The sequence below is a fragment of the Andrographis paniculata genome, unplaced genomic scaffold, assembly GCF_009805555.1.
Source record: "Andrographis paniculata isolate CXL003 unplaced genomic scaffold, ASM980555v1 Contig21END, whole genome shotgun sequence".
Lineage (NCBI taxonomy): Eukaryota > Viridiplantae > Streptophyta > Magnoliopsida > Lamiales > Acanthaceae > Andrographis > Andrographis paniculata.
Window position 1 is genome coordinate 994,580 of NW_026137502.1, and position 72,089 is coordinate 1,066,668.

At 30.5% G+C, this 72,089-nt stretch overlaps 2 protein-coding genes and 1 long non-coding RNA gene across 15 annotated transcripts; 2 read left to right on the forward strand and 1 right to left on the reverse strand.

Moving 5' to 3' along the window:
* Positions 1-7,022: 7,022 nt before the first annotated feature.
* On the forward strand, positions 7,023-9,799 carry LOC127245070 (uncharacterized). Of its 3 annotated transcripts, XR_007837362.1 has the most exons (6): positions 7,023-7,323; positions 8,294-8,445; positions 8,546-8,646; positions 8,898-9,001; positions 9,076-9,482; positions 9,576-9,799. It is a non-coding gene; the product is annotated as an uncharacterized LOC127245070 (long non-coding RNA). The 3 variants fall into 3 exon arrangements; XR_007837361.1 differs by having other exon boundaries at positions 8,546-9,001; XR_007837363.1 differs by lacking the exon at positions 8,546-8,646.
* Positions 9,800-37,100: 27,301 nt separating this feature from the next.
* LOC127244860 (cyclin-J18) lies at positions 37,101-54,163 on the forward strand. 11 transcript variants are annotated; one of them, XR_007837344.1, is made up of 9 exons: positions 37,110-37,233; positions 37,337-37,413; positions 45,811-45,910; positions 45,995-46,093; positions 46,174-46,358; positions 46,453-46,585; positions 46,666-46,726; positions 53,561-53,642; positions 53,722-54,159. XR_007837344.1 is itself a non-coding variant. In XM_051265413.1 (9 exons), the coding sequence occupies exons 1-8, from the start codon at positions 37,162-37,164 to the stop codon at positions 53,636-53,638; spliced, it is 744 nt and encodes a 247-aa protein (XP_051121370.1). In that variant the 5' UTR covers positions 37,110-37,161; the 3' UTR covers positions 53,639-53,642; positions 53,722-54,158. The 11 variants fall into 11 exon arrangements, 10 of the variants coding, with proteins under 10 accessions (XP_051121364.1, XP_051121366.1, XP_051121370.1 ...); XM_051265413.1 differs by having other exon boundaries at positions 53,622-53,642; positions 53,722-54,158; XM_051265414.1 differs by having other exon boundaries at positions 37,112-37,233; positions 46,453-46,578; positions 46,665-46,726; positions 53,622-53,642; positions 53,722-54,142.
* Positions 54,164-55,341: 1,178 nt separating this feature from the next.
* LOC127245139 (GDSL esterase/lipase At5g33370-like) lies at positions 55,342-60,247 on the reverse strand. The gene is made up of 5 exons (XM_051265865.1): positions 59,835-60,247; positions 59,623-59,753; positions 58,484-58,726; positions 56,213-56,465; positions 55,342-55,936 (listed from the first exon to the last, which is right to left on the reverse strand). Exons 1-5 carry the CDS (start codon positions 60,148-60,150, stop codon positions 55,704-55,706), a joined length of 1,176 nt encoding a protein of 391 aa, XP_051121822.1. The 5' UTR covers positions 60,151-60,247; the 3' UTR covers positions 55,342-55,703.
* Positions 60,248-72,089: the final 11,842 nt, after the last annotated feature.

Sequence of the window (72,089 nt, forward strand, 5' to 3'; positions counted from 1 at the left end):
AGTGACTTTACTGGTAGTGAAGTAGTGATTAGATATATTCATGATTTTGTGGATCTTAGTTGAGTCTTCTATTCTATATATTGTATCATGTTATTCTTGAAGTATGTTAGTGAATCATTTTTTTTCTCCCAGCCTTTGTCAATCAATCTATATACTTTCTCTTAAATTTTAATTACAACACTTGCTATCAGAGCCGGTGTACAACTATGAACAGCTCAACTCAATTATCTGTTCCAATTTTGGAAGGAAAGAATTACAACAGGTGGAATACTCAAATGAAGCTTCTATTTGATTATCAAGATCTGCTTGATACTGTTGAAAATGGAATCCAAGCGCTAACTGCTGATGCTACTGCTGCGCAAAGAACCGCCCATGCCGAGTTGAAGAAGAAAGACAAGAAGGCATTGTTTATCATCCACCAAGGGATGATTGACAACACATTTGAGCAGATAGAGGGAGCGAGCTCGGCACATGAGGCTTGGAACATCTTATTGACAACATACAAAGGCGATGACAGAGTCAAGCGGATATGACTCCAAACATTAAGGCGGCAATATGAACTCTTGCAAATGGAGCCTTCGGAAACAATCGAAGCCTACATTGCTCGAGTTCAGTCCATGACAAATAATATGAAGACAAATGGAGAAACTCTTGCAGAGCAAAATAAGGTAGAGAAAATTCTAAGAACCTTAACATCTAGGTTTGAGCATATTGTGGCAGCTATTGAGGAAGGCAACGATACGTCAACAATGACAGTCAAACAATTGTCTGGATCCTTATGGGCTCATGAACAACGGATGAATGAAAACAAAGAGGCTGTTCCGGTGGAGTAAGCCTTTCAAGCACAGGCTAACATTCATGGTGAAACCAACCGAAAAGATGGAAATTTCAGAGGTAGAGGAAGAGGAAGAACTGGGAAGCAATCCAACTGCCGAGGGCGGGGTCCTGGAAGAGGTTATGGTGGCAATAACAACTCCTCTTCATCTTTCGACCCCAATGCAAGTCGTCAATCAAATTTTTAGGGTCAAGGGCGTGGACGATATATAGAGAGGTATGACAAGTCCAATGTGGAATGCTATAATTGTCATAAGCGTGGACATTTTGCAAATGAGTGTAGGTACTGAAATGATAATCAAGCTGCTCATTATACTCAAGAAGGTGATAATAAGAATGACCAAGCAGACAACGGAATGCACTCCTGATGGTCACTTCTGGAAATGAGACACCAACTTCACATACATGGTTTTTGGATACAGGTTGCACAAATCACATGTGCGGGGAGAAGGAAATGTTCAGCGAACTTGATGAGTCATTTCGCACCAGTGTAAGGTTTGGAGATGGTCGATCAGTACCGGTAACAGGAAAAGGCCGGATTCTTATCTCTTTAAGAACGGGAGGGTATAGCTTTATTTCAGACGTCTTCTATGTTCCTGATATGAAGACTAAACTGTTGAGCATAGGGAAACTGATGGAGAAAGGGTATGCCATGACGATTCAAAATAACCAATTTTCAGTCTTTGATGGGAAAGGTACACTTATCATTAAATCTCTTCTATCCAAGAATCCTATGTTCTCTGTAGATATTTCTAAGGGCATCTATAAATGTCTAAGCATGGTGTCAAATGATGAGTCATGGCTCTGGCACTTTCGATTTGGACATCTGAATTTTCAAAGTTTGAATAAGCTTTTTAAGGAAAATTTGATACATGGATTTCCTTATATTAATCATCCTAATCAATTGTGTGAAGCATGTGTTATTGGAAAGAGTCACAGGTCTTCATTTCTTGGTGAATCATGGCGTGCAAAGAATCCTTTAGAACTAATTCACACCGACGTCTGCGGGCCTATGAATACAAAGTCTATTGGTGGGAATATATATTTTTGACATTTATCGATGATTATAGCAGGAAGATTTGGGTGTACCTTCTAGTGAATAAGTCTGAAGTCTTTGAGCAGTTTAAAAAATTCAAGGCTCTTGTCGAGAGGCAAAGTGTATTCAATATTAAAGTGTTGAGAAGCGATGGTGGAGGAGAATACATATCCACTGAGTTCAACCGTTATTGTGATGAACATGGAATACGCCATGAAACGACATTTTCTTATACTCCACAACACAATGGAGTGGCGGAGAGGAAATATCGGACAATAATGGATATGGCAAGGAGTATGCTAAAGACTAAAGGTACGCCTAATTACTTTTGGGGAGAGGCTGTATCATGTTATGTGTATTTGCTAAATAGGTCTTCTACAAGAGGTGGTCCTGCTATGACACCAACTGAAGCTTGGAGTGGATTCAAACCAAGTGTAAATCATTTTAGAGTGTTTGGATCAGTGGCCTATACTCATGTTCTAGCAACAAAAAGAACGAAGTTAGATGATCGAGCTGAGAAAACAATTCTTATTGGTTACAAGCAAGGTGGCTACAAACTGTTTAATCCCACCACAAAGAAAGTAATTGTGAGTCGAGATGTGGTCTTTGCTGAAGACGAGACTTGGAATTGGAACACTAAGACACATGGTGGTTCTATGAAACATGTTATCTGTGACTTGGAAGTAGATAATGGAACTCAAGATGGCAATGGTACAATTGAAGCCTCGGTGACACAACCAGTACCAACTGAAATTCTCATAAATGAGCCTATACAGGCATAGAGGCCTAGGAGGAAGCGCCGACCACCGGCATATTTGCAAGACTATGAAGTGACACATGATGATGAAGTTGATGAACTGGTAAACTTTGCATTTCTTGTAGATGCTGAGCCAATGACATTTGAAGAAGCTGCAAAAGATCCCAAGTGGACACATGCTATGAAAGAAGAAATTATGACAATAGAAAGAATAAAACATGGAATCTCACTCATCTTCCAGAGTGGCAGAAAGCTATTGATATTAAGTGGGTGTATAAAACAAAAATGTTATCAAGTGGACAGGTAGAAAGGTATAAAGCAAGACTTGTGGCGAAGGGTTTTGAACAAAGGCTCGGTTGTGACTATCAAGAAATTTTTGCTCCCGTTGCACGAATTGAGACAGTGAGAATTATCGTTGCTTTAGTTGCTCAAAATCAGTGGAAAGTTCACCAAATGGATGTTAAGTCGGCTTTCTTGAATGGACCACTTGAAGAGAAAGTAATGTTAAGCAGCCTCTTGGATTCCTGCAGGAGGATGGAGAAGATAAAGTCTATAAGCTCAACAAGGCCCTATACGGCCTTAAACAAGCACCGCGTGCCTGGAACAAGCGTATTGATGGTTTCCTTATTAATGTTGTATTTGAAAAATGCCCAGCTGAATATGGTCTTTATGTGAAAATTAACTCTAACAATGACATACTCATATTGTGTCTCTATGTTGATGATTTAGTTTTCACAGGTAGCAACCTTCGTGATATTGAAGATTTCAAGACTTCGATGATGACAGAATTTGAAATAACTGACCTTGGTCTCATGTCTTACTTTTTGGGTCTAGAAGTAACTCAGATTGAAAAGGGGATTTTTATCAACCAACAAAGGTACGCTACTACGTTCTTGGAAAAGTTCCAGATGCTTGATTTTAATCCTGCCAAAACTCCCATTGAGACGGGCACCAGATTGTCTAGGGAAGGTGATGACCATGCTGTAGACTCTAAATACTTTATGCAGATTGTGGGAATCTACGGTATCTTATTTGTACTCGCCCCGATATATGCTTTGCTGTTGGCTTGGTTAGTCGGTTCATGGAACATCCTAGACAATCTCACTTTCAAGTTGTTAAAAGGATTATGCGATATATCAAGGGAACTTATAATTATGGCTTGTTTTATTCCTCAAGCAACAAAGGTGAGCTGATTGGTTACTCAGATAGTGATTGGGCCAGTGACCTGGATGATTGGAAAAGCACAAGTGGTCACTGCTTCATTATTAATGGTACTGCATGTGTGTGGTCTTAAAAAAGGCAAGAGATTGTTGCACTCTCAACATGTGAAGCTGAGTATGTTGCAGCAGCTTTTGCAACTCGTCAAGGATTATGACTACAATATGTTATGAGCCATGTCAAGTTTTTATCAGCAATGCCGTTGAAAATATATGTGGATAACATCTCAACAATAAATTTAGCCAAGAACCCAGTTACGCACGGGAGAACAAAGCATATCGAGCTGCGCTATCATTGCTTGAGGAACCAGGTTGAAAAGAAAAAAGTTAAGCTGAAGTATTGCAAATCCGGAGATCAAATTGCTGATATATTCACCAAGCCGTTAAAGATTGAAGCATTTACTAAACTCAGAGATGCCCTTGGAGTAGAAATCTTCCCAAATCATAATTAAGGGGGGAGGGGGGGGGTGTTGATAGATAATTATGATTTTGAATAAGTCTACTGCTATTTTAGTGACTTTACTGGTAGTGAAGTAGTGATCAAATATATTCCTGATTTTGTGGATCTTAATTGAGTATTCTATTCTATATATTGTATCATGTTATTCTTGAAGTATGTCAGTGAATCATTTTTTCTTCCAGCCTTTGTCGATCAATCTATATACTTTCTCCTAAATTTTAATTACAACACACTCTTGAAAAATATAAAATATGAGAAATATAGATCGTACTCTTATTGTCGCAATACAGATTAATAGGAGATAATTGAAGTACCTCATAGTCAATAAGTAGCCAACAAACCCACGAGAGCTCCGAAGTAGCATCAACAATGATATAATATTCTGATTTAATGTTAGATTGAGACACACATGTTTGCTTTTAACTATACTGAAAATAAGAGAATTAACAAGAATTAACAAAAACCAAAAGTGGAGCGACTATCAGTAGAATTTTCTGCTCAATTAGCATCAAAGTAATTACAGATAGTTAAGGTCGATCGAGTTAAGAAGTGTAATACATATATAATGTTTTTTTAATGTTATTGACAATACGTAGAACAACAGAGTACTAAACAATACGAGATGTATCCATAAACTTGCTAATTAAAGGAACAATATAGGCAATGATAAGACGAGTGACTGTCAAATAACTCAAGGTTCCGACAAACTAACAATAAAGAGAAAGATCTTCAAAAGGAGTTTCATCCATCAGTGTAAGATGATACCCGACATCATTGGGCGTCACATGATTTTAGAAAGCATTGTTCTACTGTTATTTACTTTATCCGTGTAGTCAAAATATTTTGTTGATATATAGTTTTCATATTCTCTTGCTTGTAATTCACTACTAGAAAATAATGATAATGTCACGAAAAATTTGTTGTAGAATAATATATTGTCATAACTTCTATCAAATATTTAATAAAAATTATATATAAATTAATTGTCGCGGACTTCCGCGACAATCTTTGTTACAATGATTAATTTGTCCAATTTGTCGCGGAAGGCCGCAACAAACAAACAATAAATTTATTGTTTTCAAATTTGTTGCAACTTTCCGCAACAATAGTTTAAATAAAAAATTATTTTTTATGTTTTTTACAATGCATTGTTGCAGTTGTCCGCGACAAATAATGAATAAATTTATTGTTTCCAATTTTGTTGCAACATTCCGCAACAATAATTTAAATAATAAAAAAATATTTTTTACTTTACAATGCATTGTTCTGATTGTCTGCGACAATAATTTTAATAAAATATCTTACATATTGTTGCGGTTTGCCGCGATAATAGTTTATTTATAATTTTAATTTGTAGTCCGACAATATCTTTAATTTTCATTTTAGTTAGCATAAATTTTTTGAATAAGATATTATTTCCAAAAATATATATTAAAAAAATAATATTTTTTCTAATCTTTTAAATGAATATTATTAATAATTTTTAAAATTTTATATATTTTTGATATATATATATATATATATTTTAACAAATATGTTATTGGCTTTTAATATTTGAACATTCCATCTAAACTTTATTCAGTGTCTACAACTTAGGAACACATGAGCTCACAATTATTTCAGTAACAAAAACCCAAAGTCATTCTGCCTTCAACTTTTTGCGGATGCTCGCAACAAATTTTTATAACGTTTAATATAGTTATTTTTAAAATAAAATATTTAATAATGTTTAAGTATTATAATTTAGATATTAAATTACAAAATAAAAAAAATTATAAATTTATCATTCTGATATAACCTTAAAAATAAATATTAGTATTTTTTAATAATTATAGTGCATAAACTTAGTCATTGAAAATATAGTATATTAAATAATTTATTAAAAGTTATGTGATAGTTCTTCTATTTTTTTTAAAAAAAAATCAACAAAAATTTAAGTCATCAATAATTTTTTTTATCCAAAAAAATTTATTTTCAATTTTACTTATGGCTCAATTTTCAATAATATATGTAGTATTCAACTTTACATTTTTTCCATTTTTCATTCTGACCAAGACGGGGGAATGTCGGTCTGGACTAATACGAATGAGCAATTGAAACTAGTTGATAATCAAGCGATTTAAGTAAATGATGATATAAACAATGAATATCACTTCGATGATTAATTTATGTGGGATTTATTTTTTAATATTGTGATTTTAATCAATTATTTTTTTTATTGAAAAAATCACAATAAATTAAATATTATAAATATTAATATATTATATAAGTAAAAATTTAGTAATTTAAATTAAAAATATTCCTATTAAAATTTTTACATAATAAAAATTAATATATTTATTACCTATAAAAATACAAATATACTTGCACAAAACTATTAATTAGTAATATTTTATTTATTAAAATAATCAATAAAATTAGTAAATAAAACTGAATTAATAAATATTTTATTTATTAAAATAATCAATTGATAAATAAAAAGTAAATATTTTATTTATTAAAACAATCAACTTAATTAGTAAATAAAACCGAATTAGTAAATATTTTATTTCTTAAAATAATCAATGAATTTTTTCAAACACAAAGTTTTTCTTTCTGTTTTCTTATATTTATATCTATATGTTATTATTATTATTATTATTATTATTATTATTATTATTTTAATTAAAATATGAAAACCCTAATCAGCACTTGTCATTCTGTCTTCAGATCTGAATTGAAGATTTCATCCTGCCCCTTGTAAAAATCATTTTGCGATCTCCCGCTCTTCTTCGCAATTACGCTGCTCACTCTTCTTCATCCCAACTCATCCAATACTTTCACCAACGGACTTCCTCTTCTTATTCTGGTTTGACGCATAACCCTGTAAACTGCCGCTGCTTCTACCGCTTCTTCATTCCCGCCTAATCAACGCCACAACCATAACCTTTGTCTTCCTCTTCAGCAGCAGCGGTTGCTCCGCAATCAACGCCGCAACACATTCTTCTTTCTCTTCAATCGCACATTCGCTCATATTTCGGTATGTTTTAAAATATCTAATTTTAAAATCAGTTTTGTGATATGTTTGCCATTAACCTTTGTTTGATGAATTGTGCTAGAATAAAAATTGATTCATGTTATTGTTAAAAGTAATGAACTAGAAAATGTGTATACTTTTGACTGCTTAAATATTTTTTAAGTCATTTGTTGTTTGACAACGAGGGAAGAGTCAAAACCATATCTGGAATTTAAAAGTAATACTAGAATTTCAATTTGTTCATGGTGGGATTTATATGGAATATATGCTTTGAAGCTTTCAATGATGCAATATTTTAGCATGTAGTTGTTACTATAACAACATTGAACCTTAGTTAGCCAAAGTTATATTTGAACTACAAACAATTTGATGCTATTGCTAAACATTGGAGAATTGAAATAATTGGTGAAGTCTAAAATAAGTTGGAAGCCATAATAAACCAATGAATGTGATTGAAGCCATAATAAAAGATATTCATTCTGAAATACTATGTCAATAAAAAAATTAGAAAAAATTAGAATGAATTTTTTTCGCTTATTAATTATTTTATAAACTAGGGTGCGTTTGTTTGTGTTATGGGGTGTTATGGATTAGAAAATTTTTGAATGACAAATAAGTTTTGGATGTGTTGTTTTAATGTAAACAATAAAATATATATTTATTTAAATTTTATTTCACTGCTTTTTCACTGTGCAGGATATGTGCTTCACTGTTCAGATATGTGCATTTCTTTTTTAGAAATATTATTTGTTTTATTATTTTTTCTAGAGGTTTACATTAAAAAAATATTATTTGTTTCACTGTTTTTTCCTAGAAATTTTGGATTGAATTATAAATTTGAGAAACTTATATATAATTGTTATAATTAGTTTGTTTAAGCATTTGTGTTGGATTTAAATATACTATATTTTATGTTATAAATTTTTTATTTGTTTTATGCTTTAGTATAATTATTTTTATTTTTATACTGCAGAAAATATAAATTTTTTCGATGGACAATCAACCACCCCTATTGTCCGATATCATCAATTGGATGTGGAATGACTAGTAATAATCGTGAAGAAAATCAAAATGGTGATGGGGGAATTACAGATGATAGGACATGATTACAACGAGTACTTTTGAGTGAGTTTTTATATTATGTTGAAGCTTTAATGATATTATTTAATTTTTTTATTATACATTTAAAATATGTATTCTAATAAAATGCAATTTTTTTTTATAGTTCAATTCCAAGTTTGATTGGACATATAATTTTCTGAATCATGGATTTTTATGAAACAAGTAGCTGATAGCCAAAGAGACAAATGGTTTGAAATATTTAAGGTATATTAGTATTGAGTTTGTTTTATTAACTATATATTATTGAATTGATTTTAACTATTAAATTTCAACTGCATTTTTATAGTTCGGAACCTCAGTACGAATCTGAAATTCGTAATTTATTTTTAAATAAAGTTAATGAGTTCTTAAGGAAAAATTTAGGCTATGCTAGAAAAAATAATGTATGTCCGAAATAGATTTCTCTTGAAAAATGGGATAAAATGAAGGAGCAATGAGGTTCTAAAGAATTTCAGGATATGGTTGAACGAAATAAAGAAAATAGAAAAAAAATCCGACAGCTGTTGCAAATCAATACCGTGGGGGCGCTCGATCTGCTGGTCGTATTCGAAAGATTATGGTAATATTCAATTTATTATAGTTTGTAAATATAAATTATTGTATTATATATATTTAATGATATTTATTTTGCAGAATGACGAATTAGGACGCACACCAACCGAAACAATGTTTTAGTAAAAAAAAAATGTAGTACCTACTCAAGATGTTGCAGCTCTTGGGGTATAATTTATTTAGAATATATATATTTTTATATTGAATAATATAATATAATGTTTCAAAATTTTTAATTTTAAGGCGAAGCTACAAAAATTTTCTGAATGTAGCTCTACTTCTAAATTGAATCCAAAGAAACTTGTTAGTGCCTTTGGTGGTTTCAACACAAAAGGTCGTGTCCCGAGACTTGGTTCTAGAGGGAAGATAGCAAAGGTTCAACTTTGATTTTCCTGTTCGTTGCATCTGCATCTTTTTTAAGTGTATCAATGGATGAACATTTGAAGATTAAGGAAGAGTAGCGAGCGAATAATCAAAAATTAGATCAAGTTTGTCTTCTTCTTTTTTTTTTCTTTCAATATTATTGATAAATTTTATTTTAAACTTTAGATTCTAATTTTTAATTTATTTTTTTTTTGTAGGTGACGAAAATTCCTTCATATGCACTTTGAAAATTTCAATAATCCTATTACTCACGAACCAGAGCCATATTATCCCCGAATGGCTAGTCCATTTGATCCTTGTCAAATGCGTCGAGAGGAAAGTGGGAGTGGAAGTGGAAGTCGTACCGGTGAAGTGAGTGGAAGTCGACAGTATTATCGCAATGAGGAGGATGATGAATATGAAAACGACGATGATGAAACTATTCCGCCTACTCAATATTATTAAAAATTTTGTATAATATTGTTTTCCTTGTAATGTATTCATTTGACATTAAAATTGATTTGAATGTATTTTTTATTTTACTATTTAAATATATTTATGTGAATATTTTATTTTAAAATTTCTTTTACTATTTTAAAAATATTTAATTTTACTATCTAAATTGTCTCGGCAATAATTTGTTTTGATTTGCAACAATTTGTTTTGGAATTTTGTCAGCGGAAAGTTGCAACAAATTGTTGTAACCTTCCGCGACAATATCCATTGTCACGGAGAATCTAGCGCGGAACTAATTTTGCGATATTTCCGTGACAATTTATTAAATTTGTCGCAGAATAATATACTTTCCGCGACAAATATATCCGCGACAATTGAATATATATATTTTTTTTGTAGTGATTTGGATTCATGATAAATACATATCAAGCCAACAATTGATTATTCACTTTAAATGTTAAATTTATGTAACATAGTTATAAAAGTATGCATTTCTTGTTTTGTTTTGTTTTGTTTTCTTTTTTCTTAAACGTATTTTTAAGAACCTTCCAAACCAATAAGACCACTAACATATTGTCTCTTGTCCATGAAAATTTATGCACGAATTATAGAGAGGTTGTTTTGAAGCTGAATGCATCGTATGAGAGGTAAATCAATTATATTTATGACAGATTTATATGAATTTGTATTGTACTTTATTAGTTCCCTTAAATTGTTTATATACAATTCCTCGAAGAATTGTTGTTACGTGAAACAAAATAAGAATATTTTCCTAAATAGTTATATATATACAAATTCTTAATGAAAACATCTATATATTTTTAATGAATTGTATTATATTTCCAACGATACATATCAATTGTCAAACTTCTCACATTACATATCATCTGTGTAGCGTAGCGTAGCGCGTCAATGAGTTCTAGTATATATATAATAAATTATTACATTTTCTTTTCATATATTTGAAAGACGGAATGTATAGAGTTCTTATTAGCCCTACTAAGCATATAAAGTATAGACTATTAGCATATGATTTCAATTATTACAATATGTATTGTGTAAATTGTTATGATGTGCTGAAAGTTTGTATGTATAGGCATGATTATTAACATATGTCCTCTTTGTGGAGTCAATAATAGGATATTCTATGCCTATTGTTATGTGTTATCAATTCAATGTTGCATTTAAACTATATTGATATTAAATTTATGCTTTTTGTTAATATTTTATATAAAGTATGCTATTAACATGTACCTCCAGAGCAAATCAATAGGACTCCCAATTGATGGGGAACCTATTAATATATATATATATATATATGTTAATGATTACAAACATATTATTTATTGAAAAATAAAAGGACTATAAATAGATTTGTAATCTTTACTAAATGTAGTATTCTTTTAACACGAAAACCAAATGAATTTCTTTCTGACTTGGGATCATCATTAAATATGTATATAATGTATTAAATTTCTTCAACTAATAAATCATTTTCAAATTTATATCCTACCCAATTTTAAATCTCTGTATATTCCAATTTTACTATACTTTCAAGGAGTTGATCGTTGATAATTAAATACTATTTTTTTTTCAATTAGAATAAATATGGTTTTAGACTGCAATCTCGACATGGTATCGGGTGACCCGAACCCGAATATCGACGAACCAACTGCCAACTCGTACCCGATCAAAGACATTAGTTTGTTTAGAGGTTGAGAGCCGTTGATGTTTAGATTAGATGTAAGGCATGTATTAGATTAAGCATTCTTAGCATGTATTCCTTATATTCTACTTGTTGAACATCCATTATATACATTCCAGAAATTAACTACCACTTTGAAGAAGTTTTGTTTCTTTTTGGAGAGATTTCATCAATCCATTTGAGTGATTTTCAATCAACCGAGAGGGTTAATATTTGAGTCTTTGAAATGCAACTTACGCAAGAGATGGAAGAAGTATTTGCAAGCCTCAAACAACTCATATAAATTTATGAAGGTGTATGCTCGAGAGGAGTATTCGTCAATTGAATCCGAACTATCCGCTGGTTCTTTTATTCGATTTCGTAGCATTGATTCTACGTTTGAATTGAGATTAGAAGTCATGGAATTGATCATATCCATGACAAATCTTCTCCTCATTACCACTACTTACAAATTTTCACGTAAGAATTACACGACAACAAATTGGTGAATTGAGTTTTGACGATTTGCAGTAAAAGAAAAAGACGTATTTGTAGTTGACTGTTAACAAAAGCCTAAATTCAATCAGATTGTATTGATCATTCATCTTTTATTGTTACAATTTTTTGACAAATATTTTCGTGTTTAATTTATTTTAGTTTTTTCAATAGTTTCAAACTTGTCTAAATATGTCTCTTAAAAGAAAGTATGAATCGAAATTTGAAAAAATTATAAAAAAAAAAAGAAAAAAAAAAGATGAGTTAATTCAATCTCAAAGATAAACACTTGTTAAATTTTTAAGTAAAGAGCCACAAAGTTCTACTAAAAATTAAAATAGTATTATGGTCGGGTGGTTTTAATGATGCTAATAATGTTAAAATTAATATGCATGTTAATGAAAATATTACATTTGAAAATAATGATAAACACGTAAATGAGAAAATTGACTTAGGTGATAGTATTTGACTAATGTTAAGCCTGTTGATGATGATAATTTGATGACTAGTAGTCAAAATAATGATAATTTTGACATTGCTAAATCGAGATTTTTTTCATTCTATTAAGATTTTTTATCCAAGAAATTGGAATGACTTAGATTCTCAAATTATAAATTCTTAGCAATAAAGGAGTTTGAGAGAGATTTGTCTATTATAAAACATTCTAAATATAAATTTGGAAGAAAGATTTCAACTTCATTTTACACCGTAGTTTTGCCAAATGGGAGGAAAATATGACAGAAATTGACTTGTATGTTCAAAAGAACTTGATAGAATTTTTTATCTTTTGTTGTAAAGTATTTAAGAAGAAGTGTGTAAAAGATCAATTAGAAAATAATAGTTTTAATGATTGAACATATATTTCTATTAGAATTAAAGAGTACGAAAGTGACATAGAACATATTCAAAATATAACTATGTGGTATAATTTTCATAAAAAGCTTTTAAAAAAAATAATATTACGAAGTGGCTCAAATGCATTTTCAAAAAGAAAATGAGCATTGGAAAAATGACTTGTTAAGAATTATTCATATTGTAAAATTTTTTGAAAAGCAAAATATAGCATTTTGTAGTACTAATGAGAAACTACATCAAAATAGCAATTGAAATTTTTGGAGATTAGTTTAAATGATATTTGAATTTAATCTTATTGTGCAAGAGAATGTTCGCCGTATTACTAGTGATGAGATTAATATTCATTACCTTTGGTCAAAATATTCATAATAAGTTTATTCTTTTACTTGGAGATGCATTTAAATATGAAATCGTTAAAAAAATAATGAATGCTAAGTATTTTTTCTGTTATATTTAGTTGTATTCCTGATATTAACCACCAAAAGCAGATATCCTTAATTTTAAGACAAGGGAATGTTTCTTCTAATTGTGTAGTATATAAGAATCATTTTTAGGATTTTTAAATATTGATGACACAATTGTAAATAGATTTTATATATATATATATATATATTTTTTTTTCTACATAAGTTAGATATTCTTAAAATTGATATAGATAATGTGTGTGAACAAAGTTATGAGAATAGATCGAATGAAAAAAATATATATATATCAAGAAATGCAAAATAAACAAATAAATAAATTTGAATTCTAGACCTTTTAACACTCCTTGTGGTGTCCATAGTCTTAATGTAATATTGTATGATATGATCAGTAATTTTGTAAAAGTTAGTTATTTCTGTGTGTTATTCAACATATTTACACTATATTTGAAAATTTCATAAAGACTTTGACAGAATTTATGCGATAATGTGAAAGAATATATACATCTATTGTCTACTGTATGTTGGGAGAGTCTGTGTTAATAATGTAAAAGCAATCAGATTTCAAATTTTAGATTTAAAAGAAGTGTTCTTAAAGTTGCTAAGAATTATAAGGATTCGAAAGTAAAAAGTAGAGCTAAATTTTTAGCTAAAACTCTCTCCGTCAAAGATATAATGTCATAGTTATTATAGACATAAAAATTTAGGAGAGGTAATTAGTAAATAATTAAAAATTATATTGGTAAAATAATTATTGTGCAATATACATAATCATAAATTAAGATTAAAATATGTAATTAACATAATTAAAATTAAAAAAAATTATAAATTAAAAAGTTTAAAATGTGATTAAAGAAAAGTGACATGAGACGTGAGACGGATAAAATGAAAACCGTGAGATTACATGTGAAAGGGGGGAGTAATAAAATTGGTGATTTTGAATTTTTGGTAGCTATTGTTATTTGATATTATTTGTTGTATGTTGTTATTTAGTTAGCAAAAAAATTACAATTTAAAGATATACTTGTTAATGCTGTCATTGAAAATATTAAAAGTTTAATTTATTTATTTTTTTGGAATGTAGATAAAACTAATTTTTTTTAAGTTATTGAAGTTGCTAAAGAAATTACAAATAGTATGCAAATTGATCAATATTTTGAACGAAAGAGTCAAATTATAAGACAACATTAATTTGATTAGAATATGAACAATGTGAATGAATAATGTGCTGAAAAATCTTTTAGAATTAATTATTTTAATTGTATTATTAATCAAATAATTGTCTCTCTTGAAAGAAGATTTAAACAATATGAACAATATGCAAATATATTTGACTTTTTATTTTTTTTCCAAAAAATTGCATTTATTGAATGATTGAAGTTTAAAGTTTTGTTGTATAAATTTGCAAAATAAACTTAAAATGATGATAAATGTAATATTTATGTCTATGAATTATACGTGAAGTTGAAATTACTTCAAATATTTTTACCAAAAAAAAAGTTAAGAGATCTTATATTTTAAATTTTTTGAAACGTATTGATTGTTTTCCTAGTGCAATTATACATATATGATATTATTAACTTTTTAACAATTGTATTAACTCAAAAAAATATATATATATAATTCAAAATTAAAATTATTCAAATTTTACTTGTGTAGTTCTATGTCACAAGGTAGTTCAATGAACTAGCTTTGGTGACAATTGGAAATAAGTTTTTAGATAAAAATTAGTTGCGAAGATTTGATTGATGAATTTATTTCAACAAATGCTTGAAATATAAGATTTTTCAAGTAATAATTGGTAAGTTAGCATTTTTTTTTTTATTCTAATGTATACTTTTTAATATTGTAAGTTTATTGTTTATCAAATATGTTATGACTTTTAATAAAATATTATATTTATAATTTAAAGTAAAAAATGTATATATTTTAATTTTATATATCTTATCTTTTTTATTTTTATTCAAAGCTATAGCACAAGAATGCTCTGACTGCATATGTTGTCTACTTATATTTTTAGATGTTATTAGCATGATACTGAATAATATCTTTTAACATTGTTTTTTCTTCTTCTTTTTCACCCATCCACTCCACATAAGTGATAAGTTCCTCAAACACTTAAGAAAAATCAACGAATATACCACATCAATCATTCCGGTGGAAGTGAATCAGGTATTTATATTTTCTTCTATAAAAAAAATAATGGTAAACTATTAGTTCGAATAGAAATCGGTGGTTCATAGTGATGTTTACTTAAATCGTTTGAACCATCAGCTTCAATTTGTCAGACTGTTAAATAGAAATAAAACCTTCTAAGTTACGATTTCAATTTGTATTTTTCGATTTCGATTTCAATTCCAATAGTTTCAATTTAAAAGCTATTGGTTTATATTTATTCGTTTTTAAATTTTTTCTTTTTTATTTTTAAATTTTTTTTCCTTTATTTTTTTCAAAACCCATCAATTAAGTTTCAAAATAATAATAATAACTAAGAACATCTATTATTGTCTCCTGATTGGTTATTTTTACGATTTTTTTTTTCTACTATAACAAAATTTATTACATTTAATAATAATAATAATAATACTAATAATAATAATAAAAAGAGCTATTACGCATGCATTATATATTCTAGGAATTCATTACCCTTCATAAAAATAATAAAAAACTTAATTAATTCATTAATATTCAAAATTCATAATTATTAATCATTTATATAGGTATACAAATACAATTCAAATTTATTTTTTCAAAATGTTATATTTATCTATATATTTTTTAATCATTTAGGTTTATGTAATTTTACATATCAAATTTCAATATTTAAATTTCTCTAAATTTTTATATACAATTTCAACAAAATAACCAATGAAAATATAAATCTTTTCAACTTTTTTTTGAACCAAACTGTCGGAATTAAAAGAAAAAAAAAATCAGTGATAAATCAATCCAAATTTCTTTTAATCACTCAAATTTTCAAATATCATTAATCTTAAAATTTTGAATTATTTTAATATTTTAAAATTATTATGAAAATTATATTTTATTATCACGATTTAAATCAATATCTTGAAATTAATATATATTATTAATAATAAATATAATAAAATATATATAGATAAATAAATTAGAATAAATTTTATAAAATAGTAAGGTAATTAGTTGAAGGTAACAATTACAACGGATGTTAACAAAATAATTTTAATATTGATGTAGATACTGTGAGGATGTGATAAATAAAATAATGAAATCAAAGTAATCATTACAAAAGAGACTCCAAATAAATTGTTATAAAATAAAATATAATTAATATAATAAATTTAATAAAGAATTAAATTATATATTGAATTAAAATAAATAATATGAAGGGTAAAATATATTTTTGGTCTCTTTTATTAATTAGTCTATCAATTTTAGTTTCTTTATTTTTCAAATGATAATTTTGGTCCATTATTCATTAAATTAGTTTAATTTTATTCTTTAATTATTATTTTCTTTAAAAATTAATAAATATAATTATTATTACATATGTCACAAAAAAATATAAAAAAATTTTATTTTTAATAAAAAAAAAATTGTAAGAAAAAAAAAATACACACAGTTTTTAAATTCATTATCAAAAGTTCTTAATCTATTTTTATTTATATTTTATTTTTTGATAGATGCAATGTATGATTTTCATTCGAAAATATCATTCTCATTTATTATTTATGTTAATTTATATTATTAAGTTTTTCAAATATTTTCACGAAAACATTTTTTTCGAAACAACTTATTTCAAAATAACTTAAACACTCAATTTAAAAATTATCAATCTAAAACAATATATTTGTTAGCTAATTATTTGTCTCGATTAAATTGTTGGTATAACAAAATAAAAGAATTTTCTTTTTCTTTTTTGTAGATAAGAGCTTGATATTAAATATTGTAACATATAAATCTTATTATAATAGATAACATAAAGAGAATAATTTTTGTAAAATGATTTTTTAAGAATAATTTTTTTCTATGACAATGCATATAACTAGTATATCTATTAATTTTTTGGAAAAAGAAAAAGATAATTAAATACTAAATCTAAACTATATTAATTGATAAGAGATCAAAATTGTTACTTTAAAATTTGAAGGAATAAGATTAATGTAAATATGAATAAAAGTGATCAAGATTATCATTTTGATGATAAAAATACTAAAATTGACACAAATGTGAATAAAAATAACCAATAACATATTTTACCTACAATATAAATTATATAAATGTTGATATATTGAATGATAAATAATAAAAATATTAATATAAAAAATAATACTATGATATTATTATCTTTTAATCGTCATTTATAATTATATATTAAGGAATAATAATACTCCATTTTATGGAACTTAATGTGTTCATTTTGTGTTTTCTCGAATGAATATATTTTATGTTAAATATAGATAATCGAGTTGATAATATAAAAAATAATATTTTATATTGAATTGTCGATTTTTTGTGATTGAATATACTATATATATTACTCCCTCCGTCCCATAATAAAGTATCTATTTTTCCATTTTAGTTCGTCCCATAACAAAGTATCCATTTCCCTTTTTAGTAACTGTACTATCTACCTAACATTACAAATATCCTTACAACTTACAATATATTACACAAATGTCATTACCTTTATATCAAACATACTAACAAGGTTATTTTAGTCATTTCTACTTTATTCCTACTATATCCCAATATAATACTAATATTTCTAAAACCACGTGCAAAAAGCAAATGGATACTTTTTTTTTTTTGGGACGGGGGGAGTATATATATTGTGTTAATATATATATATTAATGTATTTTTTATATTAGGTATAAAAATTCGAATTGATAATATAGAGAATATAATAACTCTGTTCACCCAATGTTTTTGGATTGATTAATTTTTGGTGTGTGGTATTGGAAATTGTGTCGAAAATATAAAATATATTATTTTAAGGTTAATATTTGACTTTTTGATTTTTATAATAAGTATTTGAATTTTTTTTGACTTTTTTACTTTAATAAAAGTATTTTGTATTTTTTATTATTATTTTTTAGGAATTGCAATTTAAAAATAATGTTAGATGAACACACCCAATTTTTATTGAATTGAATATATATATATTTATATTCTATTTTTAAATATTTATGAAAAAACATACTATTAAAAAATATTAGGATGAACAAACCTTATGTTTAGTATTTATATCAACCTGGGACATTGCCCTCATGCTACGGGGATGCCAGCCACTATACGTACAAGGCCTTTGGCTATTCTCCATATATATTTGTAGAGAAAATTACAAAAAAATATAATTTATATATATCTTATTATTATTTTTGTTCTGTATTTATGTTGTTGATAAAATATATTTTATATATTTGCAAAAATCATTATTTTTATCCTTTAGTCACGTGTGATGTTCACACCACGCGCGGTCAGGCGCGATCACGGGTGGCTATGCGCGGCCAAAAGATATAATTAACGAATTTTGTAAATATGTAAGATATATTTTGCTAGTGAGATAAATACATGACAGAAGTGATAATTAGGTATACATGTGAAATAATTTTTACAATTTTTCTTATACTTGTAGTACCATAATATATGAAAACTATATAAATTAATTTAAAATAAAAATAAAAATCTACAATTCTATTAATTTTACGAAACTTATATAAATAAATAAGTAATACAATCAACTTTATAAAAATTAAAATAAACCAATAAATAAAATCAATCAAATTTTGGTTAAAGTCTATAAACTTTCTAAATCCACAAACTATTTACAATAAAATAAAAAATAAAGAAAAATCCAATAAAACCTAATTGAATATACCCTAGTTAAATAAGTTTTTATCCTCCATCTTTCTATAGGTATGTATGTGATTTCGTTTAGAGAGAATTTTGAATTTTTTAGAAATAATAAAAAAAATTAAATATTTAATGTAATATTTTATGAAATAAAATAAAAATTCAATTTAATATTTAAAAAAAATAATATTAATAATTAACTTCAAAAATTTAAAAATATGTAAATAAAGAGATCAAAATACAACCAACAAAAGTTATAAAAAAATGATTGCTATCTTGTTCATTGTGTAATCCTGCCTGCGCCTTAATATTTATATACATTACCAAAATTTGAAAATGCATATGTTTATTTATTTAAACTGATTAATTATAACTAATTGTATAAAGTTTTTGAGTAGATTATGATTTAAGTTGTCTGTCCCACAAAAAACATATAATTGGAGTAGGTACTTATGACTAAACAATAATAGAAAAAATAATAATAATAAAATAAAAATAAAAATTAGGCTGTACACTGGCAAGTGAATTAAATTTGTGTTGTTTCTTGTCCTAAATCACGGAGCTATGTGGTCCAACTAATTAATTTTTATACTATTTATGGCTTGAAAATATGTCATCCCCTTATTCCAATCCACCATAAATTTGAGTTGATCAGCTATAAATATATTTTCCAAGTATATATATAATACTCCGTCCCTCTGTCCCATAACAAAGTATTTATTTTTTCATTTTAGTCCGTTCTATAACAAAGTATCCATTTTCTTTTTCAGTAACTGTATTTTCTACCTAACATTACAAATACTCTTACAACTTACAATATATTACACAAGTGTCATTACCTTTATATCACACATACTAATAAGGTTATTTTAGTCGTTTCTACTTTATTCCTACTATATCCCAATATAATACTAATATTTCTAAAACTACGTGCAAAAAGCAAATGGATACTTAGTTTCGGGACGGAGGAAGTATATATATATAAGAAATTAGTATTACACACAGCACATTCTGTGTATAATAAAAAGTGTGTTATTTTTTAATAATAACAAATGTGTTGTACACAAGTATGTTACGGGCTAAAATCAACTATTGTGTATTGTATGAAACTATAGCATGTGTTGTATATGTATTATATTAACATATACAATATGTTGTTTATAGTAATATTGTGCCGTCTGTAGTATTATTTTGTGCGGTTGAGACTGTATCATGTGTTTTTTTGTTTATGTGTTGTATTTATATTAAATTAACATATACAATGTGTTGTTTGTAGTAATATAATGTGATATCTAATAGCACATGATGTGTTGTTCAACATTGTGTTGAATTGTAGCCGCCGCCATAATATATATATAAATATATTTTAACAATAATAATGTTCTCTCCATCCCAATAGAATTGTCTTGTTTTTCTATTTTCGTCTGTTCCAAAACAATTGTTTAATTGTGGTCTCACTTTATAACAAAGTTATTTCTACTTTTTCAAACTACCCCTAATTATTACTCTAATTTACTTTTTAAAAACATTCAAAAAGTAAGGATATTTTAGTTTTTTACCTTCTACTTTATACCCACTTTCAATTAAATATTACTATTATTCATTAATTTTCGTGCACACTCCCAATAAGACATATTTTCTGGGATTGAGGGAGTATTTAAATAGAATATAATTATTATCTGTAATGTTTTAAATCCAAAATAATGAGTTTTTTTCAATATAATATTTTAAATAAAAATTAGAAATTAAATATGATATTTTCAAAAGGATTTTCACTTTTAAAAAATAAAGTATAAAAAACAAAGTTGAAAATAGTAAACATAGCCTAATTTTTTATTTCTTATGCACTCCATTTGTCCCCAAATAAGATATACACTTAGGTTGCATTTATTTTATAGGATAGGATTATGATATATGTATTACTTTAATAAATTATATGATAAAATAATATAATGTTTACTTTAATGTACTATTGTATAAGATAATAATTTTTTTAATAATATTTACTTTAATATACTATTGTATAAGATTATAATTTGTTTAGTATGATAAAATTAATATTAAGTTAACTATTAATAAAAGATAAAATAGTCTTTTTAATATTAATATTACTTTGTATTATTAAATCCTAAATAAAAGAAAATAATTAATAATTTCTAATTATGCTATTATTATATCGGGTTTTACTTAATTATGGGCTATAATAATAAAGAGTAAACATATGACTAAGGTAGACATGCAAACTAAACACACCCTACATATGATTAGGGTAGACATGCAAAATAACACACCTTTGAATTACTTTTATTTATTTATTTTTTATGTCAAGTTATTATTATTATTATTATTATTATTATTTTAATTCAAGTCAAATGAACCTAGAAATATCGAGAGTTTGAACCCATGACTTTACAATCACGAATTCATCCAACACTATCAGATCATCTCTTATGAGACATTTGTTATTCTATTATTGTTTAACAAACCTCTGAGTTTAATTCGATTCCAACAACAAAAAAATAAAAAAACTATAGAAGTAAAAAAACGATGGCCGCGTTGATCGGGCTTGGTGCATCCGAGGCCCCACCCAAGCCTTATTCGTCACAATAATGTATTAAAAGTTATTATTTCAATTCAAAATTTTAGTATTACAATAAAATGTGTGTTTACTTTTAATTTTACTACTACACACTTTTTTTTTTTTCCTTCAAAAATATCAAATCAAAAACTTATTTTTTCTTTATTATATTATACTAAAATTAAATTTTATATTTAAAACATCACATCAAACAATTATTTCAATTAAAATTTTTACTATTTAAAATAAAATTCAAAACCAAAATCCTACAAATAAACACAAGAATGATGCATGAATTAGTGTATCGGGTCACAGCCGAAACAAATCAAATGAAGGTGCTCTTGACCTAAGCCCAAAAAAAATAATATGAATATAAGAAAATAAATTTTCTAAATCTAAATATGTAAATTTTCCCAACCCGTCCCTTTTTCCCGATTCATGTTTATTATTCTATTTTACTTTTTACTTTATTATTTTAAATTTATAATAATTTATAATATTTTTAATTATAAATATATTATATTAAAATATAAATTTTGTTCATTTAAATAATTTTTTATGTGATATAATATAAATTAAATTATTTTACGAAAATCAGCATTAAACATTAAATATTAATTTTATATTACAATATCCTATATTTCAGATAAAAAAAATATTTTAAATTAAAATATTAACTAAAAATACACCCGCAATTTTTTTTATCTAAAATATTAATTCTACATCATCATCTCCTTCTCTTTTTTTGTCCTCCGTTCTTTTTCATATCACCCAACCTATATTATCAAAGGGTATCGAAGATGATAAGATGACATCAAATTGGTAAAAATGAATTGTCGAACAAGTTTTTACAAATATTTTTTCAAACAAAAAAACTTTTGATTCAAATAAGAAACAATGGTTCATTCCATGATTAAAAATAGGATGAATCGAATTGTATATATAAAAAAAAAAACTAACAGGACAACTTTGCCCCCCCTCTCCCTTTATTTTGAACCCGGTTCCGTCATTGTATCAAGTAAGAATATCATCTAATAAATAATATTCCATGCGTTCGTCTCTAAGGGTCATATTTACCTTTTGCATAATTGTATTTAGCATTAAAAATATTCTTATATTTTTATAATTTTATTTTATTTTTACAAATGTCCTTTTATTAGTGTTATTAACACTAATAAAAGTATTTTTGTAATTTTTTTTTAATTTATACTATGTTTTAATATAATAATTAATATTACAAAATTAACACGCAAAAATGTTATTAATATTATGAAGTCTATAATTACAGCAGGGATTCAGCACATGTTAAATGCCTTAGAAGTTAATTACTTTTAATTATATTAATTAATTATGAAAATTAATTAAATCAGCACTTAATCCATCCTCCTATAATTATTATGTGATATCCTAAATAGCAAATTGTGTCTATTATAATCAACACACTAATTTTAGTATATTTCTATACTTACATGCATGTTCATGGGTGTAATTTAATTATGTAAATTTTTTTCGTAGTTTTAATTTTGATTGTTACTACTTTTGTTCTTTGATTTTTTATTTTAATCATATAAATTATCATATTTTATTATTTATAATGAAAACTCATATGAAATTACGGATTTTCTTTTTGGTATTTATGGTGTTGTGATTTCTATTATTTTTCAAATAAAATGATGGTTAGATTTGATATTTCGAATAAAAGGTAAATATAATTTTTATAAAAATATATATTTCATATTAATTTTTTTTTTTAAAAAAGAATCAGAGTAAATATATATAGAATAGGAAACAAATGGAAGATTTATGAAAGATGAAAAGAACAAAATAAGACTAAAAGCAATAATATAATGTGTATATCGTAATCCATTAAATCCAAAATCAGGCCCAAATATGATAATGGATAGGGGCCCAAAACCGACCAAACTTATTCTATAGTCGGAGCCCAATGCAACAAGACCCAATTGGATTGGCCCAGTCCAAGCAGCAACTAAGACGACAGCCGGTGAACTCATCAACCGAGGGAATGTTGTTCAGTCGGAGGTGATCGAAGAAAAAATATGAATAAAAGATTTTTATCGAAACAAGAAAAACAAGATGAGAAAGATTAGATCAGATTCAAGATACCAAATTTTTCATCTTCTTCTTCTTCAATTCTTTCTTTCAATTTTTTTTTTTAATTTTTTAAAAGAACAACTTTATTTTTTACAATTTTTTTTTTCTTATTAATTCAACTTCTTTTTCAATATTTCCTTGCATTATTAGCTTTATTTTTACCTTCTTGCAACGTTAATTATTCGGATATCGCGAGATAGTCGAATTCTTTCTTGAGGAGACCGGGGACTCTTTGAACAAATCAATTTCGACAAGCTTTTGCTATTAAGTTATCGGTGGCGATTTTATGATGACAACGTATATATAATTTGCAAATTATTATGTTCGATCATAAATTTATATAATGTGCACTAAAAAAGTATCGACGATTGCGGATTCTAACTTTACTAAAAAATAATACTCCATCCGTCCCAAATGAAATGATAGTAGTGAGTTATGATATTATTTTATTATACTTCTATATTAGTAGTATTTTAGTAATTTTAACATAAGAATTAATATATAATTAAAATAAATTTGAAATATATGTTTAAATATTTTTCAGATTATATCTTACTAAAATATATGCAATATCGATATCATTGTTTAGATAATAAAATTTTAAATAATACGAATAAATAAATAAAAATATATTTATTTATTTATACTTAAGATAAATTAATTTATAAGAGGGTGGGGTTTTAAATATAAATAAAAATGTTTATCTATTGAAGAGAGAAATAAAAATAAAAGAATTTTAAGTGAGTTCTAGATTTATTAGATTGATTTATATTTGTTAAGTATAATTAAATTTAATAAACTTTAAAAAATAGAAACGTATGAACTGAAGTGATATAGACAAAAAAGAAATGAAGACCATTGAAATAGGATAGAGGAAGTATAATATACACATGGGTATGTTTCTTTACACCTCAAACTCCAGGTTTTTACTATTTGAATTATGTGTTTCCCGAAAAAATACATTTGTTAAGAACTTTGGTTGTTCAAGGCCTAATCCGACAAGTCGCTCGATAAAAAATAGTTGATCCACTTCGTAGCCCGGCCACCGGATCGGCTCAATCCAATTACCTTTACCCAAACTCAAGCTCTGAGCCCAATTAAAATTAGTTAGTAAGTTTAGTTTTTAATAGAAATTAGTTTGGACAGTTTTCGTAGTAGATCGGTTTTTCATTGAGGTGAGATTTAGAACCGAAGAAAGAGAGGGAGAGGGTGAGACCAAGAGAGGAAATAGGAGAGAAGCCGAGAGGGAAACCGCTAGTGTTCTACTTAAAATTAAAAATATTTTTATATTTGTATAATTTTTTTACAATGTTATTCTATTAGTACTATAAGACACTAATGAAAGTATTTTTGCAATTTTTTTTTTAATTTGTACTACGTTTTAATATAATAATTAATATTCAAAGATCAACACGCAAAAAGTAAATGGAACCTTAGAGCCGGATGGAGGTAATACTACCTCCGTCCCACATACCATGTCTGCTACACTGTAAACACGATATTTTAGGAGGGGTGTAATTAGTATATAATTAAGAATGTATTAATGGAAATAATTATCTTATAATATAAATAATTATAAATTAAGATTAAGATAACTAATTAGTTTAATTAAAATTTTAAAAAAAATTAAAAAGTTTAAAATGAGATTAAAGTGTGTAATCATTTTCCAAAAAAGAAAGTGACATGGTATGTGGGACGGACAGAAACGACAATGTGGACATGATATGTGGGACGGAGAGAGTATTATTTATAGAAAATTTTGATTTCATACTAACAAAAACAATAAAATAAAATAATTAATTTGAGATAAAGTAATAAATATAATATATTAAATAACAACTATTAATAATACAATGCTTTAAAATAAAAATATATTCTCTCATTCTCAATTCAAATTATTATTTTTATTATTTTTTCGTTTGTCCCACTTTAAATTATTTTTTTTAATTTTTAAGAAAATAATTATACACTAATCCTAAAATACTTTTAATTTTTATTTAAATTAAAAATATACTATTACACATAAAATTATTTTATATATAAAGTCAAATAACAAAAATATCAAAAATTATTACACATTTTTATTAACTAATAAAAAATATATTTTGTAATCAATATATATTATATAAATAATGTATAAAAATATAATAGATAAGACATGTTGTATAAAGTATTAATAATGTTGTTAACTTTATTTCATATGTATTTTGTGGATTTATATTTAATGAATTGTTTGATATATATTAATATTTTATCAGCATAATAATTTTCATATTGAAGCAAACATTGTAATCTATATTGTATATATACAAAATACGAATAGAAAATTAAAAAAAAATAAAATAAAATTGCGAGAACTTACCAGAGTAAGCAGAAAAATGATTCGAAATGATCATAAGCTAGACAAGATGCAGTATTTTGTGATTCTTTAGAAGAAAAACAAATAATATCGGTAGAAAATATTCGACGATACGCGGTTATGTCGCTCGAAAATTTTAAACCATATGGCGGTTTTGGAAAATTACGACATTCCTTCTGATATATTTCTTGTAATAGTAATTTATACATTCTTGCATACAAGGTCGAGACAAATAAAAAAAGAATGTAAAAAATGGGAGAAGTAAGGGGGAGAATAGCAAAAAAAAAAAAAAAATTAAGTGTGAAAAAGAATATTGTCTTAATTGGGTTGGACACGATATTTAAGAAATATTGATATTATATTGGTAGTGAGTAAAAAGTATGGATAAAAGATTTTTTTGCCCTTGTGAGTGTATTAGTGTAAAAAATAGTGACAATTGTGTAATAAAAATAAAAAAATAGGGATAGTTTTATGGTGATATGGTTATTTATAGAAATAAGACTATTGTTTTGGGACGGACAAAAATGGTAAATAAGACTATTGTATTTGACGGAGGGAATATATGAAATGTAAACCGTTGTTCTTGGTTTTGGATTCCGGTCTTTTTTTATTCCCCATGATTGTTTGACGAGGTGAGTGTATATATTATAATCTCTGTCATAAAAAATAATAATAATAAAATAAAAAAAATTGGACTTTCTTTAATTGTTTGTCGTATAGAAAAAGTAAAATTGTTCGTAACTTTTTCGTGGTTTCGACAGTCAGCGTAAATTTTTTATTTATTTTAAAAATTGCATGGATCTCCCCTTTTACGTTAAAAATGTTGCATGAAATTTCTATGTGGTTTCGAAACTCAGTGTGTAAATCTCCATTTTACTTAAAGTAAATATTGTAAATCTCCGTCATGCAAAAACTATATACATAGAAAATCATTTTTCATCACACAATGGAGGTTTCATGGGGGTGAATTTTCATGCAATATTTTTGAAAATATAAGGGGTGTTACGCAATTTTTAAAATATATGGAAATTTTACGAACAATTTTACCTCTAAAAAAATTTAGGTTTGTTTCTTTTTTTAAAATAAAAAAAATATCACTTTTTTTTCAATCATTTTTTAACTATTTTATAATAAATTTCTTACTATAGAAAGACACTTTTTATATTAGATTGAAATTTGTGTCCAAATTAAATAAATCTATTTTTATATGACCGAAAGAATATATATCTTGCGACGGAGTATATATTATTTTTTTTTATAATATTAATAAACAAATATATGTATATATAGATTTTTTTTGTTGTTGGGTGAAACAGTGTGTTGTTTGTATTTAATTTTAAATGTTAGTTTAAGTAATAGGGTAAATTATATAACATCCTTTGTGTTTTAATAAAAATATACAAAACATACTATTTTAATAAAATTATTGTGTTAATGTAAAGGTTGCACTCCCTTGTCTAAAAGTGATGTTTGATTTTAAATAAAGACCTAAAGTACGCAAGTTTTATACAAATAAAAAATGTAAAATATTTTAAATAAATAAATCAAAAATTAAATTAAATCAAAATTAATTATAATAATTTAATTGATATTTATTTTTTAGAAACAAATTTGTATCATGAGTTGTCGTTTTTATAGTTACAGTGAGTTTCCTACGAAAAATTAATATGAAATTTAGGTTTGGGATATGTTACGTTAACAGATATAAAATTTCTATTGTTATTATTATTATTATTATTATTATTATTCAACTAAATAAACTTTAAATAAATTTATTACACAATCCAAAACCGTGCATGCCATGTGCATAAAAATTTGATCTTGTAACAATTACAACATTAAAAACCCTATTTTAGCACTTGCCGAACATTGCTACAATAATTTGACACAATCGAGCCATATAATAAGCAGTGTAAATCAATTGGAGTTGTGGTCCCAGGAGCTCTTGATAGTAGAATTACGAAATAAATGAATTATCGGGACCTCAGCGCGGCTCTATCCATCTGGACCATCTCTATAGAAATTGGTTCGTTAAATTTTAATTTATATTTTTTTCCTCCGTATATTTATAAAATATATTAAATTTTAATAATATATTATATTTAAATTATCATCCAAAGAAAAAATAAAGCAAAAATTAAAATCAAACTCAAAGAATAATACACTCTATACATAAATTCAAGTAAACCAAACATGTAAATTATATTATTATAATTTTTATATTTAATTTATAAATATTAAAATTGAACTAATAGAAATACTTGGGCCAGACGGCGGAGCCGATTCAAATGTTGGTGAATTTAACTAGGTGATGACCTAGAAGTTAATTGATAGGACTAAGCGGTGGTCTAGAAGTTAATGAATAGAATTAGGCGGTGTCCTAAAAATTAATTGATATAACCAGGCGACGGAGTCGACTAAGAAATTAGAAAGAAGATGGAGGAACTAGGTGGTGAAGCCAACTTAAAAAGAAAAAAATCAAATGAATTTAAAAGAAATGAATAATGACTTAATATAAAATTTTTATTGAACTTGATAAGGATGAACAGTGATAAACAAGAAAGAATTTTGATGAACAAACTTGAACTTTGATCTTCCAATGAGAGAGAGCAACTATGAACTAAATTATGCTAAAGTAGCCAATGTATATACAATGAAAGACTACTTCCCCTTTTATAGACTAATGGGTTAAGTAATATTAATATAATATTATACGGTGGTAGGCGGAAATTTATATAATATTTTATTTGGGTGGAAAGTGGGGCCATTATTTAATATATTATACTTTTAGGTGGTAGGTAGGGCTTATATTATATTCTAATATACTTTATATATATATATACACATATGTTATTTTGAATTATATATCATAAGAGTTTTGAGCCAACTATTCTCCGAATGGGTCACAAGTGGATTTTTCAATTGAGTTAACATTATTTTTGTTCTATTGAGCGATGAACTCCATGATTTGTGGATTTTTTTTTCTAACATCTCCATAAACTTATTCTTTTAAGTATCTTCTTCTATTTGAGGAATTTTTGGATCTTCTAGAACTGTTTATCTTACTTTGTGAAGTTGATTACGTCTTTCTAGTTTGAGCCTTCATTATTGAACTTTGGGGAACTTCTTTTTGATTATTTGTAGATGAAGCTTTTGGAATTTCTTTGAGCGATGACCTTCTGGTTGCAGTATTGAGTCTGGAATTGATTCCACCATTTGATTTTGAATTCTTGAACCAATGACAATAGATTTGGATTATTGAAGACTTGAATAAATTTGAAACTCCAACAACAAATCCATTGCACTTTGAATTCTGAATGAAAGAGAATTGACTTTTAAAAATTTTCAGCTTTTGACTTTTTATTGAATAATTGCATCCTTATTTGTACCTTAGGAGGTAGAATTTCTTTACGTGGACCATAAAATATCCACCAATGATAAAACTAAATTGGAAAATCTTTGAGACAATTTGAATAGAATGTCATAAACTATGAATGATCGAATGGTCGATAAAGAAAAGCTCTGCATCAAGCCATTCTATATGAATATTCTTTTGGTGAAAATTTAACTGAAAATGTTTTTATTGAAAACGGAGAGGCTCATACACGTTATGAACAAACTTTTTTTTTATGACACACTTTGAATATGCAATACGATCTGGATTTTTTGAATCTTTGTTATACATTAATTCAACCGAATTTGAATCGACCAAAATAAGTTCATAAAATTTTTGAGTTTTTATGAGATCATCTGGACTCCAGTTGCATCACGTTGAAAAAAATCTTTGAGTGAACTGTTTTAAAGTATCAATGTCATGAATCTCTTTGAAACGAGTTAATTTGACATGTTTAATAATATCTTTTGTAAAATATGAAGTATGGATAGGTTGTTTGAGTAAACTTGAAGACTAAACCTTACACATATTTGAATTTTGTGATTTTGGAATAGTGGGTGCAATTTGAGTTGTCTGGGTGTAGATTAATAGAGGAAAATCATGAAAAGATTAAAACCTATTTTGAGTAAGAATTACCGTTATGAGAGTGATTTCGTAATCATTGGTCTTTTGAATAGTTGATTGATTATGATTGCTCATTCCTGCAAAAATGAAAAATAATAGTATGAAATAAAATAGTTTAACATTTATGATTTTTGAAACATAGTTTTCTTTTGCTTTTGTTATAATAAATTTATCTGGTTAAATATAGAAATTTTTTTAAGTAATGATAACTCATTTTGTTTAACTCTTTGCAAAAAATTAAGGGTAATATTTTTGTCCATCACATTAGTATGAATGTCTTGACTATCTGTCGTAAATGGATAAATTTGAATTAAGAAATGGATTCCTAAAATCATATTTTGACTAATATCATTTACAATAAAAAATGTATTTTTGAAACAATATTTATTATTACGATTTATATCATTTTGACAATTTGTACTTTATTTTTAAAGGAGACCCATTAGCATTTATTAATTGTTCACTAGTTTTATCATAATACTTTGTTGGAATAATATCAGTTTTGATACAATTTTGATCTGCTCCACTATCAATTAATGCAACAAGTGTTTTTTTAAATCATCAATCTCTAAAGTAACTAATGCATACCATTTTTTGAAAAGTAATTTTCTCTATTACTTTTAAAAATTGAGGGTTAGGAGGAATATTTTTTCCTATTTTGATTTCAGTTGAGGGTGTATATTCACGATGAGTAGTTGTATCTTTGAGTATAATTGAAATAAGTTTAGTATCTATTTCTAAATCTTTTTTTGGTAATGAATGCACTTCTTATTTTAATTTATTGACATGACTTTTTAATGTATTAATTTCACTTTAAAATATTTATATCACATTAAATAATTATTTTAATTCAAAATTTTACTTTCAAAACCAAAATAGCACAACAAACACTCGAAAAACACGGCCGTGTAAAAATATCCGTTATGATTACTATCTACTTCTTTCGCTTCTACTTGGATTCGGCATCGGCGGCAATTACCCTCTCTCCGCCAAAATAATGTCCAAATACGCGAATAAAAAAAACATGCGGTGCTTCCCTGATTCGGGATTTTGGTCGGCGGCTATTTCCAATGATCGCCTCTGCCGCTTTCTATGCCAAATTTAACAAACCTGTGTACAAACTCAATCCCGTCGGCTCCACTCCTCCTCCGACGGACTACATTTGGCGGATCATTCTCATTGCGAGGGTGCCGTCAGCTTTGCTTACTTTTTATCGGCGGCTAGATACCGAAGACCGCCCGCTATACTATCATCAACGGCCGAACTACGTGGGGTAAGAGAGGCTCCAGCCCCTATCCCCACATCACCCTTATTTTTTTATAATAATATATTTATTTTTTAGATTATATATAGTAAAAAAATAATTAAAAAAATAAAAAAAATTTGGTATACAATAAATTTGGTACCAAAATTTTCTATTTGTTTTCTTATTATCAAATTTAAAAAATACCAAAATTTCATAATGGTATTGTATTGTATCAAAGTTTTTTGTACGATAATTATATATAATTTGATATTTTTAGTATATACTTAAATAATTTTGATATTTTAGTATAAGAATATTGTCATATATCAAATACTCCCTCCGACCCAAAAGAGTTGTCTTGTTTTTCCATTTTCGTCCGTCCCAAAATGATTGTCCTATTTCCTTATTTAGTAATCGTGGTCCCCACTTTATAACAAAATTATTCATACTTTTTCAAACTACCCCTAATTATTACTCTAACCTACTTTTTAAAATCTTTAAAAAATAAAGACATTTTAGTATTTTACATTCTATTTTATACTAACTTTCAATTAAATACTATTATTCCTTAATTCTCGTGCCAACTTCCAACAAGACGCTTCTTCTAGGACGGAGGGAGTATTTTATATATTTGGGTTTCTTTAAGCGCGGTTTGGAGAAATTGGATTTGGGTTTGGTTTATATTTGAATTTTTGAGTGAATTTTACTTTAGTTGTTTCTTTAGGGTTGTAGTTTGGTTTGGATTTGGGGGAAATGATATAGATTGATTTGATATGTGAAATAATTATGTAGGATAATAGGTGTTTTTGGATTTGTTGTTTTCTATTTTTATTATGATGAAAAGGTGTTTTTGGATTTTTTAATCAATTATATAAATAGTAATAAAGAAAAATAAATTTGGGTTATTACCGGATGTTATTCTGTTCGGCAATTGTAAATTTCCAAGTGGTGATCTCGTTTTCATCACATCCGAGTTTTTTTTTTCTTACACAACGTTTCAAACGACAATTTTACATAAACCAGTTACAATTATTAAGTGGGGTGGGGAATCATTTGTTACACGGGTGATTAAAGTGAATCGGAAGCATGAAAATAAATAATTACTCTCGCATGCGAGCGTGTGAAGGAATGACATCTGCAAGGGGCGGAAAAAAAACCGTTGTCGTTCCACCAAACTGAAACCCCCCGAAGCTGCTCACGAGCACCGGTACTAGACTTGAAACAAGGCACATTACTTCGAAATGCTTAAATCATGGTACATAAAAACGAAAAAGGACAACAACGGAATAGCACATGGGTGGCGAAAGACCAACGGTACGAATGCACAGAGTGAACGCCGTCCCCGAGCAAAGGATTTCAATGCTTATTCGTCAGCGAGATCCGGTAGAACATCCTCACATATCGTGGCATAAGTCGAAGTGGGGGAACGGCCGTGTAAGTAGATAGTTGTATTTGGGGTATGCCTGATGCGGACAGCCAAAAGTTCGTCTCTGTCATAGTTGAAAACACCAGAGTATATTGATTATTGAACTCAACACTTACCACTAGCCATGCGGCTTTCTCCTCGATGGTTGCATTGACGAGTCCCGTTGTCGTGTCCCAACGAAGGCCTGTCTCCCGAACAACTAGGTCACATAAGAGAAAGTACGAGGACCGAATCCGCTTCAGCTTCTCTTTTAGCTGCCCCAGCTCAAATGCGTAACCGGTTTCGTGATTGAATTGCTCATGTACCTCGTCCCAAAGCTGGACGCGGATGTGAGGCCCATCAAAGCCTCTAGCAAGCCACTGTACCCATACAATGTGTACGAACTTTTTTTCAAGTTGATAAGTCCACCGCACCGGTGGAGTACGTGACACCCTGGGAGTCCCTGCACGAGAAGGAAACATCTCTCTACTTTCAATAACTAGAAGGATAAAGGCTTCGAAGCACGAATGTTATTGTATGGAGTATTAATACATGGGTCACAAGAATAAATGCTTGGTCGTACGTGCAGGGAGCAAGGCCTATAGAGGATAAGATTCGCAGATACGATCGTATTAATTATTTATGTCAAGTCTTTTCATAATGTAGGGACAACCTGCAGACGTAGGGAGGTCAGAAGGGTGGATGGGGGGTGAATTCCGTGGTATGCGCTTATGGGTTGCACGCCTAGTCACTTCAAAAATTAAATGGAGGTGATGTTAATGTCGCAGGTATAGTGGTGCAAGATGGTTGGGCTTTTTTAAAAATGACAGAAAATATATAATGAAGTCTATTTGCGTGAAGAATCCCTTGTAAAATGCAGAATAACGGGTAGTTAAGGCATGAAAAAAAAGAACATTTGCAGCGTTGTAGATAACTATTACAACTATTATGCGTAAGTACTATAATTGGATGAAAAATTCCAGAAAGGGGATGGGAACACCAGTAGCAACACTGCAAAAGAAGTTAGACACATAACGACGTAATGGAAAACGTAGTTGTAATCTGAAATCGAATAGTCGTTCGGGGGTGGGAGTAAATAGTGGATCGGAGGTTCAATTGCAAAGTACCGTCCAAGAATAAAGGGTGTTGCAATGGACAAACCTGCCAACGGTAAAATGCTTCAACCGGTACCGGAAGAAGGGGGACCTACGTAAACGCCTCCGTCAGCAGGATGACGGTGTGCGACGTGCAAAGGGCCTCCACTCTCTCCTCAATGACGCGCAACCTCTCGTCAATCCGCGCCTCTATACGAAACACACGATCCTTTATCGCGCCAATGCGTCCGACAATTGTAGCAGATGTGCCCTCGTCCGCCGCATCATCTGTCGGGGCCTCAATTTCCAGAGCGGTGTCACTGCGCATCCTCCTCCGGACAAGGCCCATTTGAATAAGCACATCAACTCCGGCAGGCCTCATCGTCGACGCCGGGCTTTCTCCGAAAAAGATCTTAACGTGTAGGCCGTGGGCAAGTCGGGTCACATAAGGTCCAACCGTGATGGTACGAATCCTGTCATCCGACGCTTGCCTTGCGAACAGTCACGCAAGTCAATACCCAACGTGAATAGAGACCCTCCTCTCCATACTCCAAATATATTTGAGATCGTCGGAAGTGACCACACTCATGCTTGAGTTGCGGCCCGTGAGCGTGTGCGCCAGTACGTAGTGCAGGTACCGCAATGCCGGGGACCGGAGAGCTAAAGCCTTCGACTGACCTGGGTGGTATATGTGTTGGTTCATCACCGATTGCCAGCACATTTGTTGTGTCGCTTGCAACTCCTGCGTCAGCGACCGGTACTCGCTGGTCTTTGTAAAGTCCTCGTCGTACAAACCCATGGCCGTAGAGAACTCCGCGCTAGAGATGCAGAAGAACCTATTCCCCAAACTGAATTAGAGTGTACCCGAGTAGTCGACCTCATGTAAATGCTTCTTGTCCACCTCTAAAGTAGCAAGAAGCTTCAACGTCAGAGTCCGATGCATGTCGTCAGTTATTGAAAAGAACCGGCGCCACGCACCCACGCTAAGGTATCCCTCAACCTTAGCCGCGACGTTCAATGCTGTTATAGCTTCATCGGAGATGTAGCGGCCCACAAGAAAGGACACACCTTCAAGCTGTTCAAACTTTACAGCCTGGTCCAGATTTTGAAAAGGGAGCAGAGTCGTATCTTCAGCAGAGGGCGTTGCTCGCGCGCTCGCCACAGCGCCCTTCTTCGCAGTACGGCTGCGTTTTTTTGCAGGTGCCATCCCAAGCAGTTAACCACGATCCAACAAAATCGATAAAAAAAAATTTCTCACATATCGAATAACTTTCATAGGAGAGCAACATACCTGTCAATGAAAACAACAAACGAGAAACGCCACTGCCACGTCGACATTAACAGACAAGTGCAAATCCTATATGGCCGACGACAAAAGTCAGATTTATTGAAGGATCCGTGAAGAAACAAGTAGCCTGCACGGCCATGCATACCACTGTGTAAAGTCCCAACCCTGAGAAGGCAGGGATTTAGAAGTGCCGGTCATCGGAGCCCTACGCACTACTACACAGACGGAGGGGGAGAGGGCTACAACCCGGAAACCCCAATATCCGAAGACGCTCATAATTTCTCATGGATTTCGATAGTCGTTATAGCGACTTATAGAGCACCCCAGTTGCGAAGTCTACCCTAAACAAATATGTACTACGAATTGCAACATGTATCTTTTTATCATTTTCTATGACTGTTGATAACGGAGGCTGCCTCGTCACGACAAAGTACTCCCACTTTTGCCGGTACCGTTCTATCCATGTTATTCCACAAGTTCGCCCTTATGAGACCTTAACCCAGACTCCCCTCGGCTAACGCTATATTAAAACCCTCCTTGGTACCCTCTTAATCGCCATTCTAGTTAGGTCAAGAATTAACAGATTGAAACCTTCTACCTTAGCCACAGGATGTCTGGCATCACAAATACCCCTCTATCACCGATTGACAACACCGAAAACCTTAACGATGCAGATCGAAACACCTTTCACCGGGAAAATGCAGATCACACCCTACTCCTTCGCGATAAGTAATAGCAGACATCGAAGAGATGCGTACCTTGATCCGTCGTCCCCTTCGAGCCTTGCTGATACTGGCCTGGGCGCCGCACACCTGAGCCTGCAACGTTGCTCGCCACAGAACTACGGTCCAAATGCGTCGTACCCTTCGACTCGCCGGAATTCCGTCACCCGGTTTCGGACCATCAACTTCGCAAGGATTGTGTGCGCGATGCTCTGCCTGTAAATGAAATGTCAGGGGATGGTGTGCACCTCACCTACCTCAATTAATGGTTAATTTTTTAAAAAAATTAAAAAAGATAAATAGTTGTAGTAGGTATGACAGCCTAAAGAATCTCTTCAGATCCTATCAAATAGACATGTCGAATCGTGTCATAAACGGGAATTCGCGCCCAAACCCGGACCCACAGTGCCGGCACAGTAAATTTGTCCCAGATCGTGTTTAAGAAACACACCCATTGATATCAAAATTATTATTTTTAATATATTTATTAAAAATCTAATTTTTATTAATAATACATGTGTTAAAAACAATTACATAAAATAGGTATTAGATAGGATATTTTTACTTTCTTTATGATAGATAATAAAAACATACATTTGAAATAAAACCGTTTTTAATAGTATTTTTTTTAGATGTAAAATACTTGTTGAGTTTGAGATTTATTTTTAACAAAAAAAAAATTAAATGATATATTTTAAAAATATTTTGTTTGTATTCATTTTATATTTAATATAAAAATATTATTTTATAGTAATTTATTTTGAAGGGATAATTTATATATGCTTATATTATATATTTATATTGTATGTGTATTTATAAAAGTGTATCAAAATTTTTGTTGAGTAAAAATATCATTTTCTTTATAATTGTTTTTTTATACTTTTTTATCCAATTATATATAAATATATATTTTATATAATATCATATTATTTTACTAATTAAATTATAAAAGTTGAATTTAAAAAAGAAAATAATAATAAAAGAAAAATCTTATCTAGCCATTAGTTCACCTAAAATAGGACAAAATGATAATAAAAAAGAAGGTATGTTTGGTTTTGATTTCAAATCAATTTCTATCGGTACAATTATCATAAATATTAGATTAAAATATTATATAAATCAAATTTTAAATTACGAATTAAGACCAAAACATACCCTGTTGTATATAATTGCTATTCACAACCAAGCCAGCGCTTTTCAAAATAACTATGGAAGGACTCTGACTAGCTTAGCTATGGAAGGAGCCGGAGGTCTCTGCCCATGCCTTCGATCCCGAGTGATCGAGTTCCTTCTTCACTCAGTTAAGGTTCTAATCAACTCTTCTCTAATCACATGTTTATGCTCATATTACTAATACAATTTGTAGGATAACTTGAAATTTCTGATTCGTTTTGTTGTTTTCGGTACAGCTGCTAGAAGTTTCCCCAATCGTTAAGTACTCCGCATTGTCGCTGTTCGCCGACCGTTTTTGTGCAGCTTTCTCTAGGTAAACTAACTGCTTTACTCTTTAGTTGCGGCACTCTATAATTTCTATCCCTCAATAGGTTGTAGAACATACTGAATTACTAGGTCAAAAGTTCTGACGATTGTGGTAAATTCTATCCTATAGATGATATTTATTTATGATTTAGGGTTTTAGACAGTTTTTGTTCTGATTGAGAAAAAAAGTACCACGGAGGTAAGGGTGAAAAGTGAAGGAAAATGGATTATAGCTGAAAAAGAAATGATAGTTGAGCCATTTGGTAACTGTGATTTGTTTGGTTAGCTGAAAAATCCTTATTCTTCTAGGTGTATGGTGTTTGGCCTGTTAACATGTAGCCTTTTTAGATCTTACAAGCATGAAGCAAAGTACAAATATTATAATAGTGGGAAAACTTCACCAACAATGGCATTAATCACAAATTCCAGAGACTGATAGCTGTTACATTCTATATCAAATAAACCTTTGTTTGTTTTTTTTTTTTTTGATGCCTGAAATGACTCTGCTTCCATTCTCCAATTTTCCCTGTTTACACTTGAGACTCCTTTCCATATTCTCCACTCCATGGTCCTTACAAACCATATTTGATGGCTCATCTATCCTAAGATGAACAGCATTCTACATGCATCCACACCGTGAACAAAACTATAGGCAACTGATTCCTAGACTTCCATTGCTTGAGTGAAAACCATTTATCAGTTCTTCTTGATCTCAATCCTTGCAAAGGGTATCTTGGCTATCTCTACTAGAAGTATGCTTCTATCAGGACCTGACATAAAATAGTAAACACTCAAAAGAATAAAATAATATAATAGGGGGAAAGTCAATTCATCAGCAAGAATGTTATGTTGAATGATTCTTGTTATCCAACAAGGTTAGTCTACATACATATACACAATTAGGACTCAGTCCAGGCATAAAAACACTAGTAACCCTATTCTAGTTATGCTCTAATCATAACTGTAAATATTCTATCTACGACAACTCCAATCTATATAGTTTACACTTTACACTTCCTATCAAACTGGACTTTATATATATATTTATCATGCTGAATTTGTTACAAATATGGTTAATCCATACTGCATTTAATGCCTTGGTAAATATATCTCCAAGTTAATCAACGGACTTAATGCATTTTGTGAGATAAACCCTTCTCGGACCTTATCACGGACAAAATGGCAATCAACTTCAATATGTTTTGTTCGTTCATGAAATACTACATTAGATGTAATGTGCGGAGTAGTTTGATTATCACACATTAGTTTTGTTGGAGAGTTAAGTTTGTGGTCATTTTCTTTCAGCTAACTGTTGTTTGTATACCATTTTACATACAAATATGCCATGGCTCTATACCTTGCTTTAGCAACAGATCAAGAAACTAAATTTGTTTCTGTTTCGCCAATATGCAAGGTTGCCTTACACAAACACAGTATCTTGAAGTAGATCTTCTATCCTCCTTACACCCAACAGATTCTGCATCAATGAAACATTTTATTTTACAGTGACCATGCATAGTATAAAACAAGTCTTGTCTAAGCATCCCTTTCAAATAGCATAAAAGCTGTTCTATGAGGGCCCAATGATTGACTATAAGCAAATTCATAACCTGCTACCACACTAATTGCTAACACAATGGGATGAGTTACAATTTCCGACAAGTTTTCAATATTTCTTAGGGTCATAAAATAATTCACCATTACCTTTCTTAAATCAGAAGCCAAGCGTTACAACAATCCACTAACTCCCAACTCATAATTTAAGAAAGGTAATGGTAGATAAAACTTCTTTTGAGATATCAAAATTTCCATTCTTGTTTATCATTATTTCGAATTATGGAAAGTATGCCGATGGCTCTAAGTTCTTTGTTTGGAAAATTTCTTGGAGAAATAACTTCATCCCAATAATGTCAATAAGTGACAACATTATCAGTAGCATATACAACCAGTAACATAAACCCAACTTGTGTATGTTTATACAAGATTAACTGATTGGATTTGCATCTATGCTTCCTAGATCTCAATACAACTTGATTAGATCTGTCAAAGCAAGTGTCAGAATTTTGTTTTAGACTTTTAGTCCATAGAAAGATTTATGAAGGCTTTTTTACATGGAGAAAGACATTATTAATATCCAACTAATGAAAAGACAAATCATATGTGGCCATACGGGATATTAACAAATAATCAAGGTTAATTTCGCAGCAAGGGAAAATGTTTCTGTAAGTACTGGATATGGGTGATAGGGTCTCACCAATGATGGCCGGAGAAATCTTTGTATCATTAAAGTTCACTTTTCAAATACAAAATTTCTACCCTTTCTTGTCTCGGGTTACACAAAATTTTGTATCGGGATAATACAAAGATTCAATCTTGATTTCAGGCAATAAAATCAAGAAAAAGAACCCGAAAGAAATGAGGATGAAGAAACTGTAAATCTGCAGCAAGGATTCTGATTCGTTCTATAGGACAAACCAATTCCTGGAAAAAAAAAATACAAACACACCCCTTCAGTTGCAACCTTTCAAATTGAAATGATAGTTTTTTACAATTTGAACTTTAAATTCAAAACTTTATCATGAAATTTTAAAGTACTGGACAGATGAAGAAGACACACCCTTCAGTTGCAACCTTCCAGTCTCAAATGACAATTGTCTATTGGCAATGAGACACTGAAGTCCTCCCCATATTCATCTTGTTCTATTACTATTTCACACTAGACTTGTGAAACAAATTATATTTAAACACACAAAACACACGAGTCATACCAAGAATACGCTAAAATTCTCCTCCCCTTATACAGTCATACACCGTAAATTCATGCATAAATGAAAATATCTTGAAGATTGAATTTTCATCTTATTCACACGTTTCAAAAATTCGAGAATCAAAGTTTCCATAAGATTGAATATTTCAACTCATTTGAACACATGAGGTAACGTACACACGAATCTATCATTCTTTTCAGTTCGTACTCTCTATCCATTCATAAGCATATCGAAAATAACTTCAAACTTTCTTGAAGCGGCAAAACTTCATGCTTGCATAGGTAATTCCCAAGGTTGTCGCAACGACCTTTTTCGGCGAGGCACCTGTGGACCGCCATACCTCAATGGCGACAAAATACGAATACGACGCTCTGTGTACAAAATTATATAAATGTGTATTATGTGTTATAAGTATTAAATTCTAAATAACTAGACAAACAAGAATAAAATTTTATGTTTAAAAATAAAAAAAAAAAATAACTGTACAATAAGTAATACTCTCTCCGTTCCACATTGCATGTCCGGGTTACGGTACATACGAGAATTTATGATAAGTATAATTAGTAGATAATTAAGAATGTATTAGTGAAAATAATTATCCTATAATATAAATAATTATAGATTAAGATTAAGATAACTAATTAGTTTAGTTAAAATTTAAAATATTTTAGATTAGAAAATTTAAAATAAGATTAAGGTACGTAATCATTTTCTAAAAAAAGAAAATAACATGAGATATAGGACGGATAAAAAGGGTAATGTGGACATGGTAGGTGGAACGGAGGGAGTAAAAGATACACTAATACTGGATTAGTATAATAAAATAGCACTCGTGGAGGGGAGTCTAATTTTGGAGCACTAGAGAACATTACAAAATTTTGAAAAAAGAAAATTTGAAAGTTTGAATCCATGAATAAAAACACTCACAGAGGAATAAAGTTGTGGGATAAAGCAGCAGAATGAAGGTGCTGGACAAAGTGATCGGACAATAGTAGGGAGACCGAATGAAGTTGTGGGATGAAGCAACAGACAAAGCTGGTGGACAAAGCGATTAGACAACAGCAGGGAGACCGGGAGAGAGCAAGGGAGAGAGAAAGGACAATGAGTTAAGATTATATTGGTTTCAAGGGGTTAGATGGCTAAGGTAGGTGTGGTTTGAGACTAGGTTTGAGACTCCCAATGTTCTGAGTTACCCTAGACAGTGTCGTTGAGGCGTCTCCGAGTCATCGCCAAACCGTCTTATTTATAAGGTGAGGCAATGAGTAAGGCGTTCTTAAAAAGCGGCAACACGCTATGGCGGCGCCATGGCGACATCGTGACAACTGGTAACTCTTTTCAATCTTGCTTCTGCATTAGCAAGTTTTCGAAAAACTAATTAAGAGAACAAGTCTCAGCCTACTTTTCTTGCAGGTCCGAACGTAAAATTTGGGATACATTTATTCCAATCTCTTATGAGCTTTTCACATTGAATTCAGCTTCTAACATTATATTAGGAGGGAATTGAGTGTTTCACATTTAGTAGATTTAAATGGACTTTAATCTTATCCCAATTGACAACTTGTGCACTAAGTTCCTAGCCAATCCTTTTATCAAATTGTCAGCCATATATTATGTTGTGACCGAACAAATTCCATTGAGATCACCCAATTCGTGATCAATTCACGAATCATATTGTATTTAACTCCTAAGTGTCTAGACTTCCCATTATAGATTTGGCTATATGCTTTACCCATACTTGTCGCACTATCACAATGAATAGAGATAGGTGATACTAGTTTCGTCAATAATGGAATGTCATAAACCATATTGTGAAGCCATTATGCTTTCTTACTAGCTGCAACTAAAGTTATGAACTTAGATTCCATTGATGAATTAGTGAGGAATATCGCAATTTTCATTGACATAAAACTGAATATTACAAATACAACACAAAACCTTATATAATACAACTATTAAAATACCTAGAATGCCCTTATACTATTATAAATACAAAAATACCCCTATACATAATATATCTAACACTTCTCCTCAAACTAGAGAATACAAATCGTATGATCCAAGTTTGTCACATAAAAATTTAATTCGAGGGCCTCTAAGAGATTTAGTAAGAATGTCTACAAGTTGATCATTCAAAGCAACATGGTGAGTGGTGATACATTCAGATAACACTTTCTCCTGAATAAAATGACAATCAATCTCTATATGTTTAGTCTTCTTGTGAAACACCGGATTAGAAGCAATATACAAAACAGCTTGATTGTCACAAAAGAGTTCCATTTATGAAACTTCCACTATCTTGAGTTCATGAAGAAGCTGTTTTATTCAAATAAGTTCATATGTCGCTAATGTCATGGCTCGATATTCTGCCTCTGCACTTGATTGAGCACCAACATTCCGTTTCTTACTTTTCCATGAGATAAGATTACCTCCGACAAATATGCAATACCCCGAAGTAGAGCGTCTATCAACAGGGGATCCTGCCCAGTCAGCATCTGAATAGCCAATTACTTCAGTATGACCTTGATTAGTGTACAATAATCATCTACCATAAGACCCTTTGATGTACTTCAAGATTCGAATAGTAGCATCCAAGTGACTATCGTATGGAGACTGAAGAAATTGACTCACAACACTCAACAACGAACCCCTCTGGTTGTTCCATGTAGATATCATCTTCCAATATCCCATATAGAAAAACAGTCTTCACATCCAGTTGCTCAAGTTCTTAATTATGATGTGCAACCATTGCTAGTAACACTCTAATAGAAGTGTGTCTAACCAGTGGTGAGAAAATCTAATTATAGTCAACCCCCTTTTTCTGTGAGAACCCTCTTGCAACTAGCCGAGCTTTATATCTATACCCTCACTCGGTGTGGCTTATTCCTTCTTCTTGAAACTCTATTTACAAGTAACAAGCTTCCTATCCTTAGGCCGTTTGACCATCTTCCAAGTGCCATTCTTGAGAAGTGATTCAATCTTTTCTCTCATTGCAACGAGCCAGTGACGAACTCACTACAAGAAACAACTTTGTATGTGGATGGTTCCTTTTCCACCTCATTACCGACTTGTAAGGCATAACTCACCATATCCTCAAAATCATATCTCAAAGAAGGCTTCACGCATGTTCTCCTTGCTCTAGCAACAACTAGGCTCGTTTGGCGAGCATGCGGAACATCTGAATTAGTAATTTCAGATGTAGTATTTTCAGCAGTAGGAGCACCCGGAACATCTGAACTAGTGCTTTCAGATGTAGTATTTTTAGCAATAGTATGTTGATCGTCTCTACCCTGGAGTTGTGATGCACACTTCTCGAAAGTGACTTGCAGCTCCACATGTTTATCAACACTACTACAATTCTTCACAATGGGGTTAAGCATAAAATTCTCATCAAATATCACATTCCTAGTTAGTATAACTCTATTCTCAAAAGGTGACCAGATTCTATATCCCTTAACTCCATCCCGAAACTAACAAATATGCCCTTCTTAGCTCTTGGCTCTAATTTACCCTGACTTACATGATAGTGTACAGTACAACCAAAAACTCTCAACAATGAATGATCTGCAGGTTACCATACCTCGTAAAGTGTCTTGCCATCAATGCCAGTGTGAGGTCCACGGTTGATCAGATAGCACGCCGTGTTACAGTTTCTGCCCAAAACCTTCTAGCCAAACCAGCACGAGAGAGCATGCATCTCGCTCTCTCCAGTAATGTCTTATTCATGCGTTCTACCACATCATTCTGTTGCAGTGTATCTCTAATGGTGTGATGTCGGACAATTCCTTTATCTTTACAGAACTCATTGAACTCAGACGAACAGAATTCCAGGTCATTATCAGTTTGCAGCTTCTTAATCTTCTTCCCAGTTTGACTTTCTACCAAGACCTTCCACTTTTTGAACCTCTTGAATGCTTCACTTTTATGCTTTTATCATAATTACCCAAGTCATCCTTGAGTAGTCATCAATCATAGACAAAGTATTTGTGACCTCTAATAGGCTCAACACGTGCGGGCCCCAACAATCCATATGGATGTAGTCAAGAGTCCCATTGGTTTGATGAACACCCTGTTTTGGGAACTTGCTACGATGAAGCTTCCAAACAATACAATGTTTGCAGAATTCAAGATTCTGCACTTTATGCCCAGAAAGAAAATATTCATCCTTCTTTCTCCATATGACCTTCGTCATTTGTGAAATATGCATGTCTTCATTCAAGGTGCAGGATACCCCTCATGTGTCTGTATCCTGATTGTGCCAATTCCAACCCCCTTGCAGACAACGTTGTTGGCCATGTAAACATTGCCTCCATATATCTGCTTATAGGTCGAGAAAAACTCACTGTTAGGACAAATGTAGTATGATGCCCTAGATCTAGAACTCACACATGATTACGTTGTGACTGTTCATCAGCAACCAAGGCCAAATTTTCTTTAGAATTTGTATTCTTTCCCAATTTCTTATGCCCCTTACTCGTAATGAACATCCTTGATGCCAAATTTTCTGTGGCCGAACCAAATGCCTGTTGACAATCTTTTTCTACTGTGGAGGGCATATTGAACATCTTCCAGAGACAAATTATCTTTTCTAGTAAGAATATTCAACAAAATTCTCATATGACTCGGGCAATGATACTAATAGAATTAAAGCAGCGTCCTTGTTATCTACTTTAACATCAATATTTCGCAGATCAAGTAGAAGTTTATTTAACTTATCCATATGGTCCCCAAGAGAGGTACATTCCTACATTCGTAGCATGAACAAACGTTGCTTTAAAAACAACTTATTAGTTAGAGATTTCGTCATGTACAAACCCTCCAACTTCTTCCAGAGGCCAACAGTTTCCCGATTGGCAACTTTGATGATTACATCATCGGACAGACACAACACGATTGTTGAGTGGGCCTTCTCCTCTGCGGTATCCCACTCTTCATCATCTACTTTTGCATCTCTCGGTTTTCTAGATAGCGGCGCCCACAAATCCTACTGCTTCAACAAAGATCGCATCTTGATCTGCCATAAGCCAAAACTATTTCTCCCGATCAACTTGTCAACCTTTATGTTGAAAACAGACATTGTTGATCGACTCATAAAACCTTAGCATAGTGGAAATAAACAAAATCCTGATGTAAATAAACAGAACCTTGATCGAAACGCCCAGGCTGTGATACCGGTTTGTTGTGACGGATTAGGATTAATGATTGAATAGCAAACAGAAACGTAAAGAAGATACAAATTTACGTGGTTCACCAACAACGTGTTAGCTACGTCCACGCCCAGTGAGACCCCTGTGAAAACTCAACGAAGTGGCAAACTAGATTGAAGGCATATCGACAAATTCTTATAGATTAATCTATCAATGGCTTCATAAAAAATATTTCTTAATGTTAGGATACTAAAACCAATATGTTTTATAATTTGTACTCTAGATGTGCAAAAGGTAAGATCAAAACAAACTGGGTCGTGTAAGATTTTTCACTTGAGTTGCTTAAGGTAGGCATACCATAACCACAATGGTATTGGTTCATCGCTGAATCACATATGATGATCCCAATCAGAATGAGTTTTATGTACTTTTGTATGTTATCTTTCCTGGATGTATTCAAAAGTCAGTTTAATCCTTGTGATTATTTAAAAGGCTTGAAGATGGAAAGAGCAGAACATGTTGGCTTCTACATCCCATAAGAGAAAGTAATTTGCAGCTATTTGCTCTTGTCTCATTATGGATCTCAAGCAAAGTAAGTATCTGTTATTAGTTTATTAGTTGCATCCCCCTTTTTTGTTTTGCTTCTTTTATTACTCAAATGTTCAGTGTATTGCAGATACATGACACACGTCCCATTTGTGTTAAAAGTTTGAAAGCATTGGGGGATGAGCTCATCAAGGATCAACATTACACAAAGGGTGATATATTGGAAGCTGTAAGCTCTTTGTTCCGATAATTTTTATGAGATTCAGCTTTATTTTCTTGTAAGTTGTTTTAGTTAACAAGAATGCACAGGAGATGGTCTTAATGCAGGTATATAAATATCAAGTCACCATCAAACTGTTGGTTGTAATTGTAGGCGCTGATTGTGTTTACTCTATTTTCCTGAACTACTCATGCTCCTTCAAGACCCTAAAATTTGGGATTGGCACATCCAATACTGCTTTTATATTACTCGAAGAGCTTCTTAGTCTATTGAGGTAAGACTTTTTGCTATTGAGTTATTGGCGGGATTTTCTAATTAATTCTTATATTGTTGGGTTGGCCAATTTTCTTCTAATATCTCACGTTTAGGGTGATTGCCCGAGTTGGATTTCACGTGAAGATGGAAGCATGTATGGATATTATGGATATACTTTATGAAAATGAAGTGACATCAGTACCTTACAGCTCTCCTCAAGCACTTTCTGCATCAATATTGGAATGTGTTTGTATTCAATCACGTGAATCAAATTATTTCAATTTTTATTTGTCATATATTTCAAATGTGTCTTACATCTTTTGCAGGTTGTTGCTTATGTCACTACGGTACCTCTGGCGAAGTGGGAGTTTCCTATTCTTCCTTGGGGTAAGAATTTTACAGGATATAAGTGATCACTTTTAATTGTTGTATTTATCCATTTCATTTTCAAAGTTTTGTTCTGTTTCTGTTCGAAAATTGAATAATAGCTCCTCTCCCCGCCCCCATATGATTTGTATACACTATAAATAAACTTACACAATCTACTATTTACAGAAAGTCTAAAATCTGCCAAAACGAAATTTCAATTCTTGGAAGTAAAATTCAACTTTACATTCACTACCTCTCACATTGAATCCATGAGGCTTGATATCGTGTTTAACTTAGATGAAAAACAAAGATGGATGTCAAACAGAGATAGAGCTTCAAATAGTGATCATGACTACCACCAATCACCCATCTCATCTCATGTGACAAACTTTGATGAATAACACTAGTATTGGAGAATGAAGTGACACTGCACCAAATTTTCATAAATCTCAAGAGTTAAGGAATATCCTATGCTGAATATTTAGTAGGCAAAAGTTCTTGCAGTCGTAGAACCACAAAGTCGAATTCCGTTTCCCAAAATTGTCATCGCACTTGTTGGACAACTTATTGTTTTGTCTGCAATGATCACTGTAGGAGGATGTCAAATCACTAGGTGTTGGATAATCGGTTATTTATGTAACCAATTAATTGGTGAGTGAAAATGCAACGGGTCGGTGTACTAAATTAATTAGATTTATTTATTGTATACGGGGATTGGTTAATATTTTGGCTATTTTGCCTGTCTCGGGACAAATCAAATTGTGCAGCCCTAAATTAAATCCGGGTATATGGCCTAAGTTGCAATATTATTTGGATAAAATATTATCCGTTGGATGGATTTATTATAATCTCAAACTGAAGGTTTGAAATTAAAATAAATTACAATCTTTTCAAACGTAATGTTTGAAATTAGAATAAATTACGATCGTCACAAACAAAAAAATTTATTGTTAGAATCAATTACAACCCCTTCGAATGGAATGTTTAAATTTAGAATAAATTACATCGGTAATTAAGATCGTAATTATGAACGTAATTGATCCTCTATCATTTTGGCCGAGTGAAGACGCCTATATAAAGGGCCTCCCCCTTCATTCTAAACACACCGACAACAATATCTCCTCCTTCCCTCTTATCTTCTGACTTTCCACAACTTCCCCAACTCTGTTTCTCTTTCGCTTTGTTCACCGGAGCTTCGACAATCTGAAGTGTCACTCTCATCGAAGACGAAAACTGTTTTATCTTTGGGTTAGAACGCCAGCCACTGGAGACACTACCGAGGCATATCTAATTTTTGGAAAGAGGATTCATCATCGACTCGGTTTCACGATAGACTTTCTTTTCGCAATACCCATTTTGCTAACAATCGAAAATTAGATACTACTTTGCGAGAATGTTAATTCCTACCGACGCTGCCGGAACCACCTCATGAGCCTCTGCCGCTGCCTCCGGAGGAGTCGCGGATTCGCCGCTGGAGGAGTCGCCGGAACAGTTGCTAGAGCCGCAACCAGAACAGTTGCCGAAGTTGCTACTCTTCATTTGGGCCAATTCCCTTTATGACTAGCCCTGTGTTTTCTGAGTTTGCCCTAAGTGGATGTGGGGGCTTTCGTGGGTTTGTGGCCGCACCCTCTGCTATCTTTGCGGGCCAAATTACTGGTCCTATGCTTGGCCTACAGATGATTCCCTATGTACCAGCTCCAAAACCATTCACTGGAGTTGACTTTAAGTGGTGACATGAGAACATGCTTTTTTACTTGACTGCGATTGAATTTTCCATATTTGTGCTACACGATGGCCCATTTACCCCAGAGTCCGATGCGGGGGGAGGCGGTGCTGACTGCAAATTATATCCTGAACAATATTCCACTTAAGGGTAAGGATGCTACTCCTTACGAACTATGGAAATGTAAGAAACACATATACAAATACTTCAAAGTGCGGGGGTGCCTAGAAAAAATGAAAGTTCCGCCTCCAAAGCAAGTCACTATCGGCCAAAAAACGATAGATTGCATATTTATCGGATATCCACTAAACAATAGTGCTTATCGTTTCATAGTTCACAAATCGGAAATCCTTGGGATGACCAAGAGAACTATGATAGAATCAACGAATGTCATACTCTTTGAAACTATCTACCTTCGTAAGGAAATGATGCAGTCTAACTCAAAACCCGTAGATGAAGAACTACGGAGCGTAAAGAGACAAAGGGCCAATAGCCCTGATCGAGAGGCTTTAGAACTTAGGCGTAGCAAAAGGACAAAGGTCGAGAAAACCTTTGGTCAGGATTTTGTTACGTATATGTTAGACAATGATCCAACAACGATCAAGGTAGCACTATCTAGTCCTGATCCTCATTTCTGGAAAGAAGCAACATATAGTGAAATAGATTCAATAATACGTAATAACACTAGGGTGTTATCTAACCTACCCGAAGGTTGCAAATCACTATGGTGCAAATGCGTTTTGAAAAAGAAACTCAAGGCTGATAGGTCTATTGACAAATACAAAACCTGTCTCGTAGTAAAAAGCTATAACAAACTGAAGGGTTTGACTTTTTCAACACCTATTTACCAGTAACCAGGATAACATCCATTCAAATGCTTCTCTCGATTGCGTCTTTGAACAATCTTGAGATTCACCGAATTGATGTGAAGACTGCTTTTCTAAATGGTGAATTAGAAGAAGAGGTATATATGGAACAACCGGAATGATACGTCGTCCCTGGCCAAGAGAAAAATGTGTGCAAACCGACAAAGTCCATGTATGGACTGAAATAGACACCTTTACAGTGGCACTTAAGCTTTGATAATGTTATGTTATCAAATGGTTTTAAAATAAATTAGTGTGACAAGTGTGTCTACTTTAAAGAAACACCTTCTGGTTTTATCATAATTTGTCTATATGTAGATGACAGTACTGATCATGGGTAAGGATGTTAGTCTGATCATTGAGGTCAAATGCAAGTTGGGTCGTAACTTCGACATGAAAGATTTGGGTTTAGCTGACGTCGTCCTTGGAATGAAGATTCTAAGACAAGACAAAGGTATTGTTCTAACTCAGTCCCACTACGTGGAAAAGATACTGAGAAAATTCAATGCCTACGACAATACTCCAGTGAAAACCCCAATGAACCTGAGCATGCACTTGAGCAAAAATAGGGGAGACCTTGTAGCTCAAGAAGACTATGCCAAAATTATTGGAAGCATAATGTACTTAACAAATTGTACAAGGCCTGACCTAGCTTGCCCTGTAAACAAACTGAGGCGATGCACTAGCAACACCAATCATGAACACTGGAAAGCGCTAGTAAGAGTATTAAATTATCTTAAATTTACTCTGAATTTTTTGGCATACACTACACGGAATATCTACCGGTACTCGAAGGGTATTGCGATTCCAATTGGATATCCGATGCAAAAGACTCACTGTCTACAAGTGGATATGTATTTACAATTAGAGGATGAGCTGTTTCTTGGAAATCCACAAAATAGACGTGCATTGTACAGTCCACAATGGAATCGGAGTTCATCACCTTGGACAAAGTTAGAGAGAAAGCCGAATAGCTGAGGAACTTTATGGATGATATTTCATACCGGACAAAACCAGTACCTCCCGTGACGATTCACTGCGATAGACAAACTGCAATAGCAAGGGCTAAAAATAGAATCTATAACGGTAAATTCTGACATATTCGACGTAGACATAACTCTGTAAGGCATTTGAATACCATTGGGGTTTTGACTATCGAATATGTAAACTCAATAGAAAACCTAGCGAATCCGCTAGGCTACAGAGAGATCAAATGTACAAACTGCTAAAGGGAATGTGTTTGAAATCCACAAGATGACATTACAGTGGTAACCCAACTAAATCACTTAGAAATTCCAAACTTTGGTTCAATGGGATAACTAAGCTGTAAAAGTCAAGACACGAGCACTTAAGTACAATTCCCTGAAAAACAATGAGTGTTATAATGTGCAAAAGTGGTGAGGTTGAGTCAATGACTCTTAATGATTCTAAAGGTGTAAGTTAGATACATTGAGATAGGATTACTAAGTGTGAAGTGTGGGCCGCTTCAAACGAAACACTTATGTATCCAAAGACGAGATCCATGGCCGAAAAAGATCAAAACGTGAGAACAAAGTTGAGACTGAGATAACACACGTCAATATTATTGACTAAGTGCACGCAAAGGTGGAAGAGTTCAATGCATCACTTCAACTGGGCCACCAATTCAAACTACCTGTCCTGATGTGTCAATGTCTCACAGGGTCTCAGCTGAGCTTATGTCATTTTTATGAGCATTTCCATTCATGTGGGGGATTGTTGGATAATCGGTTATTTGTGGTGAGTGAAAATGCGACGACCGGTGTACCAAATTAATCAATTAATTAGATTAACTTGGAAGAAAGAAATAAATATTATTTATTTATTGTATATTGGGCTTGGTTAATATTTTGGCTATTTTGTCTGTTTCGAGACAAACCAAATTGTGCAGCCCTAAATTAAACCCGGGTATATGGCCTAAGTCACAATATTATTTGGATAAAGTATTATCCGTTGGATAAATTACAATCGTTTCAAACGAAAGGTTTAAAATTAAAATAAATTACAATTGTTTCAAACAGAATGTTTGAAATTATAATAAATTACGATCATCACAAATGGAAAGTTTGTTATTAGAATCAATTACGACCGCTTCAAACGAAATGTTTGAATTTAGAATAAATTACATCGGTAATTAATGTCGTAATTATAATCGTAATTAATTCTCTGCTATTTTGGCCGAGTGATATAAAGGGTCTCCCTCTTCATTCTAAACACACCAACAACATTCTCTCCTCCTTGCCGCATCTCTTCTAACTTTTCGACAATCTCCCCAACTCAGTTTTTGTCTTGCTTTGTTCACTGGAGCTCCAATGATCTGAGGTGCCACTCTTATTGGAGACGGAAACCGTTTTATCTTTGGGTTAGAACGTTAGCCACCGAAAGCCTTACCAGGACGTATCTAATTTTCGGAAAGAAAATTCATCCTTAACTCAGTTTCACGGTAGACTTCTTCTCGCAATACCCATTGCTATGGATGAATTTTAAGAGATGGTCCGAGAAGATCTCTTCTGCCTAACCACAGCAAAGGACGGAAGTATGTTAAAATTGGGACATCATTGCTTGCCAACAAATGAACTCTAGGAGAGTGAAGTGAATAGCCAAGATTAACAAGAATGTAGCCACTAGAAGTTCCTCCTTTCTAGTATGAGCCACCTGCAGTTAAGTTAACACCTATAGTCCAGCCATCACTAATGTTAAACTACTCCATTAACAATAAACATTTGAGCCCTCCATGTCAAAATCCTGGGCTGACGATGGGCGCTGGATTTCTTCCTTTAAGCAACTTAGATTATAGAAACTCACTTCTATTTAAGCTGGCTACTCGCTACTGATCAAAATATTCTTTCTATTACTTCTAATTACAAATATTGACCATCGAGAATAATAATAATAAAGTTGCCTATTTCTGCAGATCATAAACTGATCAGATTTACTTTATCTGATATGAAATAATTATTTTAAAAGTATTGGGCAATGTGATGTAGGTAGTGCATGATTGATTTTATTTGGATTAACTTTGCCTTTTTGGGAAATAAATTTTATTTGTTTAGTTGTTTGACGTGGCATAAATAGAAATTTAATTTATATTTTGAATAGAAATACATATTGTATGCATATTACATGAAAGATTAAATATACAATGTGATATTTTTGGTAAGATTAAAATCGATTATAGTGAAACATGTGATGGATAACATAGGGTTAAAACTTACTTGAAAATATATATTTGCACATGCTAATGGGTCCGGGTCCATTTACAATGCTTCTGTAGTAAAATTTGTCACCTCGTGCAAAGATGAGGAAATCATGAAATCAGTGGAAGCCATTCTGAAGCACATATTCCAATTTCAATCCGATTGAAAATCAATTGTAAGTTGAAAAAAATATGTGCTATGGTTACTATTTGTATTTCCTTTACATAGATCATGGTATACAGCTGGTTCTTCCACACATAAGATACCTACCACGCATGCAATCAGCAGCCGATTTCTTGGTGCAAAACTCCTAATAGATGAAAAAGTTAGGCAAAATTTGAATGCGCAACAAAGTTTGAAAGGATTTACCAACTATCTCGTAAATGGCAGCAGACTTAAGATGACAGTTGTGCTATTCATTGAATATAGCTGGCAGGTTTCTTACATTGCTAAATTATATGAATCTTAAGTGTAGTTATTCTATGGACACATGATAGTGAACTCATTCAACAAGTTGTGTGTTCTATAGTTACTTTGCAGTATGTGATCTTGAGAGTTTACTTGTGTTTATGTAATGTTTTGAATTTAAATAAGTGATGGATACTTTCTCATGGGAAAATGAAATAATACCCTTGTCCGGCTCTAAGGGTCTCATTTATTTTTTTCGTGTTGATCTTTGAATATTAATTATTATATGAAAACGTAGTACAAATTAAAAAAAAATTGCAAAAATACTTTCATTAGTGTCCTATAATAATAATAGAATGATATTTGTACAAAAAATTATATAAATATAAGGATATTTTTAATGTTAAGTGTAATGACGAAAAAGATAAATGTGACCCTTAGAGGCTGACGGATGGAGTATATTCTTTAGACTGAATAATACAAAATGAGTAAAAAACACGAGTAAACTCAGCCCTATCCCCTTTTAAATGGACATGGTTTCTTCTTTTCTTTTCCTTTTCTTTTTCAATGGTAAGTGATTCATTAATGATGCCTGAAAAAGTCGTTATGCGGATTTATGATAAGAGTATTTGTTAATTAGAAAATACCGATAGATGTCAATTTGATTGATATAAATGCTGAAACCAAGTCCAATTTGGCAGAGGAGGACCATCACTGAAAAGGTAATAACAGTTCATAATGTGTTACAATAGACTAAATAGTGTAAGTGGTCACCAGCATTATCTTTTTGCACTTTTCCAGGGGCCAACGAAGGCAGAAGAAGATCAACATTAAAGCCAAGTTAATACCTACCGGGTACGAATACAGCACATGTACTCCTTTCTTTTCAAATCTCCTAAAACAATCTTCCTGTTATTTTCCCCATAGACTATTAAATATGTTTGACATACAAGAATAAAAGAACACAGCTCACCCAATTTTTTGAAATATTGTGCAAGGCTGTCTGTGTGTTTAGTAGGTTTAAACTTTTTTGCTGTTTAGATTCGATTTCGATGATGAAACCAAACCGTAAGTAAATTCCTAAATGCACAATAGGATGGATAGTTCCACTAGCCGAAGTCCTACGATTTGTATCCTTTTGGTTTTGTAAATTGTTAGAGCATAAGTCTTCTTATGATAATAGTTTGTGTATCTTCTGTGTCCGAATTAGTTTCGACAATCGAATGAAAGGTGTTAAATAATTTAAGAAAACACAATGAGCTAAGACGAGCTATACTGAAAAGGCCGGGCAATTTATTTAACGACGGTGAAAAGAGCCTCGCCCTCTTGAATTGATAGATCAAAACCTAAGACAGATAGTAGATCACATTATGATGAAATAAGCAAATTGCTAGTACATGAAAGTTGTTATTTAAACAAAGACAAGGGTGTGTTCCTTTTGTGAAAATTTCATGCATATTTCTTCAAAAAAAAAAAATTAATATATTATACACAGTCATTATTTTTATATTACCTACACAAATTCCTACATCTCACCTAATATATATATATATATTCCTTAAACCTTTTTTCACATAAAATATATATATATATATATTCCTTAAACCTTTTTTCACATAAAATATATATATATATATATTCCTTAAACCTTTTTTCACAAAACAAACACACCCAAAAATATTTTCATTATCTATCAAAATATAGTATTTCTTATAAAACATTAGTCAGATCATAAATACAAAATATGTATGTAAATCAAATACACTCTATATTATCTAAATATTTCAGTTTAATTTTCTTAATATATAATACATCTGTTTGTAAACAATAGTAATATGTTATTTAGGGTGTCAATAATATTAATAAAATATTTTATTATTTAGAATAATAATATTAAAATACTCATCTCAACAAGTATTTTATTTTTATTAGGACGTAGATAATATTTTAATCTTTACTTATTTTCATTATATATGTTTATGTGCAAACAGCAAATATGACAATGGACAATGGAGTATATTTTAAACAATTTAAATTTTAAGTTAGTTGGCTATGTATATACCATATAGATTATTTATTATTATTATTATTATTATTATTATTATTATATATATATATATTTAAAAAAATGGAAATATATGTTGAATCCAAAAGTCTTGTTGGGTCTATTTCGGGTTGGATTTGAATGGAGCCAAAGTTTGTTGAATTTGGATATTTGATAGAAATAAATATTTACATTTGAGTCAGATTTGTACCTATTGCCATCTATATTTGTATTGTTGAATAATAATAAAAAAGTTGTTAATCTCATTAAAATTTTACTGAACTACATGCTAAATACCCTGAACTATGGTGTAAATTTGGTGTAAACATACTTCTTACAGTAAAATGATATACATATTGTTTCGAGACATAATTACATGGCACAACCATGTAAATATATTTCTTGCTTTAAAATATATATCCAAATCGCTTCACGCCACAATTGCAAGTTTTAAGTAACCTCTAAAACACCATCATTGCGACAAAAAATGTTTCATGATTTTGAACAAAATAGTCTTTAATCCAATAAAGAACATCAAAATCTGAGAAAAAAATAAAATAAAACTGACTATGGTCTTAAACAGTACTTGAATAGAATACAAGAAAATCATCAAACAATTATATAGCCCAAAAAATCCGAATAACCGATGATTTGGTGGTCGCCTTTGCCCGGATTCCGGTGGCTTGGCTTGGCTGGCTTCAAGAATACAATAATGTATGTATGTATGTATGTATGTTTGTTATGTACGAGAATCCATGGCTAGAATGGTGCTAAGATTCATAGGATTCATGTGTTGGACAGAGCCAAAGGTGATCTGCTCCACAATGAATCTGTTAGCTCTCTCGGACGGATGGAACGGATCCCAGAAGGCGTAGGTGTCCCGATTCGGACACAAGTTGGACAGCGGCGTGCAGAGTCCGAGTCCATTGTTGGGACCTTGCCCGCAGCATGCATCCTTCGCCGTCTCAAATCCTACATAGTAGTAGTAAGAAAGAATATATATATATATATATTGTTAAAATATATTTAGAAGCAATATATTAATTTATGGCTGTTATCTTATTTAAGAAATTTATAGGATTCTTGCCTTATTTAGACAATTTGTATATCGTTATAAATATGTACGTATTCTTATGATTAAAATAGAGAATTTCAGTTTCATATTAAATATATATATATATATATATCGAAATTCATTTGAGAAGGAGAAAGAAGAAGAAGAAGACTGTTAGAGGTAGGGTAGGGTACCGAAAGCTTGGGGGTTGGTGACGAAGGCGTAGTGTGTGAGCTGCGTGTTGGCGGCAATGAAGACATTGTCTCCGAGCTGGGCGTTGAGGCCCAGCAGCATTTGTTCGAGCTGCGGGTTGAAGAGGGAAGCCGCGCGTTGGAGCTCCACGGAGCACTCCCCGTTTACACCTCGCTGGGCCCTTTCCGCCGGGACACACCCCAATGGTCCTGTCCCCGTCACGATCACCCGTCGACCTCCCAATTCGTAGAGTCTCTGTTCAATTTGTACATCATTTATTAGTACTATGAGTTTTTTGCGTATTGATATTTAAATATTAATTATTACAAAAATATCTTTATTAGTATTTTATAATACAAATACAATGACAGTAAATTATACAAATATAAGAATATTTTCAATGTTAGTACAATGATAAAAAGACAAATGGTGGTCTTTATATGGGACGGAGGTAGTATTATTATTTTTTTTCAAAAAATATTACATTAAATAAATACTTCGTTCGTCCGCCTTTAAGTTCATATTTACTTTTTGTGTCATTGTATCTAACATTAAAAATATTCTTATATTTGTATAATTTTTTTTATTTACAAATGTTGTTATATTAGTATTATAAGAAACTTCAAATAACACACAATAAATAAGTAAATGAGACGGAGTTACTATATAAAAACAAAATAAGATTTAAAAAGAAAAATTATAAGACAAATGGGTGAACATATAATTCCCATTTAAAATCAATGGGATAGGTTTGTTTCGCTGCAGTGATTATTTTAGTAGTTCTTTTACTATTTAATTGTTGTTTTTATTTTAAATAGTTTATGTTCACTTATTGTTTTAAATATGTATTATTTTTTAAAAAATAATATATATATAACAATAAAATAATGAAAGTAAAAAAAATCAGTAAATTATTATTTTTAAAATTTTTTTATAATTCTACTGGTTGTATGGTGAAAACAAACGAACACATCTTCTTAAAAGAAAAATTAATATATTATGCATATCTATTATTTTTATATTATTTATTTTACAAAAGAAACAAACGTTGTCTAGCAACAAAACACCTAAAAACTTAAATAAATTAAGTTTGTATCTAATAATAATTAAGTTGACATGATGTTTTATAACTAGATGATTAAAATTTCTCATAATCAATGACGGAATTAGCCCTCGAATCTCGAGAGGAAAAAATATCAGTTTATTTCTATTAATTTAATATCTTTTTTTTTTTTTTTTTTCTTTGGTGCAACAGTTAAAGAAAAGAAGAAAGAAGAAAAAAAATTGAACAAAAATATATATATTTAAAGTGAAAAAAGTTAACACAATTATATAAATTTTATTATTTTTTTTAAAAAAATAGAATTAAAATTAAAATTTTAGGAGAGCAAATTATTAAAAAACATAAATTTATTATTATTTTTAAACTGAAAAAAAAAAGATTTTGGAGGGCTGATGTTCAGGTGCACCTAGCCTTCACTTAGTTCCATCTTTGCTCACAAAAAGAAAAAAAAATAAAAAATAAAAAATTAGGGAACAAAACTTCACAATAATTTATAGCACAGAGTGCAATTGAGTTATTGCATATGTTCCATTGTTGTTAGTTGAAGTTGGAACATTAATAATAATAATAATAATAATAATAATAATAATAATAATGGTATGGTTTTAATTTGTACATTTAATTCAAGCAAGCTGCAAGCCCTCCCTCCCAAAATTTTTTTAAAAAATAAAAATAAATAGAAATAGGTTTTTGTATGTCTACACTAATCAATCACTACATGACAGATATATGGCCATTCAATGCAATCTTCGAATTTATTACACATACTCTTATTTCAATTATTTTTTAAATTAAAGATAAGTTAGCTGTCGGCAAAATTTTACTTTATTACTATTTCATATTATAAAATTCAAATATAATTTTTGAAAATTTACAAAATACACATACATATATATATATATATATAATTGAAGTATCATTCAATTCGACCTAAAAAAAGGTTTTGCAATTTGCAATATTCACTATAGTTGTATGTATTTCTAATTTCGATAAAATAAAAAAAATTAAAAATTAAAAATAACTGGTTACTAGCACAAGCCAAGTATTCACACTTGTTTTTCTTTTTTTACATGTTTTATTTTGAAACCTTTATTTATTTATTTACTTACTATTTTTCTTTTTGAGGAAATTATAAATATGTATACTTTAATTTCTAACAAATTATTGAAATTTAAATGGGATCAATGGTAAGATGTGCATAAATACTTACCAATAAAACCTTTCGAAACTCGGAGATGATAAATGGGACATAATTTGGGATAGTGAATTGGCGCGATCTTGCGGAGTTTCGCACCAAATAATAGTTGTTGACGAAATCGTTGCCTCCCAAAGTCATCAGAACTAAAGATTGGCTAATTAGGCGTTGTGTTTCGGCGATACCGATCAAAGCGCTTACTCGATCTTGATATTGTTGGAAAAATTGTAGTTGTTGATTTATTCTTATGATGTTCACCTACAAACACCATCAAATTTGCAAATATATTAGATATATACACATGTTCTTTTTTGAACTTTTTTAAAAAAATTAAAATGAAAATAAAAATTTAAATGTACAATTTTCTATTATTTGAATATTTTCTAAGAGTATAGTTGAATAGTGATTTTTATTTGAATTTTTTTTTTTTTAAAAAAAAAAGAAATTAGTAAAAAAAATTGGATTATGTTTATATGATAATTTGTGACATATAGTTAAAATAAGTATTTAATGTAATATTTTGTAAGATAAAAAATATTTTATATAATATTCTTTGCATATATATATATGTATATATATATATATATATGGTAAAATATCTCCTTTTTCATATCCCTAAAAATGATTGTATCTAGCACATGTTATATTCAAAATAGAAGGTTGTGTTTGTACGTATACTTTTGAAATTTTTGGCACTAATTTTTAAAGAATATTATAGAAAATATCAATTTTATCTCACAAAATTAAATATCATATAAAATACTATCCAACTTCTTACTAACTATATATATACACTCAAATAACATAAATTCATTTCACAATAATTTTAGCGAAAACTTTTTAAATGTCCATTTAAAAAAAAAAAAAAAGGTCATATATGAAACTAAAAAAATAATTTACTAAAATATTTTATAAAATAAAATTTTTAAAACAATTCCGCGTGTCACTGACGTGGCGATGACATGTCAGTCACGTCAGCAACGACGGGTCAGCCTAACAAGTTCGGCACAAAGGACCATTTTAGCGAAAAATTTTGGACTATTTTCAGACAAAGTCCATTTAAAATTTTAAAATGATAAATGGGTCGTAAATAAGTAATAAAGAAAAGAAAAAGAAAAGGTTGGGGTAGATGGTGGAGTTAAAGAAGTTCATACAAACTGAGCTCCAGTGTCATTAAGAATCCCAACTCCCGCCGATGCAAAATTTGCTCCCACCAGCAGCCTCTCTCCGTTCAGCTCCGGGCTCAGATACGGCAGCGGCGACTCCGACGCCCCGATCCTCTGACCTATATATATATATATATATATATTTAATTAATTTAATGAGGATGATGAATTATGAATATATATATATGTAATGTACGTACTGATGAGATCGGGGATGTTGAAGCCGTTGGAGAATCGGCCGGTGGCGACGTGCGTGGGATAGTCGATCCCGTAGGGCGGCGCGTCGGCGCGTGCAGTGGTGGCCAAGTAGTTGTTGTTGCCTACATCCACCAGAGAGTCGCCGAACACGAAGAATGCCCGCGCCTGACCCTGACCTTCCGCCACGTCAGCCAACAACAACAACAACAACAACGCCGCCGCCGCCGGCAGAATAAATACGTTAAGATTATTGCCATTACTACTATTGCTGCTTCTGCTTCTGCTTCTGCTTCTGCTGCTCCAAGTCGAGTGCTTCATGGCGCCCGTCCAATTAATTAATTAGGGTTTTGGGGGATATATAGAGAAAGAGAGAGAGAGAGAAAACCCTAAATGAAGAGTATCGATGAGCAGAAAGTGGAGTGAGGGTTGTTTATATTTATAGCAAACAGGAGGAGGAGGATGAAGATAATGTGCTTTAATTTGCCCTCGCAAAACTCATTCGCAACCTATTTATTTATTTATTTATTGTACTTACTCTGTCCGTCCCACATTTATATATCTATTTACTTTTTACACTAAAGTTTTAAAAATATTAATATTATATTAAAATATAATAAAAATAAAGATAAAAAGATTAAACTAACTTTATTAATATTATATAATATAAATATAATGACATTTGTTTAATATAATATAAATTAGAAGAGTATTTGTAATATTAAGTACATAGTAATATTACTAAAAAATAAATAAATATTTTGTTATAGGATAGATAAAAAAAAATAAAATAGATTATCAAGGAACGGAGGAGGGAGTATTACTTATCATTTCTTCCTCCTGTGTCCATTGTTGTTTTAGTTTGTTCTATATTTATATATTATTTACTATTACCTTTGTATCTTAACAATCTATTTGTTTTTTTATTTTGGTTTAAAAAAGTATTCATTTCATTTTTTTTTAAGTAACTGTACTATCTACCTAAAAATACCCTTTTAATTTACAATATATTATACAAATATCATTACATTTATATCATACAATACTAATAAGGTTAGTCGAATCATTTTACCTTTATTTCTACATCTCAATATAATACTAATTTTTCTAAAACTTCGTGCAAAAGTAAACGGATAGATAAATATAGGACGGAGCGAGTAAAATATTTCTTAATTATTTACTAAATTTATTATTACTAAAATCTCATATATATCATTACAAAAAAATATTTAATTAGCTACAATATTTTTAATACGAAATATTTTTATAATTAAAATGTCATTCAATAACAAAAATTAATTTCATCGCTAAAATTCATTTTCTAGATAATCCTATTTTTATAACAAAATATTTTAGCTACAAAATCATCTTTAATAGCTAAAACTATTTGGCTAAAAAAGTAATTCATATTTTGTTGCTAAAATTCTTTAGTTATAAATTTTATTTTATAGCAAATGAGCTTTAGTACGAAATTATATCTTAGTAATTATATTTTTTTGTTAATTTTCATTACACAATTTATCTTTTGTTACGAAAATCAATTTTGTCACAAAAGACTTTTACCAATGTGGTATGAACGATGAAACGTATTTCGTCGTAAAAACCTTCTTGCTACGAATAAATTTTTAACCTTTTTGTAGAGTATGGAACAAAAAAATGTAGAATGAAGATATTATTATTATTATTTTTAAAAAATGACATTTTAATATTCATTTATATTTAAAATATTATAAAAAATAATTTGTATTCAAAATATAATATCAAATATTTAGATATGAACGGTTATGAAATTGTAAAAAAATATGAATAGATAATAAATGTTATACAATGTAAAACAATGGATGTTAGATATGATATTATGAATAAAAATTAAAAGTTTAATGTTATATATTTTAAACGAAAATTTAATATTCAATGTAATATATATTTTTAAAAGAAAAAAAGTTAGCAAGAAAAATAAAGTAGACATCTATCATAAATAAATAGTTAGAGAATTTATTTTTCAATTAGTTTTTCATTATTAAAAAAAAAAAAAAAAAAAAAAAAAAAAAACATACCCTAAAATGAATTGAATTGGAAAGTGGTGTGATAATAAATTAAATTAAATGGAAATTAAATTAGAGAAGGAAGCATATGTATATACATTAAGTGGGGGTGGGGTGGAGGGTAGGTCGAAGGTATTGAATTGGACAGTTGTGTGGCAGGTGCACTTGTAATTATATTAATAAATAAATAAATATTATATATATATATATATATATTGTTCAATCACGACCATCCATTAATCCATCATATGTAGCAAAGCACCCAAAATTAATTATTCTTAATTTTCCATGTGTAGTACAATAACAACAACAATATACATCTTTCAGTTTATTGACATTTTTGTTATGAGTTAGTTATTACTCCCTCTGTACACATAATTTGTCTCTATTTTCTATTTTCGTTTGTCCACGTAACTTGTCATTTTTATTTTTAGAAATATAATTATGCACTTAATTGCATTTTAAATTTTAAATTTTATAATTTTTTTATTTTAATTAAACTATTTACTTATTTTAATCTTAATTTATAATTATTTTTACTAAATAATAATCATTTTTACTAATACACTTCTTAATTATTTACTAATTATACTTTACCTAAATTTCTATGTCTACAGTAATACACCCATATTATATGGGACGGAGGGAGTATATTGTTAACTGTAGAAGTATTTTTGGAAATTGTGATTATACTCGAGTGTAGTAATTTTTATTTTCTAAAAAATATTTTATGATCATATAATATAACGTATTTTTTTGGAAAATATGAATTTTTTTTCTGGAATAATATAAGAATAAAAGGAAAATAAAATGCATACATTGATGAAGAGAAAAAAAAAAAAAAGCAGATCGTATTAATGTCACATTTAATTTAACATGTTAAATTTATATGTAAGATATACTATTCTGAATAAGAAAATGATGTTTATATATTTCAAAACATAAAAAAAAAATGATAAATGATAAAAAAATAAAAATAGAAAAAAGTTTAATTTCTAGTTGTGGGTTGATTGTAGTTATGCAATATGTTAGTATACTTTATTATTATTATTATTATTTTTTTTTTTTTTTTTATTTTTTTTTTTTCAATATGTTAGTATACTTATGTGTGTTCGTCTGACCAATTTTATGGGATTTCTATTATTCACAAAAAAAAATTTTTTCTAAAAATATCAAATCAAATATTTATTTTTTATTTTTATATTATACTAAAATAAATTTACATTCAAAATATTAAATCAAGACCTATGTTGTCGGAAGCTGAATGACTGTACGACCGTCTCACACGCCCCCTCAGGTACAAGTGGGGGCATATGGCCCAATTGGGGACAAGCGGAATTCGCGGGATTCGAACTCGAGACATAGTCTAGACTCTGATACCATATCGGATGATTAATGATTGTCTCACCTAAAAGCTCGAACTTTTAGGGAAACACAGTCATTATTCATATATATGCAAACGGAAATCCCAACACTTGTCAACCAATAAAATTTTTATGAATCATTGGTTGTGTTTTTTTATATTATGGAATATATTATCCACATAGCATGTGATATATTGTTTTTAGTAAAATTACAATATGATACTAAACAAATTAGCTCATATTCAAAATATTCGTTTATTCAGATGTTGATTATAATTGTACCATATATTAATTAATTAATTTCAATTGTTAAAATGTGTTATAAGGTGGCTAAATTAAATGATCAGTGTACTAAATAAATGGTTGAAGAATTATTTTAATTCTTGTTGATGTAATGCTATATATAAATTGTAAAACAGTGATTCTGTAGCTTCATCTATATGCTGCAATAATATAGTATATCATTACTATATATATATATATATATATATATAATTGTTTGTCAAATAGCTATGAAGAAACTAGAGGTATCAGAGATGTTTTCTTGGAGTCTCAATAAATAATTAATTATATGTGAAATAATGGTTGAAATTAATTATTTTAAATGGAGGATGATGTTATATGTGATGCTTTTAAATTCAAAATTAAGAGGTTGAATTATAAAAGAATATTGCTAAACATACATGTTGTTGGTATAAGCAAGATCCTAAAATTCATTTGTTCTATTTTTTTTTTTGGCAATGAACATGCATGTTGATATACTGTCGAGTTTTAGCACTGTGTGGTGCCCCGACTGAGGATTTAGGCTTGTAAGGGTCAAACCTGTCGTGCAATCATTACCTTGAGACAAATGAGTTTGTCTTATGTAGAAAGAGAAACAGGACGTGACAGTGCAGTGTGTATATGTTTTATTTGTTTGTACGTTTATTTTCGTGGGTAAGAAATAAAGGAACTAGAGAGTGTTTCTTCTTTACCTGTTTGTGTTGAGAGAGCTCATCCATGGAAGTTTAAAGATGAGAATAAAGATTTTTGGAGTTGAAGCCGAATAAGATATTCATCCGGTAAACAATCTTATTCTTAACTTGGTCGCTGGCCTGCTGGAGTTGTTATGGTGCAGTAACAGCTAGTCCATAAGAGTTTGTATAACCTAAATGGAGCTTGGGTGGAAGCTAGGTTGGGTAGTTCGGTTTGGTGTCTTATATAGTGTAAACAAAGTGTTTGGTTTAGTTAAAACTCTTGGATTGGAATCCCCAAGACGTAGGTTGGAAAACCGAACTAGTAAACAAACTTGGTGTGTTGTTTTTCTTTTTGCACTTATTCAGTTATCGATTTGTGCACAAAAATACACAATTGTTATAACCGCAAGACAACTACGTTATAAAGTTGTGTTTACGTTGAACGTTTCACAGTTCCGCTGTTCAAGTAACACGGAGGCGTTGGACTTCCTATTCGATCGAACACCCGCAATTTTCAACACATGTAAAAAAAAAAAAAAAAAACAATGAATACATTATTTAAGTATTTATTTATTTCGAAGAAAATATATCATATGGAATAAAAGCATAGGGGATAAAATTGCATTGTTTTTACTATTATATTTTAATTTCACAATATATAATGAACTCCTTGGTTGTTTTAAATTCACGCAATAATTTTGTGTGCTTACATTTAATCAGTATTGTGTTGAGTAAATTCGTTATATTGAATGTTTAATGTAAGTATTGATATACATATATTAAGCATATTGCATATATAATTACTACAACTAACATATCAAATAATGAACGTTTTGAACGTAAATCATTTATATAACAATAATGTATTCGATAATATACACACTATAAGAAAAAATTATTTTTGTAACAAAATTTTTTTGTCTCTAAATCTACTTTTTTTCGTTACTAATGATATTAGAGACGGAATTAGTAATAGAATTATGTTAACTACGCGAACTTTAGGGACGGAATTCTGTTACAAAAATATTATTTTTTTGTAGTGAAAATAACATATAAACAATAATTAAGTAAAAGTTCTATTATTAAGCAATGACAACTAAATCATTGAAATCATATACACATTCACTGCAAGAACTTATCAATTTTGTAACGAAGTTTTTTCGTTCCTAAATTCATTTTTTCCGTTACTAATGATATTAGAGACAGAATTAGAGATGGAATTACGTTAGCTATGTGAACTTTAGAAACGAAATTCCGTTACAAATATACTATTTTTTTTTTTTTAGTGATTATACAAGCAATATATAATATATATATACATTCAGCATACTTTCTAATTATAATCAAAAAATGAATATAAATTAGTTGTGTTAATTACTTTTCAAATTTATGCAGGAAAATGTATTTTTATTATTAAAATTACATATCTAATTAAATTAAAGAAAATATCATACGTATGCTAATTAAAATATATGCTAGTATTACTGATCAGTCACTTGGATGTAGGCAATATTGCAAAAAATATCCCACACGTATACCCCATTATCACTTTTGTCCTGTATTTATCTCGCTGGCAAAATATATCCCACACGTTTGCAAAAGTCGCTATTTCTATCATTTGGCCCCGCGTGGTCATGCGTGATTGCGCGTAAGGGCGCATGGTGTGAATTTCACGCGCGGGCAAATGATATAAATAGCGACTTTTGTAAACACGTGGTATATATTTTGCTAGGGAGATAAATATAAGACAAAAGTGATAATAGGGTATAAGTATGGGATATTTTTTGCAATATTCTTTTGGATGTTTGAATTACATAAATATCTTTATACTTAACTTCTTAATTTATTAATAAGCAAATGGTTTCGTACATACATGGACATACGTCCCATTTTTTGTTTATACATTATACTCCCTCCGTCCCAAACACCGTACAATATTTTTTTTTGTATTTCCCAAACATGCTGCAATATTTCTAAAATAGAAAATAATTAATTATATTTAATCTTTACCTCCACACTTTATTATCTCATATCATCCAAATAAAAAAATAAAATATATACTTTTTTCTCAATCACATCACCTAATTTCTAAATTATCCTACTTAATATTACCCACTTAAAAACCTGTGTCAAAAGCAAATGTTGCACCTTGTTTAGGAGAGAGAGAGGACATCATTTAGTAGATAAGAATTTAAGAAGACTCTAGCTAATATAATTCAATATATATATATATATATATATATGCGAAGTTCAGATGACTATACGAAATCTTATATCTAGCCTTACTTTTTTACCTGTAAGTAGGTGCTTTTTATTTGTCCCGCTGGAAGGAGTAATAGTGTGGGAAATTATGACCAAAGTAGCCAATTGCTATGGGTGTGTTAATGCAACTCTTATTATGAATGAAATTTAATATACTTTAATATAAAAAATGTTTTAAAATTACAAAAATATCAAAGATTTATTAATATGCATATTATTTTATGTAGAATAATTTTTTTAATACAAAAAATGTAACAAAATAAAGAAAATATAATTTAAAAAGAATCTTTTCAAAAAAAAAAAAAAGAGTAAAAATTGTGAACTATTATGCACGCCAACCCTAAAAAAATGCATCTATTTGTTTAGCCTTAAATATAACCACATCGGGTGCTCTTAGAAAATTGGGATGGCCGATTGACTTTTTATTTGGTTTTGCATATATGAGTACGAGAATAGACTGGCCGATTTCTATTCGTTTAGGGTGAAAGAATAATAGGTTTTACTGAGATAAGTTGAGAGAAAATAAACTAAAAAATTATACTACTCCATCCAGTTCTGAGAGTCTCATTTACTTTTTGTGCGTGTTAATATTTGAATATTAATTATTATATCAAAATATAATATAAATTAAAAAAAAATTACAAAATACTTATATTAGTGTCTTATAATACTAATAGAACATTTGTACAAAAAATTATACAAATATAAAAATATTTTTAATGTTAAATACAATGATACAAAAGGTAAATGTGACCCTTAGAGGCGGACGAAGAGAATAATAAAATGTATAGACTTCTTTCGGGGATGATTGATAATAGTTACTGGGATTCCATATTATATTTACTTAGTGAGACATTTTTTTGTTGGGTGTAAATAAGGCTGGCCGATTTTTAGACATTTTGGATGAAAGAATAATCATAGTTGCAGTAGCAATTAGCTTAAATATATTGTTTTAGATAAGCCCGGCCGATTTAAAGCCATTTAAGGTGTAGAAATACGTTAAATGAAATTGCGGTGAATGCGTTTGAAAAATTATACCCAAGGAAAAGGGGGGTTAACAACAAAAGGCTGAAAATTAAAAAAAAAAAAAAAATTAATTGGAGAGAAAACCCTTATCAGAAAGAATTGTCCGGAAGTACTGGTTCTTGTTGGCATTCCAGTCGATGTAAATAAGGATTACCGATTTTGAACCTTTTAGGATGGAATAATAACCCTAATTGCATTAGCAATTAACTTAAATAAACTTGTGTTTAATTCGAATTTTAAATACACATCCCCTTTTCAAAAAAAAAAAAAAAATACAATGAACACTTTTTTTGAGGATAATCGATTATAATGACTGGGATGCTATATGGTGATTTCTTGGTAGTGTGGGACTCCAGGTGGTTGAAGAAAAAGGACTGCCGGACCTTTAGCCACTTGAGGCGAATGAATTACACTAAATGCAATAGTATTTTATGCACCTCGGCTCACAAGCTACGCAAAATCGAGCGTATCGGGATTGCAGACGGACCCCATAGGACAACACGAGTCATTTCAGCGCGCTTTTGCCCTCACTCACGCGCACTTTGGGAAACCTCCCAATGGGTCATCCATTCTCAAATTACTCTAAAGCAAGCATACTTAACTCTAGAGTTCTTTCAGTAGGGCTTCTGAAAAAGGGATGTCAACAATGTGCACATTCCTTTTCGAAAGCCCTACTGAAAGAACACTAGAGTTAAACGTGCTTGCTCTAGAGTAATTTGAGGATGGGTGACTCCCTGGGAAGTCTCTCAGGGTGTCACGTATTTACCTTTTTAATAAATGTTAAAGTTTCTTTCGGGATGGTCGATTAAAATTATTGTGCGAGAACGGTGCTTCAGACAATGTAAACAAGGATAGACGATTTTGAAATTTTAGGATAAAAGAGTAACTTCGTATTCTGTACCAATTACCATAATTAACTTTTATACTAACACCATTTTCTTATTGTTCCCACTCTCGTGACCTAAACCTTTCTTTTAAACCCTCAAATGGCCAGCCGATTATCCGCCAGTGTTATCTCGTTCGATGGAAGTGAAGTGGAACTAGAGCTTAAAGCCGATGTTGATGCCACTCTAGCGTTGAGGTCATTCTTCGTGATGGAAGAGGACGCACAAACGTTTTTCTATGTTTTCCTTAATGAGCTCCAGATAGCCATCAACGCTCGTCGATTCGATGCCGATCACATTATCGATGGAATTAAAATTGTACCCCCATCGACATAGATGTATGGAGACTAGTATTCGAGAATATCCAAAGTGTACGAAGGACAGTGGAAAGTGCAAGGTATAGACAAGGTCATCCAACTGTCAACCTACACTTTTTATATGAATGAAGAGATCCTTAATGCAATGGCTGCGTTTTGGGACCGAGAGAACAACATTTTTCTTCTATCCGGTGGGTCCTTATCTCCCACATAACTAGATGTTGGAATGTTGGAAAATTTGCCCATTGTGGGTCTAGACCCAGTGCTCGGATCGTTACAGTGTAATGCTCCTCCAAAAGCCCATGTAGGCTACAAAGTAAAGTCGAAGGTGGGCTCATGGAAGAGTTTTGTGGAGAGACATTTCAAAAAGGAAAAAACCAAGGTTTTCGAGGCTGAACATGTAGTTTCTTCTCTATTGGTTAAATCGGTACACCATCTGCCCATCTTCAAAGTACATATCATATGCGTAATTAAATTTTACAATTCAGATTGCATATGGGGAATTTTCTGCACTAAGGACCCTATTTTTGGCTAATATGTATGAAGGTTTTTCGAAGACTCGTAACAAGTTGTATGAGAGGGTATCATCTAATACATGTTCTTCTAGCCCATATTGGTTTTAGAGTTATGGTTTAGGTTGTATTTTCCTCATTGTTTTACGGTCTTCCGCTCATTTGCGTGGAAAATAGACGTATACTTGGTTCTTGGATTTTGCACCTTTCTGGCCCGCCGTGGATAGACCTTCCGGTTGGCAAAACTATTGAAGCAATTTTGGACTATAAAAGACCTCTAAAACAATACTATCCATATACACTTTACCTTCATTATGCATTAGAGCCGTTATGGTGTCTCCCAAGCTACAAGTTTCCGTAAAATAACCCCAAACCTTACTTTGTCCCATATTTAAAGCATCCTGAGATTCGGCTTTTAAGCCGAGATCTATCTTTTTGAGTCATTTGGTCCTTAGTAGAAAAGACTTCTTTGCATGTCTTATGTACCAGCCACATCTGGTTGTGCGGTAGCTAGGTTGCTGCCAAGGGATTCCATAGAAGCTCATTTCTCCAAATGTGATAGTACAAGAAACAACGGAAAGTCTAAGATCATCTTCCATCCAATTTTACTTCTAACAAATGGATGCCTATATACTTCAAAACAATTATATTCCTTTCAAAGCCGAGACCCAATCTGTAGAGGCACTTGATCAGTGGTAGACGACGTTATAAAGGGAAAGAGATAGATCGGTTGATGAGTGTATGACAATCCTCTTGTCAAAGGGGTTAGTAGAAAGTGTTTCAAATGTGATGCTATTGGCTGAAGATGATACACGCATCATAGATTGCTTACTGGCGGGGGGAGTTCATTACCTTGGAAAAAAAAATAAAGAAAGAGAGATCTTATAATAATTTAAGAAAACAACCAAGTGACGTAAAAGAAAATTGATATTGAGTTCAGAGCCGAGTCCATCTGAGAAATATTCACAATATCCTTAAGGTAGTCACTGTTCCATGTTTTCTTTATTAATAGAGAATGTCTATAGGTACATGCAACTAAATTTTCTTTTTACTGCTATATTCTTGGATAGTCTAAGGGAGAAACAACCTTTCTAAAAGTGATCGTCATCAACATCATCATCTGTTATTATTTGTAATCCAAAATATTCCTCATTAGTTGTTTTCACTTCTACTTCATATGACCCTAGAATAACATGTAGACATTTCAAAAAATCGATGTACGACAAAGGTAACAATCTTCATTGTTTTAAAACTTTTTTACCCAAAATTATTGCATTGCGTATGCAACAATACGTTTCCATAGCTAAATTTCTGAAAATTAGTAACCCAAAAAACACCATACAAGCTCATCAAATATGATAGATAAGGCCTTGGCAGCCACGCCACCAACTGATAAAGATGTTACCTATACAGTCAGTTTCGCATTGACACCTTGTCGACTCAAAGCAATAGAGACTTATGTCAAGACAATGGAAGAAGGCACTTTAGAGGTACACATATTCATACACTTAAAAATTTTAAATTATCTTGCTAGGAATGTATAGACAACAATACTTGTCTTTCCGTATACATGTTTACAAGAATATCCGAATATATTTTCATTCAGGGGTCATTAAATACAACAATTGCAACACCGCATAGCCAAGCCCCCAGCGATGCAGCATTAGGCACCCCATAGCAAAAAATATATCTAATAAAACTGAAAAAAACACAGTAGGCACGTACATACAAACAAAGGCCATGGTATTAGTTCTATGCGATTTTAGACTGCAAAAATAGGTTCATTTGGTTATCTATATAGAAAATTATGGACACCGGATGCCATATTTTGGATAACGAATTTCCAGACACTTGTCAATTAATATCAAGACAACCAGAAACTTTCAGTACTCTTGACTTTGCAGCGAAAGAATATGTTGTAGAGGTCACTATCTTCACTATTTTAGAATTTTCAAAAAAGATACATTCCCACGCTTAGCCGGTAATTAGTTTATATTGATACATTTTTAAGAATTAATAACTAAATAAATCTCCAAACAGGCCCATCAAAGATGACAAATGAGGCCCTCCAAACCGAATTCCCAAATGGAAAATCTATTAATCTTTCACCAAATTCTAAAGCGTTATCTGATCAAGCCGACTTACTAGATGCCTCTGTTCGTCAATGGAGGAAAAAACTGCCGAGGTGAAGATACTCAAAACTTTATAAGTTTCGAATTTACACCAAATAGAGGCATAGGCGACAAAACTGATCTATTCGTATATATGACTTAAATAATTACCAAATGCACTTGCATACAGGGCTTATCAGATACAAAAATTACAAACTTACAATAATTTATATATATTAAGTATATTTAAAATGAATATATTTAGTAAAAATATAAAGAAATTGTCTTTTATGAGATGCACAACAAATAAAATAAATCATTTATAATGGAATAGAAAAAATATGTGATCGGACAATTTTTACTTTTAGGTTTTTTTCATTCAACATATATCATGATATTGTTGATTGAAAATTAAAAAACATGAGTCAATAACTATAAATATATGTTAATTGTTTATATAATTCAATAACATATATTAAAAATTAAATTAAATTATTTACATCCTATCTAATCATTATTGGATTAAAAAATATTAATAGTTTGGTTATCAATTGGACTTTGCTTTCTTACTATTCTTTCATTTTTTTTCATCTCAAATATTTTCCAAAATTTATAATGTAAAACTTACTTACAATCAAATATTTTATCCCCTGAATAAATAAATACAGTGATATATATTTAAATTTTTATAAAATTAATTTATATTACTCATGTAGTATATTATTTGTATTATTAATATATTAATATTGAATATATTTATTTGAAATATATTTTTAACAATAC

What these genes read in the sequence shown, in the direction of transcription:
- LOC127244860 (XM_051265407.1), top strand. Translation starts at nt 37,162, where the DNA reads ATGGAAGGAGCCGGAGGTCTCTGCCCATGCCTTCGATCCCGAGTGATC. An exon ending in TCCTTCTTCACTCAGTTAAG is followed by an intron (nt 37,234 to 37,336) that starts GTTCTAATCAAC and finishes TTTTCGGTACAG; the next exon opens with CTGCTAGAAGTTTCCCCAAT. An exon ending in GTTTCCTATTCTTCCTTGGG is followed by an intron (nt 46,727 to 52,589) that starts GTAAGAATTTTA and finishes ATGCTTCTGTAG; the next exon opens with TAAAATTTGTCACCTCGTGC.
- LOC127245139 (XM_051265865.1), bottom strand. Translation starts at nt 60,150, where the DNA reads ATGAAGCACTCGACTTGGAGCAGCAGAAGCAGAAGCAGAAGCAGAAGC. An exon ending in AGTTTCGAAAGGTTTTATTG is followed by an intron (nt 56,466 to 58,483) that starts GTAAGTATTTAT and finishes CAAATTGAACAG; the next exon opens with AGACTCTACGAATTGGGAGG. An exon ending in CACCAACCCCCAAGCTTTCG is followed by an intron (nt 55,937 to 56,212) that starts GTACCCTACCCT and finishes ACTACTATGTAG; the next exon opens with GATTTGAGACGGCGAAGGAT.